The sequence below is a fragment of the Dendrobates tinctorius genome, unplaced genomic scaffold (assembly GCF_039654945.1).
Source record: "Dendrobates tinctorius isolate UK_male_01 unplaced genomic scaffold, ASM3965494v1 ptg000159l, whole genome shotgun sequence".
Taxonomy (NCBI): domain Eukaryota; kingdom Metazoa; phylum Chordata; class Amphibia; order Anura; family Dendrobatidae; genus Dendrobates; species Dendrobates tinctorius.
Window position 1 is genome coordinate 11,250,105 of NW_027361826.1, and position 72,089 is coordinate 11,322,193.

The 72,089-nt window shown below is 45.2% G+C and overlaps 1 protein-coding gene across 1 annotated transcript; it reads left to right on the forward strand.

Moving 5' to 3' along the window:
* Window positions 1-6,618: 6,618 nt before the first annotated feature.
* Window positions 6,619-43,006, forward strand: LOC141052233 (BAR/IMD domain-containing adapter protein 2-like). Its single transcript, XM_073549422.1, has 4 exons — window positions 6,619-7,541; window positions 7,626-7,845; window positions 40,214-40,270; window positions 42,856-43,006. The coding sequence occupies exons 2-4, from the start codon at window positions 7,754-7,756 to the stop codon at window positions 43,004-43,006; spliced, it is 300 nt and encodes a 99-aa protein (XP_073405523.1). The 5' UTR covers window positions 6,619-7,541; window positions 7,626-7,753.
* The last annotated feature ends 29,083 nt before the right edge of the window (window positions 43,007-72,089 follow it).

The window sequence follows — 72,089 nt, forward strand, 5'->3', positions numbered from 1 at the left end:
GTTCAGCATCCCCAATACCTAGATTGGTTGGCAGAACTCTCATTCACTGCATCCGGACACCCAAATAGGAGGAATCGTGACAACCTTATTTATATTTTTCATTATGAATGGAAAGACTGATACAGTGAAAACCATTATTTATATTCTTCTCAAAACACAGAGATACAGATTTAAAGGTTGTATAAAAATAGTATTTAACTGTAGCTGTAGTTTTAATCTGCAAGAAAATAACAATTTAAACATGTGCTGAAATCTAATTGGAAGAGCCGCTACAGGGAGAAAAAGGCATAATATTCTACTTGTAAACACTGCTTCCAGTCATCGGGGTGGGACCGGGGTAATGAATAGTTAGGCTACGTGCACACACTGCGGAATGGGGTGCGGATTTGGCCGCGCGGATTTTGTAAAATCCGCAGGTAAATCTGCAGGCCGAAAGACCTGCGGTTTTATCTGTGGATTGCTCTGCGGGTTTGCCCTGCAGTTTTTCATCTCCACAATGGAGGAGATGGCAAGCCGCAGCAGAATCCGCAGAAAGAATTGACATGTCAATTCTTTCTGCGGTTTCAAAACCGCAGGAAAACCGCGTGGAAAAATCTGCACCGTCTGCACTGCGGTTTTTTATTCCCATAGGGAATAATAGTACTGTACACTGCAGCAAAAACTGCAGCGTGTGCAGACACCCTTAGCGTCACTACACATTGAGCTCTCTGTAATCACTCCCTGCTTCTTGACTGATATCCTGGTCTGCAGCCCTAGAACACAAACCCCACCAGCTCATAAATTTTAGCCTCACCCAACCACCACCAAGGCGCAATGCATGGTTCAATGAATTTTGGTTTACTTGGTCAAGCCCCTTATCACTCCCTTAGAGGAGATCCTTGAAGAATCACATGCTAATGATCAGGGCCAGACTGGCCATCTGGAAATTCTGGCAAATGCCAGAAGGGCCTGTCTGGTCATGGGGGCGGGCCTTGTCTGCTACATTGCTAACAGAATCAGTGTTCTAAAGACACCCATACTGCTAAGAGTTGTGACGGAGTACAAAGTCACTGACTCCGTCACTTACCCCAGCAGGCCATGAGTATCATTAGAAATATTAGTCATGTAGTAAATCTTCCTTTCCTCCATCCAGGGTAATATTAGGAATATATCCCCGTTTGGTGCTTGGGGACAGGAACAACATGGGCCTGTGTGATGTCAAATGCCAGGGATGAATTTCAGTCCCAGTCCATACCTGCTAATGATGCCTCAGTGAACATGATTGACTAGTGCTCCATTCACACCAAGCACTTCAGAGCCCTGGATCTCAGGATCACTGGGGGTCCCAGTAGTTAGATAGTTATCTCCCGCTCAGAGGCGTAGCTCTGGTTTTGGTTCAGCAGAGGCAAAACTTCAGAGTGGCTCCTAACCAGGTAACCTTGATTACAACTGGGTGACTCTCCTCTACAGGACAAACTCAGTAGATGACTGTGCTGTTGCTGAAAATAATCTCTCTATAAAGACCAACATTGATCTTACCATCATATGGTCAGTGGTAGATACCAGTCCTACAGAACATATAAGAGATTACAGCCCAGTTACAGTTGCGCTCAAAAGTTTACATACCCAGAATTTTTGTTTTTTTTGGCCTTTCTTCAGAGAATATGAATGATAACACTAACATTATTTATCCACTCATGGTAGTGGTTGGGTGAAGCCATTTATTGTCACACTACTGTGTTTTCTCTTTTTAAATCATAATGACAGCCCAATACGTCCAAATGACCCTGACCAAAAGTTTACATACCCTGGAGATTTTGGCCTGATAACATGCACAGAAGTTGACACAAACGTGTTTGACTGGCTAATAAAGGTAATATCCTCACCTGTGACCTGTTTGCTTGCAATCAGTGTGTGTGCATAAAAGCTGAGTGAGTTTCTGGGATCCAGACAGACTTGCATTTTTCATCCAGCCAATGACGCTTCTGGATTGTGAGTCATTGGGAAAGCAAAATAATTGTCAACGAATCTAAGGGAAAAGTTAGTTGAACTGTATAAAACAGGAAAGGGATACAAAAAGATATCCAAGGAATTGATAATGCCAGTCAGCAGCGTTCAAACTTTGATTAACAAATGCAAAATCAGGGGCTCTGTAAAAACAAAACCACGGTCAGGTAGACCAACAAGAATTTCGTCCACAACTGCCTGGAAAATTGTTCGGGATGCAAAGAAAAACTCACAAATAGCATCAGCTGAAATACTGGACTCTGAAAATTAGTGGTGTGGCTGTTTCAAGATGCACAATAAGGAGGCACTTGAAGAAAAATGGGCTGTATGCTTGAGTTGCCAGAAGAAAGCCATTACTGCGCAAATGCCACAAAGTATCTCACCTACAATATATAAAATAGCACAAAGACAAGCCTCAAAACTTCTGGAACAAGGTAATTTGGAGTGATGAAACCAAAATTGAACTTTTTGGCAACAACCATAAACGTTACATTTGGAGAGAGGTCAACAAGGCCTATGATGAAAAGAACACCATTCCTACTGTAAAGCATGGAGGTGGATTGCTGAAGTTTTGGGGATGTGTGAGCTACAAAGGCACAGGAAACTTGGTCAAAGTTGAAGGAAAGATGAATGCAGCACATTATCAGTAAATACTGTTGCGCATGGGATGTACTTGGACGTTCCAACATGACAACTATCCAAAACACAAGGCCAAGTCGACCTGTTATTGGCTACAGCAGAACAAAGTGAAGGTTCTGGAGTTGTCATCTCAGTCTCCTGACCTCAATATAATTGAGCCACTCTGGGGAGATCTCAAGTGTGCAGTTCATGCTAGACAGCCCAGGAATTTACAGGAGCTGGAGGCTTTTTGCCAAGAAGAGTGGGCAGCTTTACCATCTAAGAAAATAAAGAACGTCATCCACAACTACCACAAAAGACTTCAAGCTGTCATTGATGTTAGAGAGGGCAATACACGGTATTAAGAAATGGGGTATGTAAACTTTTGATCAGGGTCATTTGGACTATATATTATACTATATAGAGTCTGCCTATGGGGAGTTTATTATATTATATAGAGTCTGCCTATGGGGAGTGTATTATACTATATAGAGTCTGCCTATGGGGATTGCATTATACTATGTAGCAGTGTTCCCCAACTCCACCCCTGAAGAGCCACCAACAGGTTATGTTTTCAGGATTTCCCTTAAAATTGCACAGGTGAGATCTGCTCACCAGCACAGGCAATAATTCCATCACCTGGGCGATACTAAGGAAATCCTTAGAACCTGACCTATTGTGGCTCTTGAGGACTGGAGTTGGGGAACACTGCTACATAGTATAATGCAATCCCCATAGGCAGACTCTATGTAGTATAATATACTCCCTATAGGCAGACTCTATATACATTAATAAACTCCCCATAGGCAGACTCTATGTAGTATAATATACTCCCTATAGGCAGACTCTATATACATTAATAAACTCCCCATAGGCAGACTCTATGTAGTATAATGCACTCCCGATAGGCACTCTCTATATGGTATAATTTACTCCCCATTGGCAGACTCTATAGTTTAATACACATAGTGGTGCGGGATCAGTTGGTGACAGGCTTGCGAGACGTGCTGCTGAAACAGGCTTTGCGGAAACGCTTGCGGGGTAAACCCACATATGACCTTTTCCAAGGTGGGTACGCTGCATAAATATAGTACAGTGGTCATTAGATTTCTATTAATCCTATCCACTTTACTGGAACTGTAAGATGGTGTGTTGTTTGCGCAGCAAAAATTTGTGGCTTCAAAAATCACCAAAAACTCATATTGTGGGAACTTAATCTTGTACAGCTGTTTTGATGTGGAGTACACTGGCCTCATCAGGTTTAAGTGATCTATTAAATAATAAATGCAGAATGTGTTGTGAAATCTGATGACAAATCCCCTTTAATAGACTCCAAATAGGTATCCCTGTGAACTGTATCTAAAAGTTAAGCGAAAAGTTATGTCCATTGATGTTTTTCTTTTGTTTCTTCTGTTTAAAAGAGACAAATGGAACATAGACACGGAATTAGTATCGTGTGTGTTGCTGTTTCATATGGAAACACTGATTTTTTAATGGATCTGACTGGTATCCATTTGCTGCTATTGTTGAGAAACTTGTGACAAAGTCACTGGTAAAGTGCTGGAGGGGAGATATGTTTCATTGCGCTTAATGGCGTCAGTGATGTAAAACCCAGAGATTTTAGCAGCTTACTTGTTTAATGTGCTGTGTTTTTTGTGGACAAACATAGAGCGGGTGGGAGGTTGTCCACCTTTTCTCCACCCCACAGCGTGGTCTGGGGCTTAAATAGCTGGCCTCCAGAGGCAGCAGTGTTCAGTGTCTGGAGAGGAAACACTCCAGAGAAGTGGTTGTGCTGGAACTAACTTGAACCGTATGTGTTCTGCTAACAGTGAGCGGGAGGAGCACCGCTCTTAGAAGGACTTTGCTTTGTGCTACCATTTTGTCTTGTTTCTCTGTTTTTCCCAGAGGGCTGTATTTGTTTTGCTTCAGCTTGGTTTTTGCTGCCTATAATAAACCAAAGCTAGTTCTTAAAGAGACAGTGTTCCCGTGTCTACCTCCATGGGCCCCTGAGTGAGCCGATCTACCACAACATAATAAAAAGTCCTGCACGCAGAACTTTGTCCTCCATTCCAAAAACTAACCACAAGCAGGAACCCAACTGATCTCACATAAATCAATGAGACACCTCTGCTTCAGTTTGAAAAAGAATTGCACAGGATCCAAATTCCATTTTTCTGTTCTAAACTGAATGAACAAACGGAACGGATAAATGCACATGTGAACACAGTCTATGGCGCCCGTGACATATTATACTTGAAGTCTTTCCTGCATTCACTAGATTTTCAATATGTAAATAATGTACATTCCAGGTGACATCGATAGGTATGTTTACACTTGGCACATTTGCCATGGATTTTTCCACAAAGTACCTGTATCAAAATTTGCATGTTATATGCAGATGCAACTGTAGATTTTGGTGCAGACTTGCTGCAGAATTCACTTTTTGCATTGCCAGAATTAAAATGAACAAACTCCCATATTTTATAATCCACGCCATGTTTGAATTGGAAAACTACATTTTCATCAATGCATAGATAAGATTTGTAGGAATGTCCTCTCTTCAGCTGTCACTGTAATACAACTTACAGCATGCAAATCTGCATCATAAGTCATCGGCAAGTCTACTATGTGTGAATATATTCAAAAAGTAGATAATTTAAAAAATCAAGAATATTTACTTTTGTATGTATTACCTAAATATTACAGGGAACCTGTCATGTTGTCAAAAAGCTATTTACCTACAATTAGCATTATAGTGCTGTCAGTCCGCCTTACTTAAAAGTACTGTTATCAAGAGAAAATGAACTTTATTCCTCCCGGGACCACCGGCTTTCAGTCATAGTCGTGCTCTGCTTCAGACGCTGACCACTGCATTGTGAGCAATGGCTGCATGCACGCCCAGAAACTTTGAATGACAGCTTGCTCTGCAGAGATGAGGCTCAGAGCAAGCTGTCAATCAAAGTGGCAGGGTGTGCTTACATCTACCGCTCGCTGTGTACCGAGCGGTGACTGCAAACGCTCTGGGTATGCGTCGATGATAGATGCCCTGTCTTTATTTGAAAAATATATCCTCTAACTGGATGCACATTTTTATTTACCACTGCCTCTCTTTCTCTCATAATGCAGACATTCAATATCTGGTCATATGACCGCAAGAACAATACACAGCATATACTATTTGCTAACACAGCGCATATGCAGTGGGTCCGTTCACATGACCGCTAATGGGCGGTTTCCAATGCAGCTAAACTTATGACATGCGCACTGCCCTAGACCCTGGCCTGCCATACACAGCGCAGGCGCGCGATTTACACAACCGCGATGACACTAATGGGCGGCTTTCAATACTGCACACTGCCCTGGCCTGCCACACACGGCGCAGGCACGAGACTTCACCCCACATGACCGTGATGACGCAGCCTAGCAAATAACCCAGCCACAATATAAACCCGGAAGTGCTCAGTGGAGCATGGCGTCCTCATCATACAGCAGTGCAGACCGCATACCGGAGGGGGCCACCATTCCAGGTAAACTACATGGCCCATGGCGTTATACTGCGCTTTCCTATTTCATGTGACATATACTCATCATTTGCATTGCCCTCTTTGCAGTGCAATCTCTAAGCGGCGCATGTCACCATACCAATAAGCGTGATTAAGCCTTTGAACTCTTTAACCCTTGCACGACCTACTGATATGGTCTCTTAAATATGCTCACTACTATACTGTCCATTTGATTTGACAGGGTCTAGCTAATATAATATGATATATGGCTAAATGTTGTTTTTTTTCCTCTCAGGAGGACCAATGCACAAAATCCACAATAAGCACAACCTTAGAGCTCATAGGTCCTGTCATGATCTTCACTGAAGTCACTGCATATTCCGGAGCACTTTATATCCTTTCTCCACCTGATATAAGTTCTATATATGTCCCCTATATGGATGCTATGTGTCCACAAGAATGCGGATATGGGTGTTTTTTCCTTAATGCTGTTCTTTGTATATACCATTCACAGAGAGACTTATGCATATGGATTACCTAGGATCAGACTCCAGAGTCCAAGTTATATAGAAAAACACTGATCAGACGTATTATGCTTTGTGTTTTCTCTTCTTTCTTCTTTTTTCTTTTTTTGTTATTGGGCATCAATTGATATTTGATTATGATTATGTCTTTTTCTTTTATGTATGTTCTAACAGCAATCTCTAAGTAATTCTCTGATGAAGGCCTAGTGTCTGACCGAAAATGTTTAGAGTAACATTTTTGGATGCCAATAAAATGGAACTATCGTTTTTTTCACCAGTTTGAGTGCAAAGTTTATTATTATTCTATATAACGGGCCGGATACCCTACTTGTGCACCAATCGCAAACTTATTGTTTCCTGAGTGCCTTGCAGTTTTTTGTCACATTTCTATGATGGAAAAAAAGTTTGGTCAGCACAGAATAACTGTACAAACCAAGTACAGGCACTCGGTGCATCATGGCGAGGCCAAACAATTAAGTGCACCTTCCCACCTACTTGTTATCCATTTATCCCCGACCTTTTCTGTCTTTATAAAGCCAAAGCTGTCAATCAAAGAAGATGGGTAGGGTGAAGATGATAGAGAGAAAATAATAGGTGGGAAGCTGCACTTAAATGTTTGGCCACACCAAGGGTGCACCCAGGATCTGTACTTTGAAAACTGGTGGCTCCCAAGAGAATAAAGCTCATTTTGTACCAGGTGCCATGTTTTCACTAAGGTGCCTGGACAGCTATTTGGGGAAAATGACAAGTTCTCTTTAATGGGCAATATTCTCAAATAAATGTTTATTTATCATTCAGACAGTAAGATCTGTAGTGGATGTTGTATCCATTGTCACTCGTCAAGACCAGAATAGTAAGAGAGGTCCTGTTGAACATACTACAAGAGGTCTGCGTAGAATACCGTCTAATGGTAGGTCAAACACGTTCATTTCTGGTCTTATTCTTTTCTGCCTGAACATATTAAAAAAGTTTTTCACTCTTTTTTTTTGTTTAGGAACTTTAAGCAGTAGTCGTTCTAATTCCTTTGGTGAAGTAGCAGTAGCTGCAGTTGCAGCAGCAGCGAATGCTGGAAATAGGAAGGTCCAGGCCATTGTAGACCATAAATCAAGAGGAAACCCTCCCATGCTGCAGTTTTCAAAAGACAATGTGATCACTTTACTGGTGTCAGAAGCTCGTAATAGTTGGCTGTATGGAAAACTCGACGCTCTCTCCACGTAAGTGAGGTTTAACACCAATGTACATAGGTCCATTTTGTGTATTGCAGCACTGAGCTCAATTACTGATCTATCAGCTGTTGGAATGATAACGTGGTTACATTGTGTCCTGATGAACAAGTGACCTGTATCAATGGAGCAACAGTTGACCATCCGCACTGCCTCTCCATACCAAGTCTATGGGACTGATGAAGATTGCACTTAGTGCAGCACTTAGCTCAATGTCAGGTTCATAAACTCGATTGTGGAACCTCTTGGTGGGATTACGCGGTGGGCCTCCAAAGGAGCTGACAGCTGTTTTGCCAACCGAAATTTAAATCTCTGAACCATTACTGTAACTAACTCCATGTTTCTTGGGATTGACTCTCCACCTCTCGCTCGGCTCAACTCAGGAACAAAAAGGCACTGGATATTTCCAAAACTTTCTTTATTGCATCGTCATTGAAAAGTTACAAAGAAGTTTCAACTGCAAATAGACTTTTTTCATGTGAACATTAAAGGAAATGGATTCCATTTATCAAAAACAACTTCAGAATACATGTAGAGCATCAACAGAGCTATTTGTCTCAATGGGTACAAAAGCTGCTTCTCTTCCTCCTCCTCCTGGTTGCACCCCATTAATAAGGCAACTAAAACAACCATAGCAATTCATTAGGTATAACGATCTACCCCACTTGATGACATCGGTATTGTAACCAGCATATCTCAAGGTCAATCAACATTTAACTCAAATTGAAGCACAGTTGACTCTCAGAGAACACACAAGGCATCTCTTCCCTTACCAGTAGGCGGCCTAATTGTGCTACCCCAGTTCTTAAAGTAATATTCCCCACTTGTTTATACACTAGTAGTCATATCATCATGGGTTAAATACTGTTAAAATATGAATTACAAAAGCAACAATTTTCACAAAATACATAAAATAACAAAAATGAACTAAACAACTATGTTAAGTTATATTTTATACCTGGACTGCAGTCAATACAATTATAAATCTTGTAAAGATACAGTATAAGATCATTAGGGTTACTATGCACATAAATAATATTGTCCCAGCTGTAGGCATACCTCCCAACTTTTTAAGAAAGGAAAGAGGGACAAAGGCTGCGGCGTGCGCAGCGTGCCGTGGCAAAATTTAGGCCACAACAACGACCACACCCATTTCATAACTATTCACACCCATGTCCATGCCCCAACAGTACCCATTTAGCACTGCTGATTACACTGACTGGTACCGAGTGCACAATGGCTAGCATTATGGGTACAGTAGCTGGCATTATGGGCACAGTGGCTGGTACTGTTGGCACACTGACTGGTACTGAGGAAAAGAAAGAAAACAGAGAGAGAGAGAAAAGAAAACAGAAAGAAAGAACAGAGCAAAAGAAATAACAGAGAGAAAGAAAGAGGGGAAAGAAAGAACAGAGAGAGAGAAGAAAGAGGGGAAAGAAAGAACAGAGAGAAAGAAAGAAGAAAGAGGGGAAAGAAAGAACAGAGAGAAAGAAAGAGGGGGAAGAAAGAACAGAGAGAAAGAAAGAGGGGAAAGAAAGAACAGAGTGAAAGAACAGAGAGAGAAAGGAAGAGGAGAGAGAAGGAAATATTCTATAAAGATAATATAGCAGCCTGGTTCACATTTTAGTGCCCACCTGATCTCCTGATGCAGGACATATCATGATCCGCTCACATGGCCAACATCCCCAAGTCCAAGGCAATCCCACCGTCCATGCTGTCGGAGGAGGACACAGTGATGGATCTGAAGCATTCCCTGAAGTGCCTCCATGGTTCCTTCACAATCTCCTCTCAAAATTACCTAATATCCGGTCAACTTCCAGCACGTCATTTCCGGTGGAATGTCACGTGCAAATTTTAAAGTGCTCCTCGGGGCTTTGCCGTGTACTCCTGTGTCCGTGGGAAAAGTAACTTCCCGGTCGGGGCAGTGGGGCAAACTCAAAATCGGGACTGTCCTGCTGGATCCGGGATGGTGGGGGGGTATAAATGCACCCCACCATACACCTTGTACACACATGGCTCTGCACACCTCATACACGCACGGCTCCGCTCCGTACACCTCGCGCACACACAGCTCCACTCAGTACACACATGGCTCCACTACGTAAACCTCGTATACATGCGGCTCTGCTCCGTAAACCTTGTACACATGCGGCCACGCTCTGTACACCTTATACACACATGGGGCATATCAGAGGGAAGAAAAGATAACATCAAAAATTGACTGTGGATGGCGCAATCATATGCGCAAAGGTGTATGAGGGTAACCGGGATATTTTAAACCATATAGACCGTGGAGGTAGTATAACTGAAAGACCGAAGTTCATACTACAGTCGCGCATGCGCCGTCCTATCCCAAGGACGGAAATGGGGCATATTAAACCGGAAGAGGGACTATGTAGAGCGATATGGCAACTAAGTCCTGTATCAAGATTATAAAACATTACAACCCCCAAAAAAAGATTCATGCTCAGTGCAATAGTATATATACCATATAAAATGATCAGAAAGACATGATAGGAGAGAATATGGTGGTAAATACCAACCATAATATACATAAAAGGACGCATCTCAATGAGGTCACATTTATATAGGGAGACATTTAAGTATCATGAGATGAAGAAAAAGAAAAAAATGAATGTCAAAGAAAATTATTTTATGTATATATTTATTAATTTGAGACACATAATTGATATCCAGTCACTAATGGAACCAGAAAAGTGAATACCATACTCCCGCGATTAGGTCTGCAGAGGCATAAGAGAAAGAGAAGACTGACTGACTGCGGCGCTGTCCTGTCTTTCCGCATACTTCACTTGCATGTTGGTCACATTTTGGGACTGATTTCTGATGAGGTCGTTACAGGTATAATGCCCTTCCTTGGATTTCACCTTTTTTTTATATATATAAAAAATTATTTTTCCTTTTTCCTATTTCTCCTCAGAAATCTGAACTCCCTAATTATAGCCACACAGGTATAAATGTTTTTTTTTTTTTACATATACCTTATTATTATATATATCCTATTGCATATATTACACTATTGTGATACCAGAAACTGCCTTAGGTTGTAGCCACTTGCTATATGGAAAAAGAATGTATTTGTTTATGCTACCTGTTTCCAATGGTATATGCCTTTCTTATATATAACATCATTTTGGATTGTCATAATATTATTATATATTTACATTTAGTAAATATCAGTCAGCAATTTATGTTTTTTTGTAAGCAAATTAATAATTGTGATTTGTTGTTTATCTCACATTTTATTTAGATAAGATACCATTGAGAAAGGCCAGCACGGCCAAAACGTTGGGTTATTGTGTGACTGCTATCTATAATAAAAAACTACGAAAATCGAAAGAATTTTTTGTAGCCTCAGGTTCTTCATTATTATATTACGGTCTTTTTTCCTGACGGATTGGTTGTTCTCTCCCATTTATTGTAATCAAATTTTGTTTCATTCGGGTTTCACGAAACCCGATCCGACCAAAGTCGCTCAACGCTACCCTCCATATTAACATCTAGGACTTGCAGAACTACCACTTCTTTTTACATCTGTAATGTAAAGGTCGCCATGACTTCTTGTTTGTAACTTTCCAATGATGATGAAATAAAGGAATAATTGGAAAGATCCATTTTCTGTTCCTGAGATATTTTTCCATACTCCACCAAGAAAACGTGTATTACAGTGGATGGAGCGGAATAAGCCTATTGGAATAACATCTCCTGCTGGAACAGTAGATTGGGATTTGGAATGTTAAAATCAAACATACCCAATCCTTTCCCAGAACATCTGCAATTAGGGAGCAATTCCCTCTATGGATTATATTGTTATACAATTGTGCTGAATTCAGCAGGATTAGTCGACTTTTATCTAATGTGGATGATGTTATGATCCAGTCCAGTGTTTGTTTTCTGCTGTCTTCTCTTTGAACTGGTCAAGCGAGGGTTAATCCCTCTGCCTTGTTCTGGAGCTGGCTTGGCTATTTCAGTCCTCTGCAGCCTGTGGGCCAGCGTCAGTTATATTACAACCTTCCAAGCTAGTGCCTCTGACCTGTATTCCTTTAGTGTGCCTCCTGCCCCTGATTACCTGGACTTGTGTATGACTTGGCTTGATCTCTGGACTCTGCTTCTGGTTTTTCTATTTCTGATACCATGCTTTCAGACTGGCTTTTGACCCTCTGGCTTGTACCCTGACCACAGCTTACGCCTTACGTTTCTGATACCACATTCCTGATAGATCCTGACTTCTCGCTCGTCCCTGACTACGCACTTGCTGTCTCCCTTGGTACTTCTGCTCCTTACAGTTGCTGACTTCGGCTAGTCTGACCACTCTTTCATTACCTGTGACACCTGTGCTGTTGCTCTGCGTTACTTCGCTGTGTGTGTGGGCAACCTCTCTTACCTCACCATCAGCCCCTGGTGGAGGTTGTGCTGCACAGCACTGCAGCAGCATGTTACATTATAGCTGACCAACACATTTAAAGCAGATTTTGCATTTTTTTTCTCTGGTAATGGATCCGCTTGGTAAAAAAGTTTCCAGGTTGACACAGGAGATGCAGGGTTTTTCGGTGGAACATCTGGCATTTGTCACGTCTCATACTTTAAATAAGAGAAGATCAAGTGGGCACCATCACATCAATATTAGATAAAATGTATAATCATACATGGGTCTCCTCCATGGACTCTCAATACCACTTTGACCGCACTGCCGCCATTTAGATGACGGGACGACTGACCTATTTTTCTGTCTTGACCGTTGTAGGGTGATGTATCTAGCTTGCTGAGATTCCATTCAGGATTATTGTTCCTTTATTATGTATTACTTTGCACTTTGGGCTTAATGTGCACCACATATGTTGTTTTACTAGGCGTTATCTTTGTGCATGTATCTCTGCTTATTAGGGGTTATTTATTTATTTTTATCGTTTTTTTTCTACAATCGCCCACTGATGGTATTATGCTGGCAGCATGCTTTTGTGATATCCCTCTTTGTGTAATATCAATTATCAGCGGGCGCCCAAGTAATGGGGGGTGTAGTTAATGGAATGGAATAGTTCGTGACGCCACCTGTGGTGTTCGGCAAGTGAGATGTTAAGCCGACGCTGCATGCAGATCCACTGGGAATGATGGTAGGGTGCAGCAAAGATGTAAAAGCTCCCCACAGGTGAAGCTGTAGTCCCAGGACAGTGTAGAAGTGATTGGCACGGGGATGTAGCAGTGCCGTAAGGGTAGGAAGCAGACAAGACACAGCGGGGTGCAATTTCTGTACCTTTACTTGATAACTGCAGTCCAGGGTCCTGATTACAGATGGTAACGGAGCAGGCTAGCCTGGAAGCAATTCAGGGATTCTCTCTCAGCAGACAGGCTGTGCAGTCTCCTTCCTAACGCTGGTTTGAATGAAGCACTCCAGTACTAGGTTACTCTGAAGTTCCTCCTGTCAGATGTTCCCAAGAACTGTACTTGCACGGCAGACAGCTGTAGCCTCTCTCGGGGACTCCCTTCTCTGAGTCCTGGCTCTCTATCCAAGCTGCTGTTGTGCCTCAAGTCTTAGATGGGAGTCGGGCATTTACAGCCTCCTACTCCCCTGGTATCTGCTGTAGGACCGTCAGTGTCCGTACAGCCGTGGAGACCAGGCTCCAGTTTGTGCGCTCTCAAGCTGAGGGAGCTCGCCTTCCGCAGCTCAACCTCCAGCTTCTCTCTACACGTCTGCACACTAACTGACCACTCCTTCCTCTTGGCCCTCAGAGGGCACCCCTCCCCTTCCTGGTTCAGAGTTCCCCCTGCTGGCCCGGAGTGGAACTGTGTTGCATGTATGGATTGACTGCGAGAGAGACCCATCATTGCCTCCAAGCCTGGCATTACCCTCCTCTGGAGGAAGGCAAAGCCTCTGTGGTGACCATAATCCTGGGGGCACCACATTCCCCCCTAGTGCAAGTCAGCACTCCTGGGCTGAGCAAAAACATGAAAAACATATAAACAGTGACACAATAATAATTGTACACGATTTGTAAAAAGGAAAAATGTACAAAAAACAAGTGCTTCAAAAATGGTCCTATGATGATAACTCCAGCATCAATGTCCATGGTCCATTCCTGGGCAAATGGTGAAAGTTTTTGACCACACACAAGTCCTGTGGTTCAGTGTCCATAAAACAAATTCCAAAGGAAACTCTTACAGGTTACCTGTAGGCACAAAACTTGAAAAACAGTTACATATTTACATTTACAATTTCAACATTTACATTTATTTTGCTATATGCGATATCAAAGTGGTGGTATACCTTGTGTGGTGCGGGTAGACCTGCGTAAGACTGGTGTAGTGGGTAATGTACTGGATACACTACTGGGGGTTCTACGTAACACAGGGATACTAGACTGATTGTGAACTCTTAGACTCACCAAGGGCATAACAGGTTCACCACTGGCAGGGCGAGGGTTCTCTGGCTCCACTGCTGGTGTGGCATCTGCTACCCGATTTTCCTGATTCTCTTGAGTCACATTTTCCTGTGCTACCAATTGGGGAAACAACAACACTGGCACAACTATAGCATCATTCACTTTAGTCCAATTCGCACGGAATTCTCCAAGCACTGTGCTGACCTTGTCTTCTTCCACTATAGGCTGGATGTTATCTGGTTCTTCTCTTCTTTCTTTTAATTGGTCAGGACACAACTTCAAATGATCTCTCGATACCGCTGCTGAGGTCTCTCCTCCATCTTTACTAACAAGGCATACCTTAGTATTATCAAAGTTCGAGGGCAGAATGGTATAAGGTTCAGCTTCCCACTGATCATCCAATTTGTGCAATCTTCTCTTTCTTTTCAAGACTTGCTCTCCCGGCCACAAAGGAACAGCAGGTGCATTTTGATTGTAAAGCTTCTCCTGCTTTTGTCTTGCCTGGGCCAAACTCTTCTCCATATATTCTTGAACTCTTCTGTACTGTTGCTGCCTCTCCGTGTCCCAATAAGCATCTGGGGACGCTACCTCAGGTGTCAGGACTCCCATGTCTAAGTCAATAGGCAGCTTACTAGGTCTTGCTCTCATTAAATAGACCGGGGTACAGTTGGTAGAGTTCACTGGAATATGGTTGTAGAGGTCTACCAGGTCGGGCAACTTCTCTGGCCACAGATTCCTCTCCTCCAAGGGCAAAGTCTTCAGGAGATCCATCACTACCTGGTTCATCTTCTCGCACATGCCATTGGTCTGTGGGTGATACAGCGTTGTCCGGATCTTCTTACAACCATACAGGTTACAGAATTCTTGGAACACTTCTGCCTCGAAAGCTGGACCTTGATCTGTCAACACTCTTTCAGGATACCCATGTGGTCTACAGAAGTGCTGTTGGAATGCTCTGGCTGCTGTCCTGGCAGTTTGATCTTTGACAGGCACAACTACCAGGAATCTTGAGTAGTGGTCCACAATGGTAAGTGCATAGATGTAGCCTGACCGGCTTGGAACCAGCTTCACATGGTCCAGGGCTACCAACTCAAGGGGCTGCTTGGTGATGATTGGCTGTAGAGGAGCTCTCTGGCTGCCCCGATCCTTTCTGCGCAGGTTACATTGTCCACACTCCCGGCACCGCCTCTCAATGGCTTTCCTCATACCAGCCCAGTAGAACCTCTCTCGGAGCAATACTTCCAACTTCTTCCATCCGAAGTGTCCAGCTTCATTGTGGTATGCTGCCAGGACCATTGATGCCTCTCTCTTAGGGACTATCACCTCCCAAACCAGATCATGAGTGCGGGCATTGATACTCCTCCAACACAGCTTCCCTTCATAAATGAACAGCTGGCCTCTCTCCTTCCACAACTGCTGCCCTGCCTGGTACTTGATGGTAAACTCATAGTTCGATAGCCGAGCCATCCATCGCTGTTCCAGTGCACCTAGTTTTGCAGTATCCAAATGCGTCAACGGATTGTTGTCCATGAGGATAGTGAACTTGGTGGAGGCTAGGTAATGTTTGAACCTTTTGGTGACAGCCCAGACTATGGCAAGGAACTCCAGCTTGAAAGAACTGTAGTTGTTATCAGGGTTCCTTTCAGTGGGGCGCAGCTTCCTGCTGGCGTAGGAGATCACTCTTTCTTTCCCATTCTGTACCTGCGACAGTACTGCTCCTAGTCCCACGTTGCTGGCATCTGTGTACAGCACAAAGGGTTTGTCATAATCTAGGTAGGCCAGAACTTCGTCTCCTGTGAGAGCCATCTTCAATCTGGTGAAGGACCTTTCCAACTCTTCAGTCCATTCAAAGGTGGAATTGTTCTGTTTGGTCTTCTTGGACTGCCCCACCAGAAGATTTTGCATAGGGGTGGCTATTTCAGTAAAGCCCTTGATGAAACTTCGGTAGTAGCCTACCAGTCCAAGGAATTGGCGTACTTCATGAAGGTTGCTGGGCTTCGGCCAGTCCCGGATGACTGTGACCTTGTCAGGATCTGGTGCCACACCTTCTGCACTGACCACAAGACCGAGGTACTGCACCTTGGGCTTCAGGAGGTGGCACTTGGAGGGCTTTACCTTCAGGCCAAAATTGGACAAAGCTTCAAACACTTCAGCCAGGTGCTCCAGATGATCTTCATAGGTCTTGGATAAAACAATGACATCATCCAGGTACAACAGGACCATCTCAAAGTTCATGTGTCCCAGGCAGCACTCCATCAGCCGTTGAAATGTTCCTGGAGCAGTGCAGAGCCCAAATGGCATATAATTGAACTCACAGAGACCCATTGGAGTGGTAAATGCAGTTTTCTTCTTATCTGCCTCTGCCACGGGAACCTGCCAATACCCACTGGTGAGATCCAAGGTGGAAAAGTAATTAGCAGTTTTAAGTGCAGCTAGGTAATGGGTAGGCATCTTTATGTGTAATGCTGTTAATTTTCCTGTAATCAAAACACATTCTCATGGTACCATCCTTTTTCTTTACAAACACTATTGGAGCTGCCCAGGGGCTACAACTGTCTCTGATGACCCCTGCCTCCTTCATCTCCCTCAACATACTCTTAGCACATTGGTATTGTTTTGGGGGTATAGGCCTTTACCTCTCCTTTATGGGTGGATGGTCTCCAGTGGGGATATGATGTTGAACCCCTTTTGCCTGCCCAAAATCTAGTGGGTGGTTTCTGAATACCCGCTCATACTCCTGTGTCACTCTGTAAACCCCATTTTTCTGGTATGAACATGTAGAGTCAGTTCCCACCTGCAGTTGCTGACACCACTCATCTGGCTGCTTCACAGAGCCATTATCCTCCACCTGATCGGATGAGACAAAGGGTTCTGCTGCCTGCAAAGAGTTGTTATTAACGGTGAGCAGCTTAGCAACTGTGGCGTACTGAGGTATTGTTGCTTCCTCTTACCCACAATTCAAAAGGCGTACAGGTACTCTCCCCTTTCGTATGTCAACCACCCCTCTGGCTGTCAGGACAGTGGGCCTGCTCTCGGAGTATACTGGTTCTACCAACGCCTGGTAATCTCTCCCTCTAAAACCTATAGCTGCCCGACACCAAACCAACATTTCACATCGGGGGGGTATTGCAATGGGGAAAGCATCACTCACTCTGATGCTGCCAATCTCTCCGCCAGAGAGTTCTACCTGTTGCCTTTGCATCAGGGTTCGGATCTCCTTCTGCAGGACTCATTGTTCTCCGGAACCAGCAGTCTCAGCCACCTGTTGCAACAAGACAATAACCTCGGACAGACAGTTTTCAATTACATTGGTACCAAGAGTCATCATGGGATTACATTCACGTCGATCAATTTCAACAACTATTAGACCTTGAGACTTTAGCTCTACCCGCCCAACTTTAACAGTAATTTCTTTACATCCTATCTGTGGTAAAGACTGACCATTACTAGCAACTACTGTCAGTTCATCAGTTGGGCCACGGGTAAGCTCTGAATCAGCCCAATATCTCTTGTAATAGAATGTACTGCATAGTGGTCACCTGGGAGCCAGTGTCCAGCAAAGCGTTCATGGGGATGCCGTCAATCACCACAGGAAGGATTGGTCTCCCTCCCACATACTTGGCTCTCCAGTTCCTTGGGCCTGGGGATCCTACTACTGGGGGTTGACCCTCTGCCCCAGGGGTTGCTCGTTTAAAGGACAGGACCTGGCAAGATGACCTGCCTTGTAGCAGCGACGACAGATGGGACGTCCGTCCTGGTCATAGCGATTGTTGTTCCTCCCTCGAAGTGGCGGGGCTCTCCTCATCCGGAGCCACGTGACATCCTCTGGACTGGAAGCAAGCTGGACCTTGTCTTTGGAGGACACTTGTAGGGACTGCACGGTTTTAGTAAGCCATTCCTTTGGTCAACTCCTGGACCTGAAGACGCAACTCCTCAGTTGGATCTTTATCCAGAGTCTGTGCATCAGCCTCCACAGGGATGGAAGGAAAAGATATTGCTTCCTGATGGTAGGTGATCGCTGGGTGCCTAGGGGGCGCTGGACGGCTGTCAGTGGACTCCTGCAGTACCCGAATAGCCCTTTCCTTAAAATCAGCAAAGTTCAGATCAGGGTTTTGCAGGGTTATTATACGCAACTGTCCTCTGTGGGTACTGGATAGGAGTCCTTCAATGAACTGCTCCTTTAACAGTTTATCTTCCTCCTTCACACTGTCAGGATCAACTTGCTTAACTGCTCCCAGCGCCTCCTGCAGGTTGAGAGCATAATCCCTGCTACTGTCCTGCGCCCTCTGTTTACAACCAAAGAACCTCATCTTGATTTCAGCTACAGGGCGAATGTCAAAGGTGCTCCTCAGCTTGGCCAGGATCTTTGCAACAGTCTCTTTATCAGTGTCCTGCCAGGCTTTCACCTCTCTCTGTGCTGCACCCGTTAGCTGTCCAATCAGGATATTCACTTTCTGGCTTTCAGAGAGAGGGTATACTTTAAACAAACTGCACAGTCTCTCTTTAAATTCACTCAGGGTATGTGACTCACCCAAGTACTGCGGTAGCCAGGCCGCTCCCGGTATGTAGGGCATAGATAGCGGCATTATGGAGATCGCTGCGGCGGGCGCTCCTCCTGGCGGTGCTACGGGGTTAGCACCGGCGCCTGCCGCTGCATCGGCGTTGGGCACGGACATCCCCTCCCCCCCTAGTTAACGTTAGCCAGGGCCGGGGGTTATGGGAGCTCACCGGCGGCCGCTTCACAGGCCCGACGCTCTGGGCTGTAGGCCTCAGCTCCTCCTTCTCTCGCGCTGTCCTCTCTTCCTGCGCGGCACTTCACTTCTTCGCACTCTGCAGCAGGCTCCGCCCACGAAGGCCTGCCCCTTCTTCACCCCGCGCGCGGCAATGGCGGCAATTGGCGCCAATTTTCGCACAGTCTTTTTCACAAACACAGTCTATGGCACACAGGACCCGGGGGGTACCAGGCTCCGTAATCCTGTTCGTGACGCCAAATTGGGTCGCCCCAGGGCTGTGGGGTACTCGGTACCGGGCCGGTGTCAGGGGAATGTGTCACAGCAGCGGTGACCCGGTCCGTGGCCCTGGGCGTCCAAGTAATGGGGGATGTAGTTAATGGAATGGAATAGTTCGTGACGCCACCTGTGGTGTTCGGCAAGTGAGATGTTAAGCCGACGCTGCATGCAGATCCACTGGGAATGATGGTAGGGTGCAGCAAAGGTGTAAAAGCTCCCCACAGGTGAAGCTGTAGTCCCAGGACAGTGTAGAAGTGATTGGCACAGGGATATAGCAGTGCCGTAAGGGTAGGAAGCAGACAAGACACAGCGGGGTGCAATTTCTGTACCTTTACTTGATAACTGCAGTCCGGGGTCCTGATTACAGATGGTAACGGAGCAGGCTAGCCTGGAAGCAATTCAGGGATTCTCTCTCAGCAGACGGGCTGTGCAGTCTCCTTCCTAACGCTGGTTTGAATGAAGCACTCCAGTACTAAGTTACTCTGAAGTTCCTCCTGTCAGATGTTCCCAAGAACCGTACTTGCACGGCAGACAGCTGTAGCCTCTCTCGGGGACTCCCTTCTCTGAGTCCTGGCTCTCTATCCAAGCTGCTGTTGTGCCTCAAGTCTTAGATGGGAGTCGGGCATTTACAGCCTCCTATTCCCCTGGTATCTGCTGTAGGACCATCAGTGCCCGTGTGGCGCCCCTGAGTCTTCAGTCGCCACAGAGGTACTGCACCTTCTCCTAAGGTGTAGTGCCCCACCATCCAGGTAAGGTGGGAACTCCTGACCACACTCCACACCTGCATTCCACACACAGGATAGTTCAGTGGGGCAACCTAACAGCCTCAAGCTGGGGGTTAGCAGAGCACCCCTCGTGGAACCCTGCTTCGTAACACGAGATGTGCTGGAAGGCGGGTGGAGTGAGATGATACAAAAGAGTGGGAAGAGTGAGAGTTAGTTGGAGAGAGAGAGAGAGAGAGAGAGAGAAAATGGGTGTCTGAAGGACGTGCTGCAGCAGGTCCCAGTGATCTGGGCTGCTGGCACGAGAAAGACCAGAGAAAGAGACTGATAAGATTGATAACCTAACCTTCCATAAGAGAGAGAGAACAGATCGGAACGAAGGAGAATAGAAGGTCGGTGGGTAGCTGGTTGAAGAAAGATAGAGAACCCTTCCAGTCCAGAGCGCATAGGCCGGGGCCCGGTTCCCGAGGTTAATTGGATCTTTATGTCCGGCAACAGACATCGGAGGAGTAGTGAGCCGCTAACGCCTTGCTCCCATCATAGACTTGGGACACAACAGCAACTGAATAGAGAGTCGGGACGCAGTGAGGAGTCCCCGAAGCAGGCTACAGCTGTCTGTCATACAAGTAGAGACTAGGAACACCTAGAGAGAGGCATTCCAGGGTAACTAAGTACTGGAGTGCTTCGCACCTAAAGGCGCATTGGAGGAGTCGTTCAGTAGAGGTACATGTTGGCGGAGTGTGGAAGGGAGAACCCTATCTGGCCTGGAGGTTGGCTGGAGCCCTGATCTGGAGAACACAGTACGGAGGCGGGCGTGTGTGTGAACTGCAAACAGTGAGTAAAGCCTTGGAACCGCACACCCTGGTGTCCTCCAGTTATTCCAGCACCGCTACACCTGGGTAACAACATCTATACCATTCTGCGCCTCTCCTCATCCATTGCACCTACACTGCCCTGGGACTACAGCTCCACCTGTGGGGAGCTACACCATCTTTGCTCCACCACACCATCAGTCCCAGCGGATCTGCATGCAGCGTTGGCCTAACACCATATTTGCCAAACACCACGGATGGTGTCACAAACTATTCTAATAAACTTTAACACCATTAACATCATCGTCATTGATATTGGACGCCCAGGGCCACGGACCGGGTCACCGCTGCTGTGACACATTCCCTCCTTGACACCGGCCCGGTACCGAGTACCCCGCTGCCCTGGGTGAGACGGGGTGACCCAATTTTGGCGTCACGAACAGGATGACGAGACCCGATGCTAACGGGTTCTGTGTGCCTTGGATTTACAACTTTTGAAAATGTGCAGAAGACCAAATTTAATAGACTGTAAAATGGACATTAGAAATGGCCGCTGGCGCGGAGAAGAAGGGTGTGAAGAGATGAGAGGTCCTAAGAAAAGGCCGCGAAGAGTCTTGGGCGTTCCCTGCCTGAATTACTATGTGACAGATGCATGGCCCACCCCCCCCGAGGGGTTCGTATACTGGCTTGGTATGGAGGTGCTGGAAGAAGACGCCGTCCCCGGAAGGAGGGGCAGAGGAAGCCAGTGGCCAGCAGAAGGGCGGAGCAAGAAGAACGCCAGAGCGCCATTTTGGAGAGTGAGGGAAGGAGGCCTGCGGAGTGCGGGGAAGTGCAAACCCCCGGCGCCATGGCTGACGGCTCCAACCCGATCCGCGAGATGAACTGTCGGCATTTGGAAGAAGAAATAGTCACGCTGACCACCCGGCTGCGGCTGAGGCAGGAGGCCTTGGGGAGACTGATCCGGCAGCGCGCCCAGGAGGGGCCTACACCCGCGGTACTAGCGACACCGGTACCCGCCGCTGCTACTCCGGATCTTTTCTTGGCAGACCCCACGGAGCTTGGAGCTGCTGCCATGCCACCAGCAGCGTACTCTGCCCCTTCTTTGCCGCTGATACCGGAGGAGTTGTACACAGCCCAGGGAGCTGAAGCGTAGGAAGAGGAGTCCCTGCTCGGACCTGGCGCGGCTGCGCAGGTCCCGCCAGCTGCCCCCGCAGAACCGGAGCTGCTTTTGCTGCTATTGGCTCCACCGCCATTCCCGATATCTCACCCGGCAGCGCCCGCTACCCCCACACCTGCACCGGAGCAGAGACTGCGCCGCCGGGAACTCCCAGGTATATACCCTGGCCTTCCTAATGGGTTGATGGGGAGGAGGAGGAGGACCATGCTGTTAGGGGTGCGGCTAGAGCTGGCATGCCCGATCCGACATCTATAGGCCAGAGGGGGGTCTGGATCGTTCTGGGACGGTGATCTCGAGATTCCTTCACTGCCAAGTCCCCAGGCAGTGGCTTGTCAGAGCCGACAATCTGTGGAACCTTAGGAGCTAGACCTCGTACCAGAACAGTGGAACCACCTATTGGGAAGGGACAGTTGACAGGTATGGAGATACATCATGGGTTCCATTTGCCACAGCGTGACGAAGATACCACCTCTGAGAACAATTCCAGTTCAGCTTCCAGAACCCCAGGAGGGGATCACCAGTAGAAGAATTATACTTTTTCAAATCTCGTGACCCAGGAGGGATTGTTGCACCAGTTGTGCCTTTGTCTTTTTGTTCATCATGTTGCCCAGTTTTTGATTGGCAGCGTTGTTTTGAAATGGAACTGTAGAGATCATAGACGCTGATTGATCCAAAAACATTTATTGTAAATAGTTTGTGCCTCTTTAGGTGCCCTTTCTTGGTTTTACATACAGTGGGGAAAAAAAGTATTTAGTCAGTCAGCAATAGTGCAAGTTCCACCACTTAAAAAGATGAGAGGCGTCTGTAATTTACATCATAGGTAGACCTCAACTATGGGAGACAAACTGAGAAAAAAAAATCCAGAAAATCACATTGTCTGTTTTTTTTCATTTTATTTGCATATTATGGTGGAAAATAAGTATTTGGTCAGAAACAAGCAATCAAGATTTCTGGCTCTCACAGACCTGTAACTTCTTTTTTAAGAGTCTCCTCTTTCCTCCACTCATTACCTGTAGTAATGGCACCTGTTTAAACTTGTTATCAGTATAAAAAGACACCTGTGCACACCCTCAAACAGTCTGACTCCAAACTCCACTATGGTGAAGACCAAAGAGCTGTCAAAGGACACCAGAAACAAAATTGTAGCCCTGCACCAGGCTGGGAAGACTGAATCTGCAATAGCCAACCAGCTTGGACTGAAGAAATCAACTGTGGGAGCAATAATTAGAAAATAGAAGACATACAAGACCACTGATAATCTCCCTCGATCTGGTGCTCCACGCAAAATCCCACCGCGTGGGGTCAGAATGATCACAAGAACGGTGAGCAAAAATCCCAGAACCACGCGGGGGGACCTAGTGAATGAACTGCAGAGAGCTGGGACCAATGTAACAAGGCCTACCATAAGTAACATACTATGCCACCATGGACTCAGATCCTGCAGTGCCAGACGTGTCCCACTGCTTAAGCCTGTACATGTCCGGGCCCGTCTGAAGTTTGCTAGAGAGCATTTGGATGATCCAGAGGAGTTTTGGGAGAATGTCCTATGGTCTGATGAAACCAAACTGGAACTGTTTTGTAGAAACACAACTTGTCGTGTTTGGAGGAAAAAGAATACTGAGTTGCATCCATCAAACACCATACCTACTGTAAAGCATGGTGGTGGAAACATCATGCTTTGGGGCTGTTTCTCTGCAAAGGGGCCAGGACGACTGATCCGGGTACATGAAAGAATGAATGGGGCCATGTATCGTGAGATTTTGAGTGCAAACCTCCTTCCATCAGCAAGGGCATTGAAGATGAAACGTGGCTGGGTCTTTCAACATGACAATGATCCAAAGCACACCGCCAGGGCAACAAAGGAGTGGCTTCGTAAGAAGCATTTCAAGGTCCTGGAGTGGCCTAGCCAGTCTCCAGATCTCAACCCTATAGAAAACCTTTGGAGGGAGTTGAAAGTCTGTGTTGCCAAGCGAAAAGCCAAAAACATCACTACTCTAGAGGAGATCTGCATGGAGGAATGGGCCAACATACCAACAACAGTGTGTGGCAACCTTGTGAAGACTTACAGAAAACGTTTGACCTCTGTCATTGCCAACAAAGGATATATCACAAAGTATTGAGATTAAATTTTGTTTCTGACCAAATACTTATTTTCCACCATAATATGCAAATAAAATGAAAAAAAAACAGACAATGTGATTTTCTGGATTTTTTTTTCTCAGTTTGTCTCCCATAGTTGAGGTCTACCTATGATGTAAATTACAGATGCCTCTCATCTTTTTAAGTGGTGGAACTTGCACTATTGCTGATTGACTGAATACATTTTTTCCCCACTGTATGTGACCCCTTTGTTAAGATAATGGTTACACAAAGACTCTTTGCGAAGATGATGTTTTTGAATGGACACTTTTCGAAGAATGATGTCTACCTCAAGGGACACTGCAAGAAATCCCGGCTGGGAGCAGTGTTCAGCACCTTACAAGAATTTTGAATGTTTTATGAAAAAGTATTTGATAATGTTGTGTCTTATGAAAAGTAAAGGTCTTTTATAGAATATTTGATACAGAGAATTAGAAAAGTTTTGAGATAGAATGTGAGAATTGAATAAAGACTGAAGAATTGAAAGTGACAAGTGACAGGCCAAGTGTAGATGGTCAGTGTCTTGCATCCAGTAGAGAAAGAGAGAAAAGAAAGAAGAAAAAGAAAAGAATAATTGTAATAAAGAAAATGTGTTGAGTATAGCACTTTGAATTAAGAATTGCACTTAGGTAAATTTTTGATACGAAGATAGGAAGTTAGTCTGTTTGTAACGTTTAAGAAATGTACCTCCTACATTAGGAAAGATTAGATAAGCATTGTTAAACAGCATTTAAAAATTTTTGTGTGTTCCTGTATTGTACCTTTTGTTGTCTTGCAGCCCGCGGACGTGCTGTGTTTAACGGGGGGTATGTGGCGCCCCTGAGGCTTAAGTCACCACACATGTACTACACCATCTCCTAAGGTGTAGTGCCCCACCATCCAGGTAAGGTGGGAACTCCTGACCACACTCCACACCTGCATTCCACACACAGGATAGTTCAGTGGGGCCACCTAACAGCTTCAGGCTGGGGGTTAGCAGAGCACCCCTCGTGGAACCCACTTCGTAACACGAGATGTGCTGGGAGGCGGGTGGAGTGAGATGATACAAAAGAGTGGGAAGAGTGAGAGTTAGTTGGAGAGAGAGAGAGAAGATGGGTGTCTGAAGGACGTGCTGCAGCAGGTCCCAGTGATCTGGGCTGCTGGCACGAGAAAGACCAGAGAAAGAGACTGATAAGATTGATAACCTAACCTTCCATAAGAGAGAACAGATCGGAACGAAGGAGAATAGAAGGACGGTGGGAAGCTGTTTGAAGAAAGATAGAGAACCCTTCCAGTCCAGAGCGCAAAGGCCGGGGCCCTGTCCCCGAGGTTGATTGGATCTTTATGTCCGGCAACAGACACCGGAGGAGTAGTGAGCCGCTAACGCCTTGCTCCCATCATAGACTTGGGACACAACAGCAACTGAATAGAGAGCCGGGACGCAGTGAGGAGTCCCCGAAGCAGGCTACAGCTGTCTGTCATACAAGTAGAGACTAGGAACACCTAGAGAGAGGCATTCCAGGGTAACTAAGTACTGGAGTGCTTCGCACCTAAAGGCGCATTGGAGGAGTCGTTCAGTAGAGGTACATGTTGGCGGAGTGTGGAAGGGAGAACCCTATCTGGCCTGGAGGTTGGCTGGAGCCCTGATCTGGAGAACACAGTACGGAGGCGGGCATGTGTGTGAACTGCAAACAGTGAGTAAAGCCTTGGAAGCGCACACCCTGGTGTTCTACAGTTATTCCAGCTCCGCTGCACCTGGGTAACAACATCTATACCATTCTGAAGGAAAAGCTCCAAAAATACATATCAAATACCTATGGTTAAGTCCCAAAGTTATGCCTCATACAATGCCCATAGCTACGACTCTAACTGAATATAGAAAACTGGAGGAAAAGAGTCAAACAACCTATATATAATGAATATTTTATTGATCCATAAAAGACACATGTGAGATACAGGACATGTAATATTAAGTAAAAATGGTCAAAGGGTGAATTAACCTGGAACAATGAAATAGACCTGCGACAGGCACAATGTAAATGGCCAAATATAATAGTGACAATACGGCAAGTAGATATATATCACATGTGAAATGACCAATTGTCCTACATAATGAGATATGCAATTATGACATAGACTGCAGACCGCCGCAAAAAACCCCTAAAGTAAACTGAATAGTTTCATATAGCTGCTGACATGCTGCAACGTTTGCAGCCACTGTGAAAATAGATAAGGTACTAAAATTACTATATGAGCTGAAGTAGCCCGAAGTGAAAAACAGTTGGCTGTTAGCATCGCAGCTGGGGCCAAAAGGTACACTGCAAAAGGGAGCTGCAAAGCGCTGCAGATTTACGTGTCATGGTAACATCAAAGTCATATAAGAGATATATTGCACAATGCCCACACAAAGAAAGGGGGGGAGTTGATAAGTCAACACATACCCATCATGTCCAAGGCCTGTCGCTGGTCAGTAGCCCCTACGCGTGTTTCGTGGTATAATACCGCTTCCTCGGGGGGCGGATCAATAAAATATTCATTATATATAGTTTGTTTGACTCTTTTCCTCCAGTTTTCTATCTATACCATTCTGCGCCTCTCTCTATGCATTGCACCTACACTGCCCTGGGACTACAGCTCCACCTGTGGGGAGCTACACCATCTTTGCTGCACCACACCATCAGTCCCAGCGGATCTGCATGCAGCGTTGGCCTAACACCATATTTGCCAAACACCACGGGTGGCGTCATGAACTATTCTAATAAACTTTAACACCATTAACATCATCCCCATTGATATTGGGCGCCCAGGGCCACGGACTGGGTCACCGCTGCTGTGACACATTCCCGGTACCAAGTACCCCGCTGCCCTGGGTGAGACGGGGCGATCCATCCGTACAGCCGTGGAGACCAGGCTCCAGTTCGTGCGCTCTCAAGCTGAGCGAGCTCACCTTCCGCAGATCAAACTCCAGCTTCTCTCTACACTTCACCCTCCACAGACTAACTGACCACTCCTTCCTCTTGGCCCTCAGAGGGCACCCCTCCCCTTAATCCTGGTTCAGAGTTCCCCCTGCTGGCCCGGAATGGAACTGTGTTGCATGTATGGATTGACTGAGAGAGAGACCCATCATTGCCTCCAAGCCTGGCATTACCATCCCCTGGAGGAAGGCAAAGCCACTGTGGCGACCATACTTCTGGGGGCGCCACACATGTCTTACCCTTAGTTGGGTTTTTAAATGTTTTTAAATGTGTGTTCACTACTGGATTTGTTGACAAATAAAATTTATATACTTTTTGTACTTATTGGTATCCTGTGTGGTTATTCATTGCATGGTCTTTTCTCTTGCTTTGCACGTCTCATACTTTCTTAGGCCCTAGGACTTATCTATGACGATCCGGACTGGGTCAGGGTGGCAGAGGACACTATTATGGGTCTGGTTCAGGGAAAGCGCTCACCCGAGTAGTACAGCTCCGAGTTCCATCGATTGTCCACTGAAATGTCCTGGGGTGACTCTGCGCTGAGAGGTCTGTTCATGTGTGGACTGGCAGATAATCTGAAGGACGCTCTGGCTCTCCATCCACCTCCCAGCTCACTGGAGGAAGCTATTACTCAGGCTATCCGCATGGATCAGAGGCTGCGTGAGAGAGGTATCGCACAGCATGAGGTTCCATTGCTTTATGCTGTTCCAATTGTTTTGCTGCTGTCTAACCTATGGAAGTGGGGGTTGCCAACCTCGAGGAGAAGGAGAGGAGACGGCGGCGTGAAGGAAAATTGTGGGTTTTTTTGTGGAGATCCCGGACATTGGAATAATGACTGCTCCTCCTGTCCACCGACCAACAGGCGACTGAGTCTGGGTGATTGTCGTGGAGGTCACCCAGACTCTCAGGTACCTTTTTCTCCATTGTCAAAAATTTTGTTGCAAGTGGAACTTTGTTGTGGGAGTGGCTCCATGTCCACTTCGGCCGTCGTGGATTGCGTGTTGTCCATGAACTTTATTAACTCTGACTTGGTGTCCAGGTGTAAGTTAGGGACAGTCAGGCTGGAGACTCCTATCCATGTTGTTGCCATTGACAAAACACCACTGGCTAAAAATGGCATCAAATTTGTTTCAGAGGAGTTTCTCCTTAAAGTGAGTTCCTTGCACCGGGAACGTATTTCATGCTTTGTTATGGACAATCTGCCTGGGGGACTGGTGTTGGGGTTCCTGTTATGAATGAGTCACCGTAGGAGGCAAAAGCAGAAATACAAGCTAAGTCCAGAAAACCAGAGAAGTTGGCAACTATCAGATTGCAGACCCCTGAACCTATCAACACAACTAGCAGTAGCCGTGGGGGGTTCCTACGATGCCCTAGACCCCTCGATCACAGCCGGAGAAATACATAGGCCTAAAGAAAAAAAGGGGAAATCTAAACTGCCCCAGAGCAGACCCCAAAGCAATAGGCAGCCCCCAACATATAATGACGGTGAAGCAAGATGAAAATACTAACACAGACAGAAAGATAGACTGAGCAAAGATGGGGCCCCAAAACTACCTAGATAGGAAAGGACAGGAAGGCTGCTGTCTGCAATCTGCCAAAACCCTATCAAAGACATAAGCCAACCAGCTGATATGAAAAAGGCCCTGAAGCAGCTAGGCTTCAAAACTGAATCAGCACTCAGGTATTTTCAGAAGACAGAGCTAAATGAATTCAGCACACCCCAGCAGGGAATGGCAGAAATCCAGAAAAACAAAGCAAAAACAAAGTCAAAGCACAAAAGCAAAAGGCCGAGCAGCAAACTTAGCTTTGGAGGAGCAGGAATTCAGACTGGTCTTTAAGGATCCCACAGAGAAATCACCCGCAGGGCAGAAGGGCTTCGGCAGCATTATATCCAGTCCGTAACTCCACTCAGCCAGTCACAATCATCAGCCTCAGGTGTTTGACAATCAGGCTCACTACCTTCTTTTACCAGAAGAGGGAGTTCCTCCGGCCTCAGTAATGAAGGGGAAAATGAACTCACAACAGTACCTCCCCCTTGAGGAGGGGTCACCGAACCCTCAACTATGCCACCAGGGCGATCAGGGTGAGCCCGATGAAAGGCACGCACCAATCGTTTGGCATGAATATCAGAGTCGGAGACCCAGGAATTATCCTCCTGACCATAACCCTTCCACTTAACCAAATACTGGAGTCTCCGTCTAGCCAGACGGGAATCCAGTACTTTCCCTACCTCATACTCCATGTTACCTTCAACCAATACAGGGTCTGGAGGTGCCACCCCCGGAACAACAGGTTCAACAAACCTCTTCAACAAAGATTTATGGAACACATTATGGATTTTAAATGTGACAGGAAGAGCCAAACGAAAAGAGACCGGATTAATAATCTCCACAATCTTGTAAGGTCCAATAAATCTAGGCTTAAACTTAGGAGAAGCCACCTTCATAACAATATTTTTTGATGATAACCACACCATATCACCAACCTTAAACTGGGGACCAATGGTCCTATGTCGGTTGGAAAACCGCTGGGCCTTCTCCTGGGAGAGAGATAACTTATCCACCACTTGGTCCCAGATCTGGTGCATTCTCTCCACCACAGTGTCAACACCTGGGCAGGCAGAGGCCTCCACCTGCCCTGAAGAAAATCGAGGATGAAACCCAAAGTTACAAAAAAAGGTGACATCAAAGTGGCAGAACTAGCTCTATTATTCAAAGCAAATTCGGCCAAGGGCAAAAATGAAACCCAATCATCCTGATCAGCAGAAATAAAACATCTCAAATATGACTCCAAGGTCTGGTTTGTTCTCTCTGTCTGCCCATTGGTCTGAGGGTGAAAAGCAGAGGAGAAGGACAACTGAATTCCCAGTCTGGAACAGAAAGTTCTCCAAAATCTAGACACAAACTGCACTCCTCTGTCAGATACAATGTTCTCAGGAATCCCGTGCAAACGAACCACCTGTTGTAAAAACAGGGGCACCAACTCAGAGGAAGACGGCAACTTAGGGAGTGGTACAAGATGAACCATCTTAGAGAACCTATCACAAATCACCCAAATAACAGTCATCCTCTGAGAGACAGGCATATCAGAGATGAAATCCATTGAAATACGGGTCCATGGCCTCTTGGGGACAGGCAAAGGCATCAACAACCCACTAGAGCGAGAACACGATTTAGACCGGGAGCACGTCCCACAGGACTGCACAAAATTCCTGACATCACGAGACAAGGAGGGCCACCAAAAAAACCGACTCACCAGATCTCTAGTACCAAAAATACCTGGATGACCAGCCAAAGCAGAGCAATGAACTTCAGACATCACTCTCTTCTTCCACTGGTCAGGAACATACAACTTTCCACTGGGACAACGCTCAGGTTTGTCCTCCTGGAACTCTTCCAGAGCACGTCTCAAATCGGGCGAGATGGCAGAAAGAACTATCCCTTCGCATAAGATGGTAGCAGGCTTGGTCACCACAGGAGAATCAGCAAGGAAGCTCCTAGAGAGGGTGTCTGCCTTGACATTCTTTGTTTCAGGAAGAAAAGAAACCACAAAATCAAAACGTGTAAAAAACAAGGCCCACCTAGCCTGTCTAGGGTTCAAGCGCTTAGCCGACTCTAGGTAAATCAAATTCTTGTGGTCAGTGAGGACCACGACTTGATGCCTAGCTCCCTCCAACCAATGTCTCCACTCCTCAAATGCCCATTTCATGGCCAACAGTTCCCTATTCCCCACATCATAGTTACGTTCAGATGGAGAGAACTTTCGGGAAAAGAAAGCACAGGGATTCATTTTAGATGTTACAGGATCCTTTTGGGACAAAACAGCTCCTGCACCAATCTCAGAAGCATCCACCTCTACCTGGAATGGAAGTGAGACATCAGGTTGCCGCAAAACCGGGGCGGAGGTGAATCTTCGCTTCAACACCTGAAAGGAAGAAACAGCCTCCGGAGACCAATTTAACACATCAGCACCCTTTTTAGTCAAATCAGTCAATGACTTGGCAATACTAGAAAATTTTGCTATAAATTTCTGATAAAAATTAGCAAAACCCAAAAACTTCTGGAGGGCCTTCAAAGAAGTGGGCTGAACCCAATCGTGAATGGCCTGTACCTTGGCCGGGTCCATTTCAATAGTTGACGGGGACAAAATAAATCCCAAAAAAGAAATCCTCTGTACTCCAAAAAGGCATTTAGATCCCTTGACATACAGGGAATTCTCCCTCAAGATCCGGAACACAGTCCGAATGTGTTCCACATGAGAATCCCAATCCTTGGAGAAGATCAAAATATCATCCAGATAGATAATCAAAAATTTATCGACAAAATCTCGGAAAATATCATTCATGAAGCACTGGAAGACAGAAGGGGCATTAGTGAGCCCAAAAGGCATCACCAGGTACTCAAAATGTCCCTCCGGAGTATTAAACGCCGTCTTCCATTCATCCCCATGCTTAATGCGAATAAGATTATACGCCCCCCTGAGGTCAAGCTTGGTAAACCAGCAAGCACCTTTAACTCTGGAGAATAGATCAGAAATCAGGGGTAACGGATACTGATATTTAACAGTAATTTTGTTGAGGGCACGATAATCAATACAAGGTCTTAATGATCCATCCTTTTTGGCTACAAAAAAAAAACCGGCACCCAAGGGTGACGAGGATGGTCTAATATGACCCTTCTCCAACGCCTCCTTAATATAGGATCGCATAGCCTCGTGCTCGGGTACAGATAAATTGAAGAGCCGACCCTTGGGAAATTTACACCCCGGGCTCAGTTCAATTGCACAGTCATAACTCCTATGAGGAGGCAGAGACGCAGACTCATTCTCACTAAATACATCATAAAAGTCCGCCAAATAATCAGGAACATCATGCGACTGAGGAGAGGTGGAAAACACCGGAGCCTCACTAAAGGCACACCGACAACCCCAACTCACCACAGACACAGATTTCCAATCCAAAACTGGATTATGAATCTGTAACCAGGGAAACCCCAGAACAACAGTATCATGCAGATTATGCAACACCAGAAATCTGCAATTTTCTTGATGGTCTGGGGCGACCCGCATTACCACCTGGGTCCAAAACTGGGGTTTATTTTTAGCCAAAGGAGTAGCATCAATTCCCCTCAAAGGGATAGGCGTCTGCAGAGGTGTCATCGGAAATCCACAACGTTTAGCAAAATCCAAGTCCATTAGGTTTAGGGCTGCTCCCGAATCCACAAACGCCTTGGCGGAAAATGTGGACAGGGAGCAGATCAGAGTAATAGCCAGAAGAAACTTAGGTTGAACATCCCCAACAGAAAATGTGTGTGCAAAGCGTTTCTCTCGTTTGGGACAGACAGAAATAATATGCGAGGCATCTCCACAGAAAAAACACAACTTATTACGCCTTCTGAACTCCTGACGCTGCTCTCTGGAAAAAACTCTATCACATTGCATAGGTTCAGACATTTATTCAACAGGTGGCAACACCTCTCGTGCAGCTTTGCATTCGCGCAAACGCCGATCAACCTGAATGGCTAATGACATAGAATCGTCAAGACCAGAGGGAACAGGAAATCCCACCATAGTATCTTTTACGGCTTCTGACAACCCCTTCCGAAAGAGAGCAGCCAAGGCATTATCATTCCAGGTAGTAAGTACTGCCCACTTTCGGAATTTTTGACAGTACAATTCTGCAGAATCACGACCCTGGCTCAATGCCAGCAGGGTCTTTTCAGCCTGATCAATGGCATTAGGTTCGTCATACAACAACCCCAAAGCTTGAAAGAATGCGTTCACATTAGTCAGAATAGGATCATCTGGTTTCAAAGAAAACGCCCAATCCTGGGGATCGCCACGCAGCAAAGAGATGACAATTTTAACCTGCTGCGCGGAGCTCCCTGACGAGTTAGGCTTCAAGGCAAAAAATAATTTACAATTATTTTTGAAATTCAAAAATTTAGACCGATTCCCAAAAAATATATCAGGTGTAGGAATCTTTGGTTCAGCAGCATGTGAATGAGCAAGGTAGGCGGAAATTCCCCGCACTTCCGCAGCGAGCTGCTCCACACGATCAGACAATTGCTTTATCTCCATTGAGAGAAAAAAAATTCCCCCTACGGCCTCAGAGATATAGAGGAAAAAATATACACACTTTTTTTTTTTTTAACAATTCTTTCCTGCTATTGAGTACCCTAGAATCTGCGGTATGGCGGGTGATTCTGTTATGAATGAGTCACCGTAGGAGGCAAAAGCAGAAATACAAGCTAAGTCCAGAAAACCAGAGAAGTTGGCAACTATCAGATTGCAGACCCCTGAACCTATCAACACAACTAGCAGTAGCCGTGGGGGGTTCCTACGATGCCCTAGACCCCTCGATCACAGCCGGAGAAATACATAGGCCTAAAGAAAGAAAGGGGAAATCTAAACTGCCCCAGAGCAGACCCCAAAGCAATAGGCAGCCCCCAACATATAATGACGGTGAAGCAAGATGAAAATACTAACACAGACAGAAAGATAGACTGAGCAAAGACGGGGCCCCAAAACTACCTAGATAGGAAAGGACAGGAAGGCTGCTGTCTGCAATCTGCCAAAACCCTATCAAAGACATAAGCCAACCAGCTGATATGAAAAAGGCCCTGAAGCAGCTAGGCTTCAAAAACTGAATCAGCACTCAGGTATTTTCAGAAGACAGAGCTAAATGAATTCAGCACACCCCAGCTGGGAATGGAAGAAATCCAGAAAAACAAAGCAAAAGCAAAGTCAAAGCACAAAAGCAAAAGGCCGAGCAGCAAACTTAGCTTTGGAGGAGCAGGAATTCAGACTGGTCTCCAAGGATCCCACAGAGAAATCACCCGCAGGGCAGAAGGGCGTCGACAGCATTATATCCAGTCCGTAACTCCACTCAGCCAGTCACAATCATCAGACTCAGGTGTTTGACAATCAGGCTCACTACCTTCTTTTACCAGAAGAGGGAGTTCCTCGGGCCTCAGTAATGAAGGGGAAAATGAACTCACAACAGGTTCCCCTGGTTGCAATTACATAATCCTGTGATTAATTGGGAATCTCGGGACATTGTTAAATGGGGTCCCAATTGTTCTAAGAAATGTCTTGTTTCTGTATCAGTGTCATCCGTTAGTCTTTCGGAGCACCTGAAGGACTTTGAGGATGTGTTCCCTGAAAAAGGAGGCTGAGGTTCTACCACCACACTGTCCATTCGATTGTGCTGTTGATCTTACTCCTGGTGCCAAATTGCCCAAGCCCATCTGTACAATCTCTCTGCCCCTGAGCGGGCCGCTATGAAGAAGTATATCTCTGATAGCCTCCGTAAGGGCCACATTCGGCCATCTGTCTCTCCTGTGGCGGCGGAGTTCTTTTTCGTGAAGAAAAAAGATGGTGGTTTATGCCCATGCCTCGATTTTTGAGAACTTAATAAAATCACTATAAGAAACACTTATCCTCTTTCACTTATACCCAATTAGTACAATCAATTGTCGGGGGCCAAGTGGTTCTCTAAGTTGGACCTCAGGGGGGCATACAATCTCATCCGTATGCGGGAGGGGGTTGAGTGGAAAACTGCATTTCTCACCTCTGAGGGTCTGTTTGAGAACTTGGTTATGCCCTTTGGCCTGACTAACGTGCCAGCAGTATTTTAAAATTTCATGAATCATGTTTTCTCAGATTTTATTGGGCGTTTCATGGTAATTTATTTGGATGACATTTTTATATATTCTTCTGACAAGCAGAGTCACATGGGCCACCTCCATGCGGTTCTTCAGAGGCTTAGGGAGAACTCACTATTTGCTAAACCAGAGAAGTATTCATTCTTTGCTCAGGAATTGTCCTTCCTAGGGGTCATTTTGTCTGCTGAGGGGTTTCGTATGAACCCTAGGAAGGTACAGGCTATTGTGGATTTGGTGCAACTCAGAGAACTCAAAGGTCTTCAGCGTTGTCTGGGTTTCGCCAATTATTATAGAATGTCAAACCCCTCACCGATTTAATTCGTAAGGGGGCTGATCTTTAAAACTGGTCAGCTCCAGCTGTTGCGGCGTTTTCTTCTTTAAAAACTGTTTCATGACCGCCCCTGTATTGGTTCAACCTGATTTGTCTAAACCATTTATCGTAGAGGTGGACGCCTCGGAGGTGGGAATGGGGACTGTATTGTCCCAGGGGCCTACCACATTGCCTAACTTAAGGCCCAGTGGCTTCTTTTTGAGAAAAATTTCCTCTGCTGAGAGGAATTATGATGTGGGTAACCGTGAGCTATCGGCCATGAAATTGGCGTTTGAAGAATGGAGGCATTTTTTGGAGGGGGCTGTCCATCGTATCACTGTCATTACAGATCACAAGAATCTGTCGTCCATCGAGTCCACCAAACGTCTGACTCCGAGACAGGCAAGGTGGTCACTTTTTTTCCCCTGATTTCAGTTTTCTATTACTTTCAGACCAGGGTCCAAGAATGTGCGAAGGCTGATGCTTTATCTCGTAGCCTGGATCCAGGTTCACCTCCTGGACCTCCTTCCTCCATTCTTCAGCGCAGAGTGGTGGTGGCTGTGGTGTCCTCGGCATTGGAACGAGAGATTCATGAGGCCCAATCTCTTGCTTCTTCGTCCATACCTGATAATAAGCTCTTTGTGCCTGTTCAGTATCGGTTAAGGGTGCTTCGGGAATTCCATGACTCAGCTCTGAGTGGGCATCCTGGAATCTCGGCCACATGTAAAGCCATTACCAGGTTGTTTTGGTCGCCTTCATTGGCTTCTGATGTCACTGGGTTTGTGTCTTCCTGTGAAATGTGTGCTCGCGCTAAATCCTCTCGTAACTGGCCGGCTGGGGAATTGATGCCACTGCCAATTCCAGATAAAACGTGGACTCATCTGTCCATGGATTTTAGCACTGATCTTCCTCCCTCTAATGGCAAAACCGTGATCTGGGTAGTTGTTGATAGGTTCAGCAAACAGGCGCAATTTGTACCTTTGGCAGGCCTCCATAATGCTGAGACTCTATCTAAATAGTTTATTGAGCATGTGGTCTGATTGCATGGTGTGGTGTCTGATAGAGGAGTGCAATTTGTGGCAAAATTCTGGAGGGCTTTTTGTAAAAGGCTGGGTATCAGTCTGACCTTTTCATCTGCCTACCATCCCGAGACCAACGGTTAGACTGAAAGGACTAATCAGTCTTTGGAGTAGATATTGCGATGTCTTGCTGCGTCCAGACAGGATGATTGGTGCTCTGCGGTACACATGGCAGAGTTTGCATTCAATGATCGTGTGAATCAGTCCACTAGTACTTCCCTGTTCTTCTGCAACTATGCGTTTCACTCTCACTTTGGTGTGTTTTCCCGACTGGATTCGGGGTGTCCAGGGGCTGATTCGGCCTTTTTGCAGTTGGGGGAGATCTGGGGGGAGGTTTAGAGAAACATTGGGGAGGCTCAGGGCAAGTATAAATTTTTTACGGATAAGCAACGTTCTGTGGGGCCGGCCTACCAGGTGGGGGATAAGATATGGATATCCACCAAGAATATTAGATTGAGGATTCCTTCTGCTAAGTTGGGTCCCAAGTTTATTGGCCCTTACGAAGTTTTAGAAGTGGTTAATCCTGTGGCCTTCTGCCTGCGCTTGCCTCCGTAGCTGCGTATCCCCAATGTATTCCATAAGGCGCTTCTGAAGCCGTTGGTGCCTTCCTCTGGTGAGTCTCCCTTGCTCCCGCCACCTGTTGTGGTAGATGGCCAGACCAAGCATGAGGTGGAACGGGTGGTGGATACTCGTATGCTCCGCCGTTCACTTCAGTACTTGGTCCATTGAAAGGTTACGGTCCTGAGGACCGGTCGTGGGTGCCGGCGCGTTCGGTCCATGCGGATCGGTTGGTTTGGGCCTTTCACGCTCGTTGTCCAGGGAAGCCTGGGGGTCCTGTGGCCCCCCATTGAGTGAGGGGTACTGTCATGATCCAGTCCAGAGTTTGTTTTCTGCTGTCTTCTCTTTGGACTGGCCATGCGGGGGATAATCTCCTCTGCCTCGCTCTGGAGCTGGCTGGGCCATTTCAGTCCTCTGCAGCCTGTGGGCCAGCATCAGCTATACTGCAAGCTTCCAAGCTAGTGCCTCTGACTTGTATTCTTTTAGTGTGCCTCCTGCCCCTGATTACCGGGACTTGTGTATGACTTGGCTTGATCTCTGGACTCTGCTTCTGGTTTTTCCGTTTCTGATACCACGCTTTCCGACTGGCTTTTGACCCTCTGGCTTGTACTCTGACAACGGCTTACGTCTTACGTTTCTGATACCACGTTCCTAGTAAGTCCTGATTTCTCGCTCGTCCCTGACTACGCACTTGCTGTCTCCCTTGGTATTTCTGCTCCTGACAGTTGCTGACTTCGGCTAGTCTGACCACTCTTTCATTACCTGTGAAACCTGTACTGTTGCTCTGTGTTACTACGCTGTGTGTGTGGGCAACCTCTCTTCCCTCACCATCCCCCCTGGTGGAGGTTGCGCTGTACTGCACTGTAGTACGTTACAGATGACCAGTCTAAAGCACTTTAGATAACTTGGCTAAACCATCATTCTTCTGGCAGCTATTTTGGCCGTCTCTCTCAAAATTGCTCACTTTGCCGAGCGCTCTAGTGCTCTTTATGAGAGAGTCACTGACCGACATGTCTGTTGGCGGCTCATCTCTTAAGAACAAAAGAAATCTAAAATCAGACATGTCTGATCATTATCTTCCCTGACAAGTGTCAAGGGCCCTAGTACACTTTAGACTGACGGCCGAACTTTTCGATATTGGCACATACTGCCAGCGTTAGTCTAATGTGTATGGGGTCCTTAAAGCTCACAGTAGATCAGGGGAAAGGATTGGACAGTTGGGTTTAAAGTGCCTGAACCTTTTGTTCTCAACAAGACAACAGAAAAGAAAAATCACCCATAATGTCCACTCAAATAATTTTTATTATACCTCAGGTTAAAAACATAATGGAGCATGTAAAGTCAATATACAGCAGAATAGGATGCAACAACCAGGAAGGATATATACAAAGTATTCTGTAATGTCGCTATAACAAAGGCTGCAATGTAAAAATACCATACATACATCCAAATTTAAAGTGTATATATCCTTCCTGGTTGTTGCGTCCTATTCTGCTGTATATTGACTTTACATGCTCTATTATGTTTTTAACCTGAGGTATAATAATTATTTGATTCTATCTGAAACTAAATCTCTCTAAAACTGAACTTCTTGTGTTTCTCTCCTCTACTAACCTCACTCTACCTAACATCGAAATAACCCTGAAGGGTTCAACCATAACTCCCAAGCAGCATGCCCGCTGTCTTGGGGTCATATTCGACACTGAACTTTCCTTTACTCCCTATATCCGATCACTCACTCGCTCTTGTCACCTGCATCTTAAAAACATCTCCAGAATCTGACCTTTTCTCACCTTTGAAACTGCTAAGACTCTTACTGTCACTCTTATTCATTCTCGTCTGGACTACTGCAACTCTCTTCTGATCGGTCTCCCTCTTACCAAACTTTCTCCTCTCCAATCCATCTTGAATGCGGCAGCCAGGGTCATATTTCTGTCCAGCCGCTTCACCGATGCCTCCATCTTGTGCCAGTCATTACACTGGCTACCTATTCGCTACAGGGTCCAGTATAAACTCATCTCTCTCATCCACAAACCTCTCCACTGTTCTGCACCGCCTTATATCTCCTCTCTCATCTCTGTCTATCGCCCTACACGTGCCCTTCGTTCTACAAATGACCTAAGACTAACATCCCCCGTAATCCGAACCTCGCACCTCCGTCTCCAAGACTTCTCTCGTGCAGCTCCAGCTCTCTGGAATGCACTTCCCCAGATGATCAGACTGATACCTAGCCCCGACCTATTCAAGCGCGCTTTGAAAAACCATCTCTTCAAACAAGCCTACCACATCAACTACTCAGTAAACTAACTTTGCCCGGTTCCCTCCTTCCAAATATTATTCTGAATCTGCACCCTACTATTCATCTGTCTCCACACCCTCCATGCACACGATAACTGCACTTGATACTTGACTATTGCACTTAAACACACGGGCTGTTGGCCGGATCATGCAACTTTATATGAAAATCCCGATTTATAATTGCCAGACCTGAAATAACAAGCACTTTTCACCTACTGTGTCCCCCCCCCCCATTTCCTTGTAGATTGTAAGCTTGCGAGCAGGGACCTCACTCCTAATGTCACTGTTTAAATTGTCTTAACTTGTATTGAATTTATTGTCTGTACATGTCCCCACTTAATTGTAAAGTGCTGCGGAATATGTTGGCGCTATATAAATAAAAATTATTATTATTATTATTATTATTTGAGTGGACATTATGGTCGACTTTTCTGTTGTCTTGTTAGTAGCTGTCTCGACTGTCCACATAGTAATATCATAGTCCTACGTGGTGTGGTGAAGGGTTTTTGATATTAACGAACATAATATAAGCACTTTGCATAGACTGTTTACACCCACCTTTTGCTCTCCATTCCTTTTGTTCTCAGGGTGATAAGCTGCCCCCAGAGGTGTTTAGCAGACTCCTGTCTTCCTAATGAGCTGAGGTCAGGAGACATAACCCAATTAGATAACAGCAATGTTCACATGTCCAGTAGTGATCCATTTGAACGGATCTAGGACCTATCTGTTGCAAAAAAAAGTTGGATCCAGTAAGCAAAAAATGGATCCGTTACAAAAGATGGAAATATGGACGGCTATTTAACGGATCTGTTTTCCATAGACTTCAGTGTTAAAAAAAACGGATCCAGCAGAGAGCAGTTATTTAAAAATGGACTAAAATGTTGCGTCTGCACAATTTTATTTTGCCAACGGATTACTACTGGATCCGTTCTGATGACTACTGCTCATGTGAACAAAGCCTAAGTGTATAGTCAGGCTTACGTTAAATCACCTTTAAAAGGGATTCTCCGGTCACCTGATATCGATGACTTATCCTAAGCATAAGTGTTCAGTATCAGTTTGGTGGGGTCCAACACTGATCAGCAGTTTTTAGCTCCGATCGTGGCCGGGTGTAAACGTTGCACAGAGCAGATCAGCTCCTACTCACTTGAACAAGTAGAGATAATAAATAGATATTATATAGGACTGGCTTTACTTACTGCAACTTATCCTTATTTTTCCTCCCTTTTGTCTTCATAGGACTGGCTGGTTTCCTGAGGCATATGTAAAACCTATGGATGCTGATTTTAATTCCAGGTAAGACACAGTTGATGATGTATAAAGATGGGCGCTGTTCTTATTTCAGTAATGTGTTAGAGTAATGGTTGCACCTACCGCTTCCATTTATCCTCACCTATCCTTCAGTTGACCTTGATGGACATATGTCTTTTTTTGAACCCTACTAACTATGGAGCAAAAAACAAAAAAAGAATATATCCGCAGCGCACTCTCAGTTATAAGTGATGCAGTCCACAAGAAAGACCAGAATCCGCTGACCTACATATAGTCCCAACCAGAAAAATTGATGGATAGTACAAATGTGGAAAAATTGCTCCATGCTGTCCAACAATTTTTTGTTTGTAACTATGGAGCCATCCTGATGATCACGCTTACTACAGTAAGTATGGTGTCACGGGGCAGTAAGGGGAAAACAGATGATGTGGAACGGGGGCCCCTGAACTGCCTCTCAGGCTAAGGGGGAGCCCTGTCTTTCCTTAACTTGGGGGTACACTTAAAGATAGTGAGGCCCAAGTCCCCAACCTGTCCCTGTCTCCTGTTTAGCCCTGAGCTAACCCCCAACCCCCTCCCCAGGAGGTGAGACTGGGAAAAAGTGTACCACCCAAAAAATCCAAAGGAAATATACAACAGAGAGGGTAAAAATAAACAGAACTTAGCTTGCTCTGCTGCAATGCTCCTGGACAGCAGAGATAGCACTTGACAACAGCAAACAACTGAAGCACCACAGAACTCAGCTCCTGAACTCCAGCTTGGTGGGTCTCCCAAGGGAAAGTGTATGACCAACAGTGATTAGCAGCACCTGAACTCCTTTTATAGGAAGGAGGGGGAGAAGTCACCACCTGCATACAGTTGTGGCCAAAAGTATTGACACCCCTGCAATTCTGTCAGATAATACTCAGCTTCTTCCTGAAAATGATTGCAAACACAAATTCTTTGGTATTATTATCTTCATTTAATTTATCTTAAATGAAAAAACACAAAAGAGAATGAAGCAAAAAGCAAAACATTGATCATTTCACACAAAACTCCAAAAATGGGCCAGACAAAAGTATTGGCACCCTCAGCCTAATACTTGGTTGCACAACCTTTAGCCAAAATAACTGCGACCAACCGCTTCCGGTAACCATCAATGAGTTTCTTACAATGCTCTGCTGGAATTTTAGACCATTGTTCTTCGGCAAACTGCTCCAGGTCCCTGATATTTGAAGGGTGCCTTCTCCAAACTGCCATTTTTAGATCTCTCCACAGGTGTTCTATGGGATTCAGGTCTGGACTCATTGCTGGCCACCTTAGAAGTCTCCAGTGCTTTCTCTCAAACCATTTTCTAGTGCTTTTTGAAGTGTTTTGGGTCATTGTCCTGCTTGAAGACCCATGACCTCTGAGGGAGACCCAGCTCTACATTATGCTGCAAAATGTGTTGGTAGTCTTCTGACTTCATAATGCCATGCACACGGTCAAGCAGTCCAGTGCCAGAGGCAGCAAAGCAACCCCAAAACATCAGGGAACCTCCGCCATGTTTGACATTAGGGACCGTGTTCTTTTCTTTGAATGCCTCTTTTTTTTCTCCTGTAAACTCTATGTTGATGCCTTTGCCCAAAAAGCTCTACTTTTGTCTCATCTGACCAGAGAACATTCTTCCAAAACTTCCAAAACATTCTTCCTGGCTCTCCTACCATACAGTCCCTTTTCATTCAGACGCCGACAGATAGTACGGGTTGACACTATTGTACCCTCAGACTGCAGGGCAGCTTGAACTTGTTTGGATGTTAGTCGAGGTTCTTTATCCAACATCCGCACAATCTTGCGTTGAAATCTCTTGTCAATTTTTCTTTTCCGTCTACATCTAGGGAGGTTAGCCACATTGCCATGGGCTTTAAACTTCTTGATGACACTGCGCACGGTAGACACAGGAACATTCAGGTCTTTGGAGATGGACTTGTAGCCTTGAGATTGCTCATGCTTCCTCACAATTTGGTTTCTCAAGTCGTCAGACAGTTCTTTGGTCTTCTTTCTTTTCTCCATGCTCAATGTGGTACACACAAGGACACAGGACAGAGGTTGAGTCAACTTTAATCCATGTCAACTGGCTGCAAGTGTGATTTAGTTATTGCCAACACCTGTTAGGTGCCACAGGTAAGTTACAGGTGCTGTTAATTACACAAGTTAGAGAAGCATCACATGATTTTTCGAACAGTGCCAATACTTTTGTCCACCCTCTTTTTTATGTTTGGTGTGGAATTATATCCAATTTGGCTTTAGGACAATTCTTTTTGTGTTTTTCATTTAAGACAAATTAAATGAAGATAATAATACCAAAGAATTTGTGTTTGCAATCATTTTCAGGAAGAAACTGAGTATTATCTGACAGAATTGCAGGGGTGTCAATACTTTTGGCCACAACCGTAAATAAACACATGCAGTAACATGCAGTAACCCCGGTGGCCACCAGGGGCAAAAACTCATATTAACCCCAACGACCAAAAAGGAAAAAAAAAAGGTTTAAATATGAGGAGCTCCAGATCTGACAGATCAAAAAAATGGATCATGACATATGGTTTCTATACGTGATATGCTATGATTACAGAATTAATCTGTCCATGCAGGCCTACCATGCTGCGTAGCGCACACAGTGCCAGCGATCTCCTGGATGCTACGAACGATATCCCACAGCCGGACTACAGGCAGAATGCCGCAGATCAGAGGTTTATCCCCAAGGCTTCCAATGCAGCTCCTCCAATGAACAACAGTGTGTAAAAGTAAGTGCAGCAGCCCTCCCGGACTTCACACAAGGGACTGAAAGCACAATTATTAAAAACTCTGATTCAACACATTTCATTGAATCATAGAATGTTATAGTTGGAGGGGACCTCCAGGGTCCAACCCCCTGCTCAATGCAGGAGTCACTAAACCATCCCAGATAGATGTCTGTCCAGCCTCTGTGTGAAGACTTCCATTGAAGGAGAACTCACCACCTCTCGTGGAAGCCTGTTCCACTCATTGATCACCCTCACTGACAAAAAGTTTTTTCTAATATCTAATCTGTATTTAACTGTTTCTTTATCATACTTTGCAATGACGTGGCCCATAAACACTCCAGTACTAACTAGGCCATCTTCTCTGACAATGACCCACTACTTGATGTAGAGACTGAGGAATATATTGTGTAACTGTCATTTTATTTTTCAAAATATTTAGTTCACATAAAAATAAGAAACTTTGTAATTTATCATATTAGTGAAATCTGCTTCTTTCTCCTCCTGGACTGATTTTACATTCTTAAATTTCTCAATTTTCAAGTGAAACCTGCCTCTAGAAAATACAGATTTTCCCATTACTGAGCGAGGATTTGACAGTTGATGCTGATAAAATCCTACGACGAACCGTAACAGTTGTTTTAGAAGAATTTGCAGCGGAATGTCTGTGTAGACCTCTAGCTCCTCCTCCTTCTCCATGTAATTTCAAAAGCACCAACTGTCTTCTCCTATCTCAAAAATGGAAACATCTCTCTTTACTGAAAACCAATTTTACTTGTGATTTGAGAGTGAAAAATCAATTCGGAATGTGAAAGAAGCAGATTTCTCTTAAAAGATATGCCAGTAATTCCAACTTGTTTATTTTCGTAAATGAAAATTAAAATGACGGTTACTCTTTAAGACAAAAGCACATGTATTCCTGTAAAAATGGGATTTTTGCTGCCTACACAACGCTTTGCTCAGTAATAGCACAGTCTAACACTGCATGGTTATACAGTCTGTAAGCTCCCACATGACCTTTCATCCTTTCCCCCTACTGTATATCCTCGGAACCCCACATACTCTCAAACTCGTCTCTATTCCCAGCAGGGTCCCTTTAGCTCCATCCTCACATCTATGACACCTGAGCCACACTTCTGGTGGATACAGGATGAAAGCTCTGACTGCTAAATGTATGATCCTTGTGTGCAACCCTGCATGGAGACCTCCAGACCGTTATAGAATTGGGGTTAGATCTATACACACATATGAGTCCACAGTGTGGAAGAAACTCACTGCAGGATGTGGGTTGTGGGTGTGTGTGCTAGGCATAGGGTATACATACAAATTACATTATTGACACTTAGGGCGCAGTCAGATGGCCGTACAAATCAGACCAAGATCGGAACGCAATTCTCGTACTGGCTGGTGGCTATCCAGACTTGAGCATGGCAGCCTCATATATTTCTATGCAGCTCTCGCTCTCGGGTGGGGGAGCCGCCGGTCAGTCCGTGCACTGCGTTCCGATTTATATGGCCGTATGACTACCTTAAAATGTTTCAATAATCCACAATGTAGAGGGATATACTTTAGAATCTGCTGCAAAAACAAGAGGATTCCATAGTTAAAGGTGTTTTCCAGCCCCAAAATATAGCAAATGGATTATAAGAGTAATATATAAATTACTGATATACAGTAGTTCAGTTCTGGAGCGGATACAGACAGAAGAGGCCGCTCTGCAAGAACAATATATAGCTGCTGAGACCCTAAAATTGATCTTCTACTAGAGGATTGGGGCACTTGAGGCCATTGACCTATATCAGTAAATTCTATCATCTAAATCTATTTTACTGCATGGATTTTGTGGCTTGATATTCCCTTTAACTATTCCTTCATCCAAAGCATGCTACATTGAGCTCTGCCACCAATAGAAACATAGTAATGACAAATGTAATGTTTTCTATTCTCCCTTCACTGCATGAACCTGCAATTCCCCTAAAAAGCTACATGCCAAAAATCTGTCGATAAATAACAGGGTGTTTTGCAGTGGCTACATTTTTGCACTTTAGTATTTATACCACATACAGTACTGTGCAAAAGATTTTGGTATCAGTGGAAAGAATTCTCTCCAATATAGAAGTGATATTTAGTTTAATTTTATCAATTAACAAAATACAAAGAGAATGAACAATAGAGAAATGTAAATCACATCAATATTTGCTGTGATTGCTTTTCCCTTCAAAACAGAATCAATTCTTCTAGGTACATTAGCAATTACACACAGTTTTGGAGGAACTCGGCAGAGAGGTTGTTCCAAACATCTTGGAGAACCAACCACAGATCTTCTGTGGATGTCGTTTGTGTAAATCCTTCTGTCTCTTTATGTAATCCCAGAGAGAACTGATGATGTTGAGATGAGGGCTCTGTGGGGCCGTATCATCACTTCCAGGACTCCTTGTTCTTCTTTACTCTGAAGCTTATTGACATTGGCTGTTTGTTTGTGGTCCATGTCCTGCTGCAGAATAAATTTGGAGCCAATCATATGGCACCCTGATGGTTTTACATCATGGATAAGTATTATATAGTATTCATATGAGAAACAACCTCGGCACACTAATACAATGATTCCAAAAATGAACTCATACAGTTGCTTTATTTTTAGCTGCTTTTATTTTTTATTTTCAATGGACCAAAAAGTGAAGTACAGATAAATAAATATCCAACGTTTCGGCTCTCTAGCCTTTATCAAGAATTTATCTGTAGATAAATTGTAGAGCAATTGGTCCTAAATTATGTAGGCAAGATTTCATATGCAGCAGTGACTTATAGGAGTCACCATCAAGATCGCACTTTCCTATTCAGGCCATCAGGAGCTGGTGCGGTAACGTGATTATATAGTATGCCTGTATATCTCAGTATTAGTGATGAGCGCGTATACTCGTTGCTCGGGTTTTCCAGAGCATGCTCGGGTGTCCTCCGAGTATTTTTGCGTGCTCGGAAATTTAGTTGGTGTCGAAGTAGCTGCATGATTTGTGGCTGTTGGACAGGCTGAATAGATGTGAGGAATGCCTGTTTGTTAGGAATTCCACATATGTATTCAGCCTGTCCAGCAGCTGCAAATTGTGCAGCTACGGTGACAGAAACTAAATCTCCGAGCATGCCAAAGTACTCCGAGGACACCCGAGCAACGAGTATACTCGCTCATCACTACTCAGCATTAAAGATACCAAGAAATTGACAACTTTGAAGAATTGAGGACTTTCATCCACAGAAGATCTGTGGTTAGTCCTCCAAGATGTTTGGGACAACCACCCTGCTGATTTCCTTCAAAAACTGTGTTTAAGTGTACCTAGAAGAATTAATGCTACTTTGAAGGCAACGGGCAGTCACACCAAATATTGAGGTGATTTAGATTTCTCATTGGTTTAGTCATTGTCAATAGATAAAAATATTTCTATTTTTGAAAACATTCTTACTTTGTAGCAATTTTCCACACCTGTAGAAAACTTTTGCACAGTCCTGTACAACTGCATGTGTTTGTCATGTACGTGTCTATGTGTTATTCATTGTGTGCTTTCTGTTAGTCGCAGAAGTCTGGAGAAGAAGGGTTGCGCGGAAATCTGTTTCCCAAGTAAGTCCAGCTACTCGTGTATAAGCTGACCCGTGTATAAGCCGACCCCCCCTAATTTTGCCACAAAAACTGGGAAAACGTATTGACTCGCTTATAAGCCTAGGGTGGTCCAAGAAGATGCTCCATATATAACCCTCCCCCATATGCTGCTGCACAAGGGTTAATGCTGGCCAAAGAAGATGCTCCATAAATACCCCCATATGCTGCTGCACAAGGGTTAATGCTGCTCCACAAGGGTTAATGCTGCCACATAAATACCCCCCATATGCTGCTCCACAAGGGTTAATGCTGCCCCATAAATACCCCCCATATGCTTCTCCACAAGGGTTAATACTGCCCCATAAATGCCCCCCATATGCTGCTCCACAAGGGTTAATGCTGCCCCATAAGATACTCTATAGATACCCCTTATTTGCTGCTGCTGCTGCAATAAAAAAAAAAAAATTACATACTCACCTCTCCGTCACTGGGGGCCAGGTGCCGGTGTCCTGAGCCCCAGGCAGTGGCGATATTCACCTGTCCCCGTTCCAAGCCGTGCACCGCTGTGTCTCCTGGATCTCTGCATTGACAGCAGAGGGCACGCACTGACTACGTCATCACGCCCTCTGCCGTCACAGCAGGAGGACCCGGAGACACAGCGGTGCATGGCTTGGAACGGGGACAGGTGAATATCACTCTGCCCCCGTCATACTCACCCTTCCTAGCCGCAAGGTCTTCTCTGCAGCGGCAGCCCCTGCTTCTCCCTCTGCCGTCTGCTTCCTGCAATCAGCTGGTCACTAGGTACCGCTCATTAAATATGCGCATATTCATGAGTTTAATGAGCGGTACAACGTGACCTCTGAATGCAGGAAGCAGATGGCAGAGGGAGACACAGGGGCTGCAGAGAAGTGCCAGGAGAGGTGAATATGGTCTCTGACCCCGGCTCCCCCGGGGGGAGGCCCCCCGGTATATGACCGCGTATAAGCCGAGAGGGGGACTTTCAGCCTAAAGAAATGGGCTGAAAATCTTGGATTATACACGAGTATATATGGTAAGTTCAGCTAAAATAAAAGTATTTTGATGTAAAGGGGAAATAAGAATTCGGTATATTTTTGTCTCCACCCTGTATGTGTGGAAAGTAAAATGGAAAAGAATATATAAAGCAAACAAACTCTGCGCAGAGTTTACCCTTTGTAGAAAGCGCACACAGTAGGGTGACCCTATTTAAGGAGGGAGAAAAAAGTGGTAAAAGTTATTGATCATCTAGGGGATGATGGGTTAAAAGCTCCACCTGCTGCTCCCCCAGGTAAAATGTCCAAAAAAGGAGTAAAATACACTGGTGAAATAGGCTTCGCTGGTGGAAAAGATGAATTACCGCAGGCGATAAGATAAGATTCTATTATTCAGACAACGCGTTTCAAAGCCGGACTAGCGTCTTTCTCAAGTTAAGATCTGTGTTTTTTTTTACTTGAGAAAGACACAAGTCCGGCTTCGAAACGCATTGTCTGAATAATAGGATCTTCTCATATTGCCTGCAGTAATTCATCTTCTTCCACCAGCGCAGAGTATTTAATCAGTGTTTTTTATTCCTTTTTTGGACAGACTTTACCCTTGAGTCTTTTTGACCCAGAGCCCTATTACTGCACAGCAACTGTGCGATCCACTGAGCTGCTCCCCCCCATCTTTTCTATTATTTCTAAACACTGTTTTTCGGTGATTCCTTTGTATCTCCGTTCATACTACACCACACACACAAATTACACAACATTTGAAAGGTAAACTTGCCCCCTACAGCAATAAAATAGCCAAACAAAACACAAATCCACGAATTGATCACAAAATACAATTTAAACATTAATTTTAATAAATCTTCAGTAAGGAAAAATGACCTGCAGATGGCACCACAGTACCCCAAAGCACACTACCATGAAGCTGCTTACAGGCATTACAAACAAATCCAAACATTTGCCTTGGGGGCTTTCCAGCTCGCTGAACTGCTTGCCCAGCCTATTTTAGCTAAATTGGAGGATTGCACACTTCACTGCAGGTGAGTCACATATGCAGATTTGTAAACATGCCCTACCTATTGAATTGCACACTTGCTCCGTTCATACTCCACCCACACAAACAAATGATACACAATTTGAAAGGACAAATTACCTGCAGGTGGCAGCACACTACCCCAAAGCACACTACCACAAAGCTGCTTACAGACATCACTAACAAATCCAAACATTTGCCTTGGGGTCTTTCCAGCTTGCCCAGCCTATTTCAGGCACATTGGAGGATTGCACACTTCACTGCAGGTGAGTCACATATGCAAACCCATTTGTAAACATGCACTCCTTTTTCAGTGATTACTTTGCCCCACTCACACAAATAGTGAATCGCATATTCAAACACATTTGTAAACATGCACTGCTTTTTCGCTGATTTCTTTGCTGCACACACACAAATGGTACACCATTTGAAAGGTAAACTTGCCCCCTTCAGCAAGAAAACAGCCAAACAAACCACACATTCACGATTTTATCACTAAATACAGTTTAAACATTCATTTTCATAAACCTGCAGAAAGACACAATGACCTGCAGGTGGCACCTCAACCGGAAGACATTTTTTGTCCTCTAATTATCAAAACAATTTATTGTATTACCAATCTACAAATATAAATACCTGTCTGTGTTTATCAGCTCATGAAATACATTTACATTTGACCAGCTTGCTTTTTCTGAAATTGCCTGCGCCCCCGACAACCAATGTGCGAAAATTTTGCACGGGCCAAGCTAGTAGCTGTAATTAGCAAAACACAAGTCTCTACATCCACAAAATCTCCTACTCGCACAAACGGCATAATTGTCATTAGGTACGAAGCTCTCTGTAGACTGCAGGCTGCTTTTTCACACAGCAAACCTTCCATTATGCCTAACATGTGCCAATCACCCATCACAATTTTCCAATTTCTGATTTTTAGCATTGGGTCGGTGCAGGGAGACATTACATTCACCCCTTACTATATAGTGAGGGCAGGAGTAAGCACAACCCGACACTTTAATAATAATAATAATTATTTATATAGCGCCATCATATTCCGCAGCGCTTTACAGTTTAACAGTTTCAAAACACAAGTCATAAGTAACAATGTTAACAATACAATAACTAAAGTAAAATAAGATGACCCTGCTTGTGAGAGTTTACAATCTACAATGAGGTGGGGGAGATACAAAGTACAGGTGTGTATTTACAATGATGGTCCAGCCATCTTGAGAAGGTGGGGGATAGAGATAGTGAATGGACTACACACACACACTTACACACAAAATGACTTTGATTAGTGAACGTGATAGGCTACTCTGAACAGATGTGTTTTGAGGGAGCGCCTAAAACTGTGCAAATTGTGGATAGTCCTAATTTCTTGGGGTAGAGAATTCCAGATGATTGGCGCAGCACAGGAGAAGTCTTGGAGTCGGGAGTGGGAGGTGCGGATTAGTGCAGAGGTTAGTCGAAAGTCTTTTGCAGAGCGCAGCGGTCGGCTAGGCTGATAGAAATGAGGGAGGAGATGTAGGGGGGTTCCGCACTGTGGAGAGCTTTGTGGGTGAGAACAAGTACTTTGAATTGGATCCTATAATGAATGGGCAGCCAGTGTAACGAATGGCGAAGAGCGGACGCGTCTGAGTACCGATTAGCCAGATGGATGACCCTGGCTGCTGCATTAAGTATGGACTGGAGAGGGGAAAGTCGAGTAATGGGGAGGCCAATTAATAGAGCGTTGCAGTAGTGCAGGCGGGAGTGGATCAATGCGACAGTGAGGGTTTTTGTTATTTCCATGGTGAGAAAAGGGGGAATTCTGGAGATGTTCTTTAGGTGTAAGCGGCAAGAGCGTGCAAGAGATTGTATATGGGATGTGAATGAGAGATTGGTGTCAAACATAACACCCAGACAGCGTGCCTGCTGCGGGGTGATATTATAGTGCCACCCACGGAGAGGGAAATGTCAGATTTAGGGAGGTTAGTAGACGGCGGGAGCAGAAGAAGTTCAGTTTTGGAGAGGTTGAGTTTCATATACAGAGCGGACATGATGTTGGAGACTGCGGACAGACAGTCTCTGGCATTCTGTAGTATAGCGGGGGTAAGGTCGGGGGATGACGTGTATAGTTGTGTGTCATCAGCATAAAGATGGTACTGAAAGCCAAATCTGCTGAAGGTGTGTCCAATTGGGGCCGTGTAGAGAGAGAAGAGAAGGGGGCCAAGGACTGAGCTGTTGTGAGTTTATTCTCTGGTTCACCAGTTGTGAGTTCTCCTTGAAGACTCCCTCTGGTGTTAACAGGAGGTAGTGAGGCTGATTTGATCGGTGGAGATCTGCCACCTGAGAATGAGGATGACGATTGGACCTCAGGTGTCTCAGATTGGATTTAAGACAGCCGACGCCCTATTCATTTGCTGGTGATTCCTTCTGGCTTGTCAGCTCTTGGTTTTCAGCTCTGTTCCAGTCATCTAAAGCTAAGTTTTTCTGCTAATGTTCACACTTGATTTTGTTGGTCTATTCAGTTTTTTGTGTGGTCAGCCAGCCCCGGCTGAGGGCTGTGCTGAATTTCCACTCTTATTTATCAGTATTTTGCCAATTTGCTTTTTGTCCCTTACTAGTTTGGTCTCTTTTTGCTCTGTCTCAGAATATTTCAGAGTGCTGATATAGTGGGAGAAGTCTAGTGACTTCAGGGTTAATTTTGCTATCAGAAGTGTTGGACTTTATTTTTGTAGGGTTTTTTGCAGGTTGCAGACAGTACCTTTCCTGTCTAGTTAGTTTGGGCCCCATCATTTGCTCAGCCTATTTTCCTGCCTGTGTTTGTGCCTTCATCTTGTTTCACCGTCAATACATGTGTGGGGGCTGTCTATTCCTTTGGGGTCTGCTCTGGGGCAGTTAGTTTTCCCCTTTTCATGCTTCAGGCTTAATTAGTCCTCCGGCTGTGACGAAGCATCTAGGAACATCGTAGGTACACTCCACGGCTGCTGCTAGTTGTGTGTTAGGATCAGGGATCTGCAATCTGCATAGTTACCAACCTCTCTGGTTTTCTGTGACTTAGCTTGTTTTGCTTTTTTCTCCTCGGTGACCCATTCATAACACTGAGACCTGAGGTACTCGACAGTGAGAGGAAGAGGAGATTACGTGGAGCCAGCGAACAAAACACTGAAGGAGCGGTCAGAGAGATCGGAAGAGAACCAGGAGAGAGCGATATCCTTAATGCCTAGTGACTGGAGCCTATGGAGTAGGAGACAGTGGTCAACAGTGTCGAAAGATGCAGAAAGTTCGAGACAAATGAGCAGAGAGTGTTCACTGTTACATTTTGCTGTCAGAAGGTCATTGGTAACTTTGAGTGCAGTTTCAGTCGAATGTAGTGGTCGGAAGCCAGACTGTGAAGGGTCTAGGAGGGAGTGAGTGGAGCGGTAACGGGTAAGGCGGGAGTAGACTAGGCGCACCAAAAGTTTAGAGATGAAGGGGAGATTGGAGACTGGTCTGTAGATTGTGCAGGATGGGCCGAGAGCAGGTTTCTTTAATAATGGAGTAATTATAGGGTGTTTGAAGGAGGATGGGAAAATGCACGAGGAGAGGGAGAGATTAAATATTGTAGTTAGGTGAGTTGTGACGACTGGAGGAGATGTGAGGGAATGGGGTTGATAGTGCATGTAGTCGGACGAGAAGAAGAGAGGAGTCTGGAGACTTCTTCTTCTGTGATGGGATCAAATGTGGAAAGTGAGCCAGGGGAAATGCAGGGAGGGGTGGGAATCACAGCACTTGGTGGTTGGGAGCGGATTTCCTGACGGATATTATCTATTTTCTCTATAAAATGGGAGGCCAGGTCATCTTCACAAATGTCTAAGATAGGAGCTTGTGCTTTTGGCCTGAGGAGGGAGTGAAAGGTGTCAAAAAGTTTCTTGGGGTTGTTGGCTAGTGAGGAGATCAGGGTGGTGAAGTAGGTCTGTTTGGCGAGGTGAAGGGCAGAGTTGTAGGTTCTTAACATACATTTGAAGTGGATGAAGTCTTCTGGTGTGCTGGTTTTTCTCCATCGGCGTTCAGCACTCCTAGAGCATCACTGGAGAAATTGAGTTTGCAATGTGAGCAAGGCTGTTTACCTCTGTGTTTGCAGCTTCTGAGGGTGAGGGGCGCTACCTGGTCAAGGGTTCTTCTAAGAGTGTTGTTGTAGTGATGAACAGCCAGATCAGGACAGGAAAAAGAGGAGATTGGGGACAGGGAAAATTGTAAGGAGTCTGAAAGTGTCTGAGGGTTAATGGCTTGTAGTTTTCTGAATATGTGATAGGGAGGAGTGTGCTGGGGTGGGCGAGGATTTGTGACCGTGAAGGAGAGAATGTTGTGGTCAGAGAGCGGAAGCGGCGAGTTATTTAGGTAGGAGATTGAACAAAGCCAAAGACCAGGTCAAAGGTCTTACCGTCTTTTTGTGTCTCAGAGGTTGAGAGCTGTGAGAGGCCAAGAGAAGTGGTTAGTGATAGAAGCTGGGATGCAGATGTGGAATTGGGGCTGTTAATGGGGATGTTGAAGTCTCCCAGGATAAGGGTTGGTAGGTCTGAGGACATGAAGTGCGGCAGCCAGGCTGAGAAGTGGTCAAGGAAGTGGGTGGGTGAGCCTGGGGGCCGGTATATGACTGCTACTCTGAGGGAGAGGGGACGGAAGAGTCTGATGGTGTGGACCTCAAAAGAAGGGAATGAGAGTGATGGAACTGGGGAGATGACCTGGAAAGTGCATTCTGGTGACAGGAGTATGCTGACTCCACCACCAGGTCTGTTTGTGGGTCTTGGGGAATGGGTGAATTGTAAGCCACCATGGGAAATGGCAGTGGGGGAGACAGTGTCAGAATCCTGATTCCAGGTTTCAGTGGGGACCAACAGATTCATAGAGTTGTTCAGAAAATAGTTGTGTAGGAAAGGAAGCTTGTTACAAACTGATCGTGGATTCCAGAGGGCACAATTGAAAGGAGATGAAGGAGTGCAAGTAATATTAATTAGACAGACTGACAGCCTACTCTGCAGTGTGTAATGTGTATGCATAGCAGACTGTCAATCATTGTGTCAGGGAGTGATTGCATCCACACTCACAGTACAGTGACCGGTCATTCCATGCACCCCCCAATGACTGGAAGCGAGTGTCTGCAGGTAGAATATAACTTTATTTTCTCTCTGCAGCCATGTTTTCATAAAAGCAGCCAGCCAGTATTTGTGCTATGTTCACATATTACGTTTTTGCTGTATTTTTTTTCCAGCAGCCAAAACCTGCTTTCTTGGCAGTGCCAAAACCCCCATTTCTCTACGTTTTTTGCCTCATTTGTGGGTGAGGATTACTTGAGTGATTTGTCTACACTACATATTTAACAACGTTAGTTTTATTTACTCCCAAAAAGTAAAATGAAACAAGTGGTTTGGTACCGTGTTAGCCAGTAGAAAAAAATATATAAAGTGCTCTTAGTGAGAGAAACAAAATAGGAATCTTGTGGGTATGATACCTTTTAATGGCTAACAAATAATAGTCAATGTTGTTACAAAGCAAGCTTTCAGGACTGCTTATGTCCCTTCATCAGCCTGATGGGCTCTGTACCTGTGTGATAGGCTCTGTACCTGTGTGATAGGTTCTGTACCTCTGTGATAGGCTCTGTACCTCTGTGATAGGCTCTGTACCTCTGTGATAGGCTCTGTACCTGTGTGATAGGTTCTGTACCTGTGTGATAGGCTCTGTACCTGTGTGATAGGTTCTGTACCTGTGTGATAGGCTCTGTGCCTGTGTAATAGACTCTGTATCTGTGTGATAGGCTCTGTACCTGTGTGATAGGCTCTGTACCTCTGTGATAGGCTCTGTACCTGTGTGATAGGTTCTGTACCTGTGTGATAGGCTCTGTACCTGTGTGATAGGCTCTGTACCTCTGTGATAGGCTCTGTACCTGTGTGATAGGTTCTGTACCTGTGTGATAGGCTCTGTACCTGTGTGATAGGCTCTGTACCTGTGTGATAGGTTCTGTACCTGTGTGATAGGCTCTGTACCTGTGTGATAGGCTTTGTACCTGTGTGACAGATCATTTGTGTTTTTCTGAAGTTGCATTTCATTTCTTTGGAGAAGTCTTTTCTGTGCTTTCCAATGTAGAAAGAAATTTTATGCAGCCTAAACACCTAATGCCCCTAGGAAATAGGAACATATCTATATCTAATAAGTTTGACAATTCTTCCATTTTAATTCACTTTTACTCTCTACCAGGGGAACAAATCCATTTGCAACGGTAAAGCTCCGTCCCACCGTAACTAATGATCGATCTGCTCCTCTAATACATTGAGACAAGATCAGGAGACGATGGTTTATATTTCTGAATCATGCCACCATTTTCCCGGACACCATGGAGCACAACAATAAAATGAAGCCCCTATTAATCACGAATAGCCATGCTGGTGTCATTAAAGATATAAACCTACATCCAGTTTGCATCCATAGGTTGGAAACTATTGCACATTTTGTACATTTATGTTCCAGCGATTGTAAATATCAGATCTTCAGGTTGGATTTATTGTGGATGATGTCATCTCCTTGTTGCTTCTGTGAAAATGACCATTTTGTGGAGATTGCAGAAATATGATAGATTTGGTGACTTACACTTAAATACCATGTAAATATGTATATTAATAAGAAGTGATTAAGGCAAAATACTGATGAATGTAAATAAAGATCAATATATTAGAAAACCGGCTGTGCTTCTTGCTTTGCATAATTAATACTCAGAATTAGTACTGTTCTTCTTGACAACAATCCCTAATTCTGGCTAATAACATGAGCAATGTGAGGTCACACTTTCCTATGTAAGATACATGTGGACATATTGCTGCTAGTGATGATAGAGGGACCAGGAAAAAAAAGAGCCGGACAAAAAGGCGAGGATGTAAGCACTGTTACACTGCCATCTAGTGAAGTAGAATAATATTTCAGTTTTTGGTGTACAGCAAAGTATTTTCTCATCAGGTTGTTCACCTCTGGGGGCAATTTTTTTTACTTAAAGGGAACCTGTCAGCAGGATTGCGCACAGTAACTTACAGGCAGTGTCAGGTTGGCGCCGTCATACTGATTACAATGATACCTGGTTGATGAAATTCGTTGTGGTTGTTGTTTGACCCCTTCGCGACCCAGCCTGTTTTCACCTTTCTATAGAAAGAACACCGTGAGCACAACTCAAGATGGTGCTAAGGTTAGGTTCCCAAACCGTTAAAGCAACAAATATGAACCTAGCACTCAACTTAAAGGTATTTGTAAGGCGGTTTATTGTATTACACGAAAAAAGACGTTTCGGTCAATGTGACCTTCTTCAGTTACGTGTGGTATATAGATTGTGTAGAGCTTATAGGCATCTATCAGAAAGAACGATGGTGCTTTAGGCATTGAGGAGAATGATCTCTCTAAGGTAATGAGCTTGTCAGTATATAGGAGAGGGGCAAACGTGCCTCCAGATGCGGTGTCCACCGGCCATCTCAAGACTTTTTCAATGCAAAATTGGCCGGAATTCAGATCAAACGCCATGTCGCGTTTAGAGAGGCCCTGATGTACCTAAACAGTGGAAAGCCCCCACAAGTGACACTTTTTGGAAATCGATCCCCTTAGGGAACTTATCTAGATGTGTGGTGAACACTTTGAACCCCCAAGTGCTTCACAGAAGTTTATAATGTAAAGCTGTAAAAATAAAAATCTTATTTTATTCACAAAAATGATCTTTTCGCCCCCAAATTTTTATTCTCCCAAGGTAACAGGAGAAATTGGACCCCAAAAGTTGTTGTGCAATTTGTCCTGAGTATGCTGATACCCCATATGTGGGGGTAAACCACTGTTTGGGTGCATGGCAGAGCTTGGAAGGGAAGAAGCGCCGTTTGACTTTTTCAATGCAAAATTGGCTTGAATTGAGATCAGACGCCATGTCGCGTTTGGAGAGCCCCTGATGTGCCTAAACAGTAGAAACCCCGCAATTCTAACTCCGTCCCTAACCCAAACACACCACTAACCCTAATCCCAACCCTAACCTTAACCCTAACACACCACTAACCCTAATACCAACCCTGACCCTGATTCCAACCCTAACTTTAGCCCTAACCCTAATGGGAAAATGGAAATAAATACTTTTTTTATATTATTATTTTTCCCTAACTAAGGGGGTGATAACAGGGGGTTTGATTTACTATTTATAGAGGGTTTTTATAGTGTGTTTTTATGTTTGGCAGCTGTCACACACTAAAAGATGCTTTTTATTGCAAAAAATAGTTTTTGCATCACCACATTTTGAGAGCTATAATTTTTCAGATTTTGGCCCTCAGAGTCATGTGAGGTCTTATTCTTTGCGGGACGAGTTGACGTTTTTATTGGTACCACTTTTGGGCACATGACATTTTTTGATCGCTTTTTATTCTGAGTTTTTGGGACGCAGAATGAACAAAAACCAGCAATTCATGAATTTCTTTTTGGGTGGGGTGTGTTTACACCGTTCCACCTGTGGTAAAATTGCTAAAGCGGTTTTATTCTTTGGATCAGTACAATTACAGCGATACCTCAATTATATTTTTTTTATGTTTTGGTGCTTTTATACAATAAAAACTTTTTTAGAAAAAATAATTATTTTTGCATCACTTTATTCTGAGAGCTATAACTTTTTTATTTCTCCGGTGATAGAGCTGTGTGGGGGCTTCTCTTTTGTGGGACAAGATTATGTTTTCAGCGGTACCATGGTTATGTACAGTATATGTCTTTTTGATCGCGTGTTATTCCACTTTTTGTTAAACGGTATGATGATAAAGCATTGTTTTTCTGCCTTGTTTTTTTTTTTAATGTGTTCACTAAAGGGGTTAACTAATGGGACAGTTTTATAGTTCGGATCGTTACGGACGCAGGAATACCAAATATGTGTAGTTTTATTATTTTTTTATTTACATAAATGGATTTACTGGTAAAATATTTATTTCATTTGTTGTTTTTTTTCCTCCCCCCTCCCCCCAAAAAAATAGCGAAATAAAAAATTTAAATATATATATATATATACATATATATTCCCCATTTTTAACCCCCCTGCCCAAAAAAATATTATATATTTAGCACTCAAATTAAATGTGAAAACAGTCGATACTTTACTGATCCTCAGCCTGACAAAGACGGGTTACCGTTGAAACGTTGCCACCAGAGGATCAGTAAAGTATCCACTGTTTTCACATTTAATTTGAGTGCTGCCTATTTTTTTCTTATATATATTGTGGTGTAGTTACCACTATGTCAGCTAGGGGGCGCTGTGTGGGTGTCCCAGGACGGGTGTACAGGCACATTCAGTGTGGTAACAGGAGCAGGGTCCTAAATGACCATTATGGGTCTCAAGGTGGGTGGCCTTGGGATGCAGGCTCCAGGGTGTATTGATCAGCAGAGGTACTGCTGATCTTTCTGTTACACTGTGTCAGGGAAGCCTGTGTGTGTCTATACAACCTTTAGTGATGTCATAGCCATGTGATCACCTGTGGGTGTGGTTACAGGGCTATGTAATTGAGGTGTTTGGCACATGTGAGAGAGTGTGAGAGTGAGTCTGTCTGAGTGTGGACAGACTTCCATGTGTCCAGGTGGGACACTACAGAGAGTGTATATGGGGAGGACTACAGCTCCCAGCATGTGCTGAGACTCTCAGTCCGAGTCTGAAGCCACGGACATTTCTGTTCCTTTGCCTGAAGTGAAGGTTACATTTCAGTGTTATGCTGTCTATGGTTTATGGAGTAATAAACCTGGTGAAATTTTAAAGGAACGTGCCTCATGTTTGTCTCCCGCTGCACCTGAGCGAGTCACATCCCTACAATTGGTGACAGACTGCGGGCAGCGACTCCCAGAAGCACGTGTGGCAGTGCTGGTGATTCTGAGCCAGGAGAGCGGACGGTCTGACAACCGTGAGTAATACTGACCGAGGTCAGAGAAAGTGACTGTATTAATATTTGTGGGATACCTCTGAGGAGAAGAGGCGTCCAGGAACCTGTGTGGCCGACACAGGTAGCAGACAGGAGTCTGTGTTGCACTGACCAGGGTCAGTGAGAGACTGTGTTCCTGGAGGGGTCAGTGAGCAAGGTCCTGGAGGGTCAGTGTTGGGAGGTTCTGGGAGAGGAATCGGATCCCTGGAACACGTGCTATGACCTTGGACCTGGTGAGGCGTGTGTTGGGCAGTCTCAGGCGGAGACGGATGTCCTGAAGAGCACCCGCTGAGCCCCTGGACCTGGTGAGGCTGGTGTGTTGGGAGACCCTGGGAGGAGGGTCACTCCCTGAATAGCACCCGGTGTGCCCTGTGTGTTGGACGGTCTCAGGTGGAGACGGTACGTCCTGAGTGGCACACGAACAGGACATGTGAGAGACTGTGCATGTGTTTTTTCTCTTTGTTTTTCTTTTCCTCTGCAAAACCTGAAGGTGCTTGCTGTGGCTCAGTGGGGTCACGAAGGTCTCGCAGCACAAGGACCTGGTGTTTTCTTTAAGGGATCTGCCCTGGGAGCATTGGTAGCAGATGCTGTCTGTCTACACCATCCTGCTGCAGCTTTATTGCATGTGACTAGCGGATACAGTAGTTGTGGCTATACACAACTATTAAGGGTGAATACCCTGTATTATTGCTGCATAACCATTATACCTGCACTGGTAAGGCCCTATGGGTGCGCTTTTGTGGCTTTTTTATCTTTGAGGGTGACAAGCGGCTTCCAGTAACCCGGCGGGGTTACGAAGGTGACAAGCGGCTTCCGGTGGATCGGCGGGTCCACGAAGATGGCGCAGCAGGAGCTGCAGTGACACCAGCCGCTGTGTGTGTGTGAACAGCAGCCGGAGGTGCTGGTGATCAGTGACAGCAGGAGCTGTGGTGGTGCCAGCAAAGACTTGTGTGGTATCGTTAAAAGACAAACTGTACTGTGAACTGTGGCCTAAGAGGTTCTGCAGGACGGACATGGGGAAATCCCAAAAGGGGGCGGTGACGCAAAAGGGGACGGTGAAACAAAAGGGGGCAGTGACCCAAATTGGAGTGGTAACCCAAAAGGGGGCGGTGACCCAAATTGGAGTGGTAACCCAAAAAGGGGTGGAGTCCCAAAAGGAGGCGGTGACCCAAATTGGAGTGGTAACCCAAAAAGGGGTGGAGTTCCAAAAGGGGGCGGTGACCAAAATTGGGGTGGCAACCTAAAGCGGGGTGGTGGTCCAGAAAGGGGCCAAGTGTGAAGAAGTGACAGCACTGGGTGTCTCAGTAGGTATGTCTGGAGTACCGCAGTGTATGTGCAGGTCTTTTTCAGAATGTGGAATATCCTTTCCGGGGAGTAATGATGGGCCACAGATGTGTACAGTGATGCTGCACCGGGAAGGAGCCTTTGGTCGGCTGGAATCAGAGAGTCAGGTGACTCTGACAGGAACTCCTCTCGTTTTCTCTCTGACCGAGAAAAACATCAGGGTTCGCTGTAAACACGGGGTCACGGTGAACTATGCAGTAGACAGAGTAGTGTTTGAGGGGACCAAAGGTGGTGAGTGCCAAGGTAGAGGAATACCACGGGACTTAGTCTATGCCTGGGAGAGGGGCCGGGACTTTCTTTTGTTTGATGACGTTTGGTCTGACGATGGAGATGCTTCGACTGTGGGGCAAGCGGACACTGAGACAGTGACGGCTCCTGACATGGACAGGTCAGAGGTAGAACTGACCAGAGGAAGAAGTACATCTGCCCAACTGACGGACCTGACGTCTCGTGATAAGACAGATGGTGGGCTGGGAGATGAGACGACTGGACTAGACACATTGGTGCTGGACGGTAACTGGAGGGTTCACTCGACTGGGGTGACTGACCCAGTGGTACCCTTTAACGATATAATTAAAGAGGTAGTAGTGAGACACGTGATGGACAAAAGAGAGCAGGATCGTGAGATACAGCTGATAAAGGAGACTGTAACAGAACATGTCGAACGGGAAAGAGTCCTAAGGCAAGCAGCTGAGCACAGAGTGGATGAGCTGGAGAAGGAAGTCTCTGAGCTCAGAGGTCACCTGTCAGCGTGTAAAACCATGAACAAGACCCTGTTGGAAGATATGGAGGTGCTCAGAGAGGCCCAAGAGAAGCATCAACAGGAGATTCTCAGGAGAGAGGATGAGCGTCGCTACCTGGCAGAGGAGAAAGATAAAGTTCTGCAAGAACTAAGTGGAGTAGTAAAAGGTCTTCTGCAGGAGAAGTGGAGGGGCGAAGACGTACGGCGGCCTTGCCCGACTGATAGCAAGGCAGAACTGCCAAAGCCCATCTTGGAAAAGGGTCCTGAAGACTGTAAATCTCAGGAAGATGGTGAGCCAAGAGCTGCACAAGACAGTCACCCGGTCTTGGCAGATACCTTGAGGGAAGTGTCCGTGGGGAACCCAGAGCCATCTGTCCAGGATGAGAGCAAGTCCATGACCTTCAAGTGTGTGATGGAGGTACCCGAAGACGTGCGAGAAGCGTGTGCCAGCGAAGGTGTGCATGAGACCTTTAAAAAGGCAGTAAAGGCCTATAGTGTGAGCTGGGCACCAGAAACAGACCAGTTGGTGATACTGGCAGAAACGGAAGACACAGAGAGAAGGGTGGCTGTCCTGAAGGAGATGCACCTACAATGTCTCCGCACGAAACAGATGCTCGTGAAGCATAATTGGAAAGCCGCTCGACGTCTGGAGCTTGCAAGGGAAGCACAAAGTCGGCTGGGCTTTGTGGAAGACATAATTCCGGTGCCCAGAAATCTGGTGGGGAAAGTCGTTGGCAGACTTGGAAAGGTGATGCAGGAGATGGTGAATCGATCCTGTGTGAAGAGAGTGAGGATCCCACCTGCTGGTGAAATCCAAGTCGTTATTGAAGATGACATGGTTCCTGTCATTGTGTTTGGTTCGGTGGAAAGCATTGGGAAGCTTCGCATGCTCCTGGAATATCGGGTAGCGTACCTGAAGGAGATTGAGCAGCTAAGACAGGATCGACTGCAGATGAATGAGCAGATAGAGAACGTCAGGTGGCGTCCCCCTCCAACCCAAGGTGTAAGGACCCGAAGGGATCCTCCAAGGAATGAAAGGACAGGTAGTCGAAGGCAAGAACGTCGAGAGTCCGCAAGTGGCCGTTCTAATCTTAGTAACATAGGCACGAGACTCGGTGGTGGACATAGCGACAGAGGGTCAGACTCAGACCAGCCAGTTGGCCCAGCTGGACATGGGACTCATGACCGTGCGAACTGGGAGAGCCAGCCAGTGAGAGAAAGGTCGCGTGATGAAGCACACTGCAGACAGGTGGAGACTAAAGAGTGTCTGGTCACACTGACGGACGTTGACGGGAAGGCCAAAGCCCAAGGCCGAGATACTGACCGCTGGGGGCAGGGGAGGCCTAACGTAAATATGCAGTATGACTACCGAAACAGACGGAGATGGTCCTCCCGACTGGTAGGGCAAGGTGACATGGGTGCCAGGTCTCAAGATCCCTGGGTGATGTCATGTGTTCAACCCCACAAGTTTGAACAGAGGGGGGAGGTATGTGGTGTAGTTACCACTATGTCAGCTAGGGGGCGCTGTGTGGGTGTCCCAGGACGGGAGTACAGGCACATTCAGTGTGGTAACAGGAGCAGGGTCCTAAATGACCATTATGGGTCTCAAGGTGGGTGGCCTTGGGATGCAGGCTCCAGGGTGTATTGATCAGCAGAGGTACTGCTGATCTTTCTGTTACACTGTGTCAGGGAAGCCTGTGTGTGTCTATACAACCTTTAGTGATGTCATAGCCATGTGATCACCTGTGGGTGTGGTTACAGGGCTATGTAATTGAGGTGTTTGGCACATGTGAGAGAGTGTGAGAGTGAGTCTGTCTGAGTGTGGACAGACTTCCATGTGTCCAGGTGGGACACTACAGAGAGTGTATATGGGGAGGACTACAGCTCCCAGCATGTGCTGAGACTCTCAGTCCGAGTCTGAAGCCACGGACATTTCTGTTCCTTTGCCTGAAGTGAAGGTTACATTTCAGTGTTATGCTGTCTATGGTTTATGGAGTAATAAACCTGGTGAAATTTTAAAGGAACGTGCCTCATGTTTGTCTCCCGCTGCACCTAAGCGAGTCGAATCCCTACAATATATATATATATATTCCCCATTTTTAACCCCCCACTGCCCGAAAAAATTAAAAAAAAAAAATATATATATTTATTCCCCATTTTTAACCCCCCCTGCCCGAAAAAAATATAAAAATATATATATATATTCCCCATTTTTAACCCCCCCGGCCGAATAATTTTAAAATATATATATTCCCCATTTTTAACCCCCCCTGCCCAAGCAGAAAAAAATAATTTTAAAACAAATTTTTTTTGGGTGGCAGGGGTTGAAAATGGGTTATATAAATGTATGTATGTGTGTGTGTATGTATATATATATATTATATTTGGGTTAGGGTTGGGATTAGGGTTAGGGTAATCATCATCGTAACGGAGAGTAGACTAAAAGCCGTGTTGGGGTGATTGTGTGTGTATACATGGATTCATACATATCTATATTGGTTTTGAAAGTGTGTTACCGTGTGGATATATATTAATTGATGTGTGAAAAAGTAGATATTGTTAAAATCTTCAGAGTATGTGCGTCAGTGTCCAGCTGCAGCAATGAGACTCATGGGTCTTTCCCACCTGGTAATCAAGTACCTGCACGGACTGGATTAGGAGTAGATCCTTCAATAGGAGAACAAAAAGGAAATCCAGCATGAACTCAGCAAACCAGGGTTGGAGTAAAATGATGCTTTTCTTTATTTCTTCAACAAGGTATAAAAACGACCCACAAGAATCAGAAACCAGAGTACATGGCAGAAATAAGCGCAAATGGGACAATTTGCACTTATTTCTGCCATGTACTCTGGTTCCTGATCCTTGTGGGTCGTTTTTATACCTTGTTGAAGAAATAAAGAAAATCATCATTTTACTCCAACCCTGGTTTGCTGAGTTCTTGCTGGATTTCCTTTTTGTTCTCCTATTGTTAAAATCTTCATATTGTTGACTACACAATTTAAAAAAAAACCTTAACTTTATTGTAGATTGAAAAACATCCGGCCGTATGGGACCGCTCATGTGAGGAATATGAGGGTTCCAAGCGGGATGTATGGCCGGCTATTGTCAAAGAACTTTATCCTCAGTGGCCTCATCTGTCTTCAGCTGGACAGAAAAAATTAGTATGTATTGCATACATTAAATTTGTCCAGTTTTTTTAATGATTTAATTTTCAAAAACCTTTTTTTTTATTGTTTCATTTCAGTGGAAGATGTAAAGAACCGATGGAGATCAGTAACAGATCGTTTTATGAAGTCACTAAAACCTCCAAGTGGAAGCTCACCTCCGCGGGGTAGGGTCCAGTACTCAGACCAACTCCAGTTTATTGTAACTAGCAGGAACTTGTTGAGGTAAATTTTACATATAATTTTTATTTACAATTTATGTAACATTTTAAAGTAGTCTGTAATTAACATGGTTTTATCTTTCTTCTACAGAACTGACGGCAACATCAGGGCCAAAACTCCTCCTGCCCATCCAACTAGCCCTGAGCAGGGTCTGGGAGAGGAGGTGGAGGATCATACGTTCTCACCAGATGTTTCTGAGGACTGCCCATCATCCTTGCCCCCGACAGATATGTTATCTACAACACCATCACATTCTGCAGCGAGAACTTCCGCATCTGTGGTTGAGGTTGAGGCAGTGTCCTGTTTTGCTGCTCCTGCCTCGGGCGCTGCCTGTAGCTCTGCTGGTGGCGTGTCAAGGCCTACTAGGATGGGTGCTGCTTCTGCCCGTCCCGTGCCATCGAGAAGGGCGGCACACAAAAAGGTCAACAGTACTGAGACTTCGAGTAGTGTGTTACAAAACCTCACTAGTCGAACCCTCAGTATGCTCGACACTTCGTCGAGGCAAGACGAACTAGACAAATTTGGCTCACTTTTAGCTGGCCGCCTCAGATCCATGACACGTGACCGGCAGAATACGTTGATGTCAGCAGTCAATTTACGCTTAATGACTGTTGACGTCCCATCCCCAATTCCCCCGTCATCAGCTATAATGATGGGGATTCTTAATATTTTTAATTCCCAAAGTGGGCCTCCACCACACCAGCACCAGCTGCATGGCAGCGTTTTGGGCAGGCGCCAGCATACAGGCATGACGCTGGCGAACCGTCTGGTTTTGGCCGACCTCCATCAACACATACCGCAGGCCATAATACTTCACCCACCTCTACTATGTCATCCCCAAACATGTATCCAACCTATGGATATGATCCTGATTACCAGACATTGTGAGAAATTTTCTAGTATCACCACAAAACAATATGTATGTCCCACCCCCCCTACTCTGTCCTGTTGACAGGGTGCTTTTTGTTATTTCAAAAATATTTGTTTTGTTTTTTCAAAACATTAATTATTTAATGTTTATTAAAAAAAAATTTCAAAAGAAAATCTTTGTGTATTTTAATTTCCTTCAAAAAAATTTTTGGTATCAAAAACACACCAAAAAATGCTTGTGAACATAACCTTAGGCTGGGGTCACACTTGCGTGTGCAATACAAGGAACTTGCGCAAGTCTCTCTCATCAATGCGCGGCACTGCCGTCAACACTCAGATGGGAGTGTGCGGCTGCATAGAAATACATGCGGCTGCACACTCCGGTCCCGAGTGGCAGCAGCATTGATGCGTGAGTTTCTCACATTGCACACGCAAGTGTGACCCCGGCCTTATTGTAATCCTACCTGACACAATGGTATGACAACTGATAAGTTAAAGTTCCAGTGCCTTAGTGCAAATCGGAGCTGCTGGCATTTGAAAAATTAACCACACTATGCATAATGTTTTCCAACATCCCCCAATAACTGCCCATACCAACAACCGCTATTATTGAATAAAAATAATGGAGAACAGATTTTATTTTGCAGACAAAGTTAATTTTTATTAACTTTTTTTGTATTTTCACGTTTATTAGAGAACAACGGACCTTGCTTGCTTTTAGTTAGTCTTCAGATCTCTGCTGTCCTGGCTGCTCAACACTGGCACAGGAGTATTGACAGTGCACGGCACCTTCAGGACTCATGAAGTAGTCAGTGAAGGTTTCTCGCACACGCACACCCGAGTTGGATGCCCTTCCTTGACCCAAATTTGAATCAGCATTTAAGTCAGACAGCGATGACTCCTCATCTACGTCGGTGGCATATTCTCGAGCGTAGTTGTGGAGTACACAGCATGCCTTTATGACTGTGTCAGCGGTCTGCGTATCCAACTGGATGGCTGTGAAAGATCCGCCACTGACTACACATGATCCCGAAGGTGCATTCTGTCACGCTCGCGCCTTGGCTGAATGGCGCGAGCCGGGAGGTTGTGGCCCCACTGTGCCACAAACCAGACTACCCTGGAAGGGGCGCAACTACGGCAGCTTCCTTGGTCTTCACTGGAGCCTCTGATGGTGAGGTCAGGCTTGTGCGGCAGGTAGCTGCCGGGTGCCACTCCAGGGTGGTGTCTGGCTGTGGCTGCTGATCCCACTCGGGAACAGGACACCTTGACAGAGGCTATAGACAGGCAGGCAGGTGGATACGACAGGCACGGCTGAGACACAGGGCAGGCGGGCACGGCTTGGAGACACCGGACAGGCGGGCACGGCTTGGAGACACCGGACAGGCGGGCACGGCTTGGAGACACCGGACAGATTGGCATGGTATGAAAAGGAGCAGGTAGGGACCTGTTCACACAGCAGGTGTAGGCAGGAGGGAGTGGTGTATGCTGGAACAGGATCTGGACCTGTTCTCACAGGAGGTGTAGGCAGGAGGGAGTGGTGTATGCTGGAACAGGATCTGGACCTGTTCACACAGGAGGTACAGGTATGGATCTAGGCAGGAAGGAATGGAATTTGAAGGAACAGGTTTGGGCCTGTTCACACAGGAGGTGCAGGTATGGATATAGGCAGGAAGGAATGGAGGATGAAGGAACAGGTTTGGGCCTGTTGCCACAGGAGGTGCAGGTAGGCAGAGCCGCAGGAGTGCGGAGCAGGCAGAGCCGCAAGAGTGCGGAGCAGGCAGAGCCGCAAGAGTGCGGAGCAGGCAGAGCCGCAAGAGTGCGGAGCAGGCAGAGCCGCAAGAGTGCGGAGCAGGCAGAGCCGCAAGAGTGCGGAGCAGGCAGAGCGGCTAGGGAGCCGTGCAGACAGAGCTGCGAGCGTGCAGATGCACAGATAAAGAGGACACAAGGAAAGACACGGCAGGCAAGGAACCACAAACAAGGAGACTGACAGACAGAGGTAAGACTGAGTTCAGACAGAGGCACAGGGACAAAGACACAAGGACCAGGATATTCAGCCTCCTGGCAGGCAGACAGAGTATGGACAAGGTACAGGGAACAAGACTCAAGGGCCAGGATATTCAGCCTCCCGGCAGGCAGACAGGATACAAGGCAAGACTAGAGTAATCCTCCAAAGAAGGAGACAGACAGAACAGGGCCTGGCTTCCTCAGCAGCGGAATACTATCTGAGTATAGACATTGCTCAGGCAATGTTTCAGTGGGAGTGGCGAAACTAAATAGTCAAGGGCTCCAGGTGGTTGGTCAGGGACAGATTACCCAGGTGCACCCAGACTGCATAAGAACCAGAGAGTTCAGGCGCCGCCCCCTTATACACACAGGAAACATGGAGAGCAAGCAGGAGAACAAGAGGCATAGCACATGGAGCTCAGGGCTGGCAACAGACAGATTTCACAGCATGGTTTGAAGGAGAAAGTTAGTTGGTGCGCGGGGGATGGGAGGCCATGCCGTGATGCCAGCAGGGTTGTTACACATTCCACATATCTGCGTGCCGATAATTAAAAACCCTCTGCCGGTCATCCAGTGCCCTTCGTGGTATGGGCGCACCAGGTTGGTCTTTAACCCCTTCACCCCCAAGGGTGGTTTGCACGTTCATGACCGGGCCAATTTTTACAATTCTGACCACTGTCCATTTATGAGGTCATAACTCTGGAACGCTTCCATGGATCCCGGTGATTCTGACACTGTTTTCTCGTGACATATTGTACTTCATGATAGTGGTAAAATTTAATTCAAATAACTTGCATTTATTTGTGAGAAAAAAGGAAATTTGGCGAAAATTTTGAAAATTTCGCAATTTTCCAACTTTGAATTTTTCTGCCCTTAAATCACAGAGATACGGCACACAAAAAACTTGATAACTAACATTTCCCACATGTTTACTTTACATCAGCACAATTATGGAACCAAATTTTTTTTTTGTTAGGAAGTTATAAGGGTTAAAAATTGACCAGCGATTTCTCATTTTTGCAACACCATTATACTTTTACGGACCACATCACATTTGAAGCCACTTTGAGGGGTCTATATGATAGAAAATACCCAAAAGTGACACCATTCTAAAAACTGCACCCCTTAAAGTGCTCAAAACCACATTCAAGAAGTTTATTAACCCTTTAGGTGTGTCACAGTAATTTTTTTGAATATTTAAAAAAAAAAATGAACATCTAACTTTTTTTCATAAAAAAAATACTTCAGGTTCAATTTTTTTTTATTTTACCAAGGGTAACAGGAGAAATTGGACTGCAAAAGTTATTGTGCAATTTGTCCTGAGTACGCTGATACCTGATATGTGGGGGCAACCAATGTTTCGGCGCATGGCAGAGCTCAGAATGGAAGGAGCGCCGTTTGACTTTTTCAATGCAAAATTGGCTGGAATTCAGATCGGACGCCATGTCACGTTTGGAGAGTCCCTGATGTACCTAAACAGTGGAAACCAACTACAAGTGACCCCATTTTGGAAACTTGACCTCCCAAGGAACTTATCTAGATATGTGGTGAGAACTTTGAACCCACAAGGGCTTCACAGAAGTTTATAACGTACAGCGGTACAATTAAAAAATCATATTTTTTCCACAAAAATGATCTTTTCACCCCAATTTTTATTTTCCCAATGGTAACAAGACCCTAAAAGCTATTGTGCAATTTGTCCTGAGTACGCTGATACCCCACATGTGGGGGTAAACCACTATTTGGGCGCATGGCAGAGCTCGGAAGGGAAGCAGCGCCATTTGACGTTTTTGGCTGGAATTGAGATCAGACACCATGTCGCGATTGGAAAACCCCTGATGTACCAAAACAGTGGAAACCCCCACAAATGACCCCATTTTGGAAACTAGACCCCCTAAGGAACTTATCTAGATGTGTGGTGAGCACTTTGAACCCCCAAGGGCTTCACAGAAGTTTATAATGCCCGGGCATGAAAATAAAAAAATCGTATTTTTTCCACAAACATGATCAATTAGTCCCCAATTTTTTTTATTTTCCCAAGGGTAACAGGAGAAACTGAACCCCAAAAGATGTTGTCCAATTTGTCCTGAGTATGCTGATGCCCCATATGTGGGAGAAAACTACTGTATGGACACACGTCGGGGCTTGGAAGGGAAGTAGTGACGTTTTGGAATGCAGGCTTTGAGGGAATGTTCTGCGGGTGTCATGTTGCCTATGGAGAGCCCCTAATGTACCTAAACAGTGGAAACCCCCCACAAATGAACCCATTTTGGAAACTAGACCCCCACGGAACTTATCTAGATGTGTGGTGAGCACTTTGAACCCCCAAGTGCTTCACAGAAGTTTATAGTGCCCGGGCATGAAAATAAAAAAATTGTATTTTTTCCATAAACATGATCAATTAGTCCCCAATTTTTTTATTTTCTCAAGGGTAACAGGAGAAATTGAACCCCAAATGTTGTTCAATTTGTCCTGAGTACACTGACACCCCATATGTGGGAGAAAACTATTGTATGGACACACGTCGGGGCTCGGAAGGGAATTGGTGACCTTTTGGAATGCAGACTTTGATGGAATGGTCTGCGGGTGTCATGTGCGTTTGGAGAGCCCCTGATGTACCTAAACTATTGAAACTCCCCACAAGTGACCCCATTTTGGACACTAGACCCGCCACGGAACTTATCTAGATGTGTGGTGAGCACTTTGAACCCCCAAGTGCTTCACAGAAGTTTATAACGCTAGGACGTGAAAATAAAAAAATCATTTTTTTCCACAAAAATGATATTTTTGCCCCCAATTTTTTATTTTCCTAAGGGTAACAGGAGAAATTGGACCCCAAAAGTTGTTTTGCAATTTGTCCTGAGTAGGCTGATACCCTACATGTGGGGGTAAAACACTGTTTGGGCGCATGGCAGAGCTTGGAAGGGAAGGAGTACCATTTGACTTTTTCAACTCAGAATTGGCTGGAATTGAGATCAGATGCCATGTTGCATTTGGAGAGCCCCTGATGTGCCCAAACAGTGGAAACCCCCAATTCTAACTCCAACCCGAACCCCAACACACCCCTAACCCTAATCTCAGCCCTAGCCCTAACCCTAACCCTAATGGGAAAATGGAAATACATACATTTTTTTTATTTTATTATTTTTCGATAACTAAGGGGATGATAACGGGCGGTTTGATTTACTATTTATGGCGGTTTTTATGTTTGGCGGCTGTCACACGCTAAAAGACGCTTTTTATTGTAAAAATAGTTTTTGCATCACCACATATTGAGAGCTATAATTTTTCCATATTTTGACCCACCGAGTCATGTGAGGTCTTATTTTTTGCGGGATGATTTGACGTTTTTATTGGTACCATTTTCAAGGCACGTGACATTTTTTGATCGCTTTTTATTTAGATTTTTGGGACGCAGAATGAACAAAAACCAGCGTTTCATGAATTTCTTTTGGGGGGGGTGTGTTTACACCGTTCCGCATGCGGTAAAATTGATAAAGCGGTTTTATTCTTCAGGTCGGTATGGTTACAGCGATACCTCATTTAGGTCATTTTTTTATGTTTTGGTGGTTTTATGCAATGAAAACTATTTTATATAAAAAATAATTATTTTTGCATGGCTTTATTCTGCGAGCTATAACTTTTTTATTTTTTCGCTGATGATGCTGTTTGGAGGCTCATTTTTTGCGGGACAAGATGACGTTTTCAGCGGTACCATGGATATTTATATGCGTCTTTTTGATCGCGCGTTATTACACTTTTTGTTTGGCGGTATGATAAATCATTATTTTTTGCTTCGTTTTTTATTTTTATTTTTTAAGGGGTTCGCTAAAGGGGTTAACTAATGGGACAGTTTTATAGGGCGGGTCGTTATGGACGCGGCGATACCTAATATGTGTACTTTTATTGCTTTTTTTTTTTTTATTTCCAAAAAATGGATTTATTGGGGGAATATTTTTTTTTTTCTAATTTATTTGGCGATTTTTTAAAAATTATTTTAACACTTTTCTTTTTATTTAACTTTATTACATAGTCCCAGGTGGGACATCACTGTTCTGTGACAGATCGCTGATCTGTCACATCACAGATTACTGTGACAGATCAGCGATCTGTTACAGGCACTACTGCAGACTTCCTCATGCCTGCGCTTTGAAGGCACTGAGGAAGCCAGCTCCCTGCAGGCCCCCGAAGGCCCCCGTCGCCATCTTGGATTCGGGGGCCTGCAGGGAAAGGGGTTAAGGGAAATGCCTCATCCGATACCATCACAAAGGATACTGGATGTGTGGAACGCGGCAAAGGTCTTGGGGCTGGGAGCGTTCCGCCATCTCGAAGAATTTGCAGTCCAATCTGTGATGCTCGCAACACCCCAGAATCCCCAGTACTGCCATAAGCACCAACGTCAATGGCAACAAATTTGCAGTGTGCATCAGCCACCGCCATCAGGACCATCGAAAAATACTTCTTATAATCAGGGCCGGCCCGAACGTATAGGCGAACTAGGCGGCCGCCTAGGGCGCCGACCGAAAGGGGGTGCCAGAGAAAAAATATAAAAAATAAAAAATCTTTTCAAAAGGCAAAAAGTTTTAGGGATGGAAAGAAAAGTGTACATATTTAAGGGCAAATATGACGCAAGAGAGGTTGGTTGGGTTGGTAACAATTTCGATAGAATCTGAAGTTGCTAAACAAATTAATCTCGGTGACTTAGTGTCATCCTTTTCAATAAAAAAGGCAAGGAAACAAAAATTACCTATGGTTGTTTTTGTTTTGTGTTATTGATTACTTTGTATATACCGTATATACTCGAGTATAAGTCGACCCGAGTATAAGTCGACCCCCCTAATTTTGCCACAAAAAACTGGGAGAACTTATTGACTCGAGTATAAGTCTAGGGTGGGAAATGCTCCATAGATTATTCCCCCATATGGTGTCCTCAGAAGAAGCTCCATAGATTATTCCCCCATATGGTGCCCTCAGAAGAAGCTCCATAGATTATTCCCCCATATGCTGCCCCCATAAGAAGCTCCATAGATTGTTCCCCCATATGCTGACCCCAGAAGAAGCTCCATAGATTGTTCCCCCATATGCTGCCCCCAGAAGAAGCTCCATAGATTGTTCCCCCATATGCTGACCAAAGAAAAAGCTCCATAGATTGTTCCCCCATATGCTGCCCCCATGCTGCTGCTGCATGT

What these genes read in the sequence shown, in the direction of transcription:
- LOC141052233 (XM_073549422.1), top strand. Translation starts at nt 7,754, where the DNA reads ATGCTGCAGTTTTCAAAAGACAATGTGATCACTTTACTGGTGTCAGAA. An exon ending in AAACTCGACGCTCTCTCCAC is followed by an intron (nt 7,846 to 40,213) that starts GTAAGTGAGGTT and finishes TTGTCTTCATAG; the next exon opens with GACTGGCTGGTTTCCTGAGG. An exon ending in GATGCTGATTTTAATTCCAG is followed by an intron (nt 40,271 to 42,855) that starts GTAAGACACAGT and finishes CTGTCCATGCAG; the next exon opens with GCCTACCATGCTGCGTAGCG.